At 41.5% G+C, this 72,089-nt stretch overlaps 2 protein-coding genes across 2 annotated transcripts in view; both read right to left on the reverse strand.

The window, feature by feature from the left end:
- Nucleotides 1-15,457: 15,457 nt before the first annotated feature.
- sphk1 (sphingosine kinase 1) lies at nucleotides 15,458-54,243 on the reverse strand. The gene is made up of 5 exons (XM_079564021.1): nucleotides 53,667-54,243; nucleotides 32,125-32,274; nucleotides 22,141-22,235; nucleotides 19,856-19,971; nucleotides 15,458-16,437 (listed from the first exon to the last, which is right to left on the reverse strand). The coding sequence occupies exons 1-5, from the start codon at nucleotides 54,097-54,099 to the stop codon at nucleotides 15,573-15,575; spliced, it is 1,659 nt and encodes a 552-aa protein (XP_079420147.1). The 5' UTR covers nucleotides 54,100-54,243; the 3' UTR covers nucleotides 15,458-15,572.
- Nucleotides 54,244-56,096: 1,853 nt separating this feature from the next.
- fbf1 (Fas binding factor 1) overlaps nucleotides 56,097-72,089 on the reverse strand; it is a 22,163-nt gene continuing 6,170 nt past the window's right edge. Inside the window, exons 13-31 of the mRNA XM_079565272.1 lie at nucleotides 71,707-71,873; nucleotides 71,111-71,381; nucleotides 70,028-70,093; nucleotides 69,871-69,941; nucleotides 69,587-69,639; nucleotides 69,471-69,515; nucleotides 68,540-68,647; nucleotides 68,365-68,465; nucleotides 66,438-66,644; nucleotides 65,511-65,618; nucleotides 65,266-65,405; nucleotides 63,661-63,779; nucleotides 63,399-63,521; nucleotides 59,534-59,710; nucleotides 57,664-57,840; nucleotides 57,436-57,573; nucleotides 56,608-56,692; nucleotides 56,401-56,528; nucleotides 56,097-56,214 (exon numbers count right to left, since the gene is read on the reverse strand). Coding sequence (XP_079421398.1) covers nucleotides 56,134-56,214; nucleotides 56,401-56,528; nucleotides 56,608-56,692; nucleotides 57,436-57,573; nucleotides 57,664-57,840; nucleotides 59,534-59,710; nucleotides 63,399-63,521; nucleotides 63,661-63,779; nucleotides 65,266-65,405; nucleotides 65,511-65,618; nucleotides 66,438-66,644; nucleotides 68,365-68,465; nucleotides 68,540-68,647; nucleotides 69,471-69,515; nucleotides 69,587-69,639; nucleotides 69,871-69,941; nucleotides 70,028-70,093; nucleotides 71,111-71,381; nucleotides 71,707-71,873 — 2,365 coding nt within the window. The 3' untranslated portion in view covers nucleotides 56,097-56,133. The remainder of the gene's footprint in view (nucleotides 56,215-56,400; nucleotides 56,529-56,607; nucleotides 56,693-57,435; nucleotides 57,574-57,663; nucleotides 57,841-59,533; nucleotides 59,711-63,398; nucleotides 63,522-63,660; nucleotides 63,780-65,265; nucleotides 65,406-65,510; nucleotides 65,619-66,437; nucleotides 66,645-68,364; nucleotides 68,466-68,539; nucleotides 68,648-69,470; nucleotides 69,516-69,586; nucleotides 69,640-69,870; nucleotides 69,942-70,027; nucleotides 70,094-71,110; nucleotides 71,382-71,706; nucleotides 71,874-72,089) is intronic.

Consider the following 72,089-nt stretch of genomic DNA (forward strand, 5'->3'; position numbering starts at 1 on the left):
GTTTGAAAAATACCTCCAGAAAACACTTATATTTATCACAAAAATGAGTGCTCCATAATGGTAGAGGTACAATATATCATATAAATGCCTATACTCAACTTTGGAATGGCTAAAATAGCATGATATAGCCCCTTTAAGAAAAAGAGAAAAATCTAAACTTTCTCTAATTATTCAAAACTACTTTAACAAATGCTGAATTATGAATATAGTTTTCTACTAAATAAAGATGCAAAGACAAAGAGGAGCAAAGTGGTTCAACAGCCCATAAATACATAAATAACAGAGCATGATGCTTCATATTAGCGTCCTGCTAATGCTAACGCTAGCTACGACTGCCGTTTTTTCACTTCTACTGAACAATCAACGGTGAATACACATCCACATGGACCAGATTTAGACTTGACTTTATTTGCATGTGATAAATAAGTTTATATTTCCCCAGAAAACGTCAAAAAAAGAGTGAAAAAAATGCCGTCTGTATCTGAGGTCATGCGTGTGATTTCATAACATTGGAAACAGCGGTTGGCAATCCGTCACGGCAACAGCAAGAAATGTGTTATTCATTGTTGTTCCACTCAATTTGCAATGTCTCTCTTTAAAATTCGCCCTCAATACTTCAACTCACTGCGACTCAGCAATGTACAGTACTTGCTTGTTTAACCAAAGGTCAACTTCAGAACCTTACACAAGCACAAGAACGATTTAACTTTTAAACTCCAGACACAAATTCTGCCTCTATTGTGTTTTGACGGATTAGCTGACAGCCAGACAACATATTTGAATGCGTCTGCTTTGTGAATGTCAAATCAGCCGAGAGCATTGAAGACGATCACCTCAGACCTCAATTTGCCACGTAGCTTCCTCTTGTACAAATATTATTCCATCAAAGCATTTTAAAAAACACATAGCTTCTGGGGTTGGTGCAATTAGCTCACCCTCGTCCAGACACAAAGAGGCCGACAGACAAAAGAACTGACTGGAGGAAGTAACACTGTAGGCAACTCCTGGATGTGTCTCGGCAAGAAAAAAACAACAACCATCCACTCCCTATTCTGGTATCAACTCAATATTGTATGAAAAATAGGAAATATGAATGTTTTCATACTGGGGGGGGGGTTTACGGTGTTAAACTGTACTGGTCACCGGTTAAAAGGTTACATTTTTTTGTCTAAGGTCGAGCCTCCACTCCCTCGTCTTATGTGGCATTATATTAATCCCGTCAGAAAAGGTCGGCGTGGGCGTGACCATGCCATCAGAGGTGTGGGACAAAGAGAAGAAGAGCGTGTTCGTCAAAGGGAAAACTATTAGCCCCGCTCTGAATCGATGTGCCTCTGAGCAAACAGCTGAATCCAGTCTCCCGCAGACTGTCAGAGCGAGTGTGATGGATGGGCTGAGTGCCTAAAAAGTGCACTCAGGAGTCAAACGGCGGCTTCACCTCGCGGAATGTTTTCTTTAAGTTCATGATCATTAAATGGAAATGTCATTTGCCTTTAGCGAAAGCTTGAAGTGAAGCAGGAGAGGACTTGCTATACAGGTGCGGATATATAGGGCACGATAAGGTGATGACTAGAGAATCTTTATGAAGATGTAGGCGACTATTTTGTTTGTGTTTTTGCTTATCAAATACAGAAATAATAGCTTCACATAAACAAGAAGTGTCAGGATTGTTTTGGCCATGAGTAGTCACATGACCGCTTCAGATAATACCAGTTCTGTATGACATATGTAGTAAAACAATAATAATAATACATCAAACTTGTATAGCGCTTTTTTGGACACTCAAAGACGCTTTACATATGGAATAAAACAACTTTTGCAACATCTTTTATACTGTACTCGGCCTAAACAAAGAACCTAAAGTTATTTAAGTTTATTAGTGTGATTATTACCAAGTCTGATCCAAGGCGAATGGTGGAAAGAACACGTTTTAGCTGCTTCTATTTCACTTAAAGGAACAGTGTGTAGCATATTGGAAAAAAGAAAACTTGCTCCCAATGACCTGCTAAACACAGACAATGTTGTTTTTGCAGTGGGCAATCGGAGAATGGATTTGGATGAGGACATAAACCGATTTAAATCTCATATTCGGCTGACTTTTGTTTACATCTCCATGGAGACGAGCCTGAGACGTCCCCGCTCCCAGTAAAGTAACAGTAAGGCCTTTTGTTAATTTTTTTTGAAGTTCTGTTCAATGATAATAAACATCTGTAATCAAATAAATGCTTGTATTTTATTCTATGTATTGAGTGAAATATTACGGGGTGTGGCTTTAAGTTACATCATGATTATTTCACTACGTCCCTGCCTGTATTCTTTACTCCACAACATTTCTTGAACTGGATTAAATAACATTGTCACATGATACTTTTACTTAAAGGGAATACCGGGTTTAAAAATGTTAAAATTATGCATTTTCCTCCCCCTACATGTTCCAGCCATGTCCTAATGTGTAGAATGAGCCCAGACCTGTTCACCACAACTGCCTCTAAAATCCTGCACTGTCACTCAGAAAGGTGTTTATTCGGGTCGAAGTGCCGTCATGCACGAGCTTAATATAGAAGCTGCAGTTACATGTATGACCTGAGGTGGCAGTAGCGAGTATAAAATGGCCAACTTGCTTGTAGCCCCTTTAAAGTGCTTTTCACCGGTTTTAATGCTTTTGAATAATATCCGTTGTAAGTAATAATTATAATTTGATTTCAGTGAAGCAGAAATTTTAATGAAGAAATGTTGGGAGGAAAAGTAATTTTTGTATTAGAATTTTTAAAGGGGGGCCACTATGTAAAAATCCCTTTTTAAAGCTTTTTATCATGTTAGTGTGTCATTCCCTCCTGAAAAACATGCCTCCAATGTTGCTCAGATTGATTCATGTGTTTTAGAGTAATCTTTGAATCTAGTGCCAGCAGCCATTTTCCTGTTGTTTTGCTGGAGGGAACAAGGCCCCTCCCATATTCTCTTCCTCAGTTCAACCCGCAGCAGATTTAGCTTTGAATTAATCAATTTTAAATACTTTTTAAAGACACCCCTGGCTTATGTTGCCCGCACTGAAGGGGGAGTGCTCATGGGTGTGCCAGACAGGAGTTTCTTAAAGAGACAGAGGTGAAATCTCAGCGTCAAGAACAGTGTTGCTATTGCTGGGTTGCAGGTGACATCACAACATTCTAAAGGCCTATACTATTATATAGAGGAAAAATGATTTTGTTTTTGAGGAAAATATTGATCTTGTACAGAGAGATCACTGGGTCCATGATCTCTCTGTACAAGACAAAAAAAAATTTTCCTCAAAAACAAAATAATTTTTCCTCCATACAATAGTATTGGTCTTTAGAATGTTGTGATGTCACCTGCAACCCAGCAATAGGGCAAGTTCTTTTAAGTTATTTTTTTATATTTGCAGGATTGTCCAAACAATTTTGGGTTCCATAGTTATCTGAGTATGCTATAGAATGATTCTATGTGCCTGCACCTTTAACTTAATGACAGGAAGTGATATTAATACAGACGGCATCTCGTCATAGAAGGGGGCGTGGCTTCGCCGAGGGGAAAATAGAATCTTTAGAGAAACACGATTTTTCTCTCTTTTTAACCATTTTCTGGTGGAATATGAACTTATTTATCACATACAAATAAAGTCAAGTGTAAATCGGGCCCATATGGATATTTTCTCACAGCAGATTGTTCAGTAGAAGTGAAAAAACGGCAGTTGTAGCAAGCGCTAGCTAAACGTTAGCATTAGCCCGATGCTAACATGTAGCATCATGTTAGCATTCTCCGTTATTCATGTATTTATGGGCCGTTGAACCACTTTGCTCCTCTCCATGTCTTTGCATCTTTATTTAGTAGAAACTATGTTCATAATTCAGCATTTGTTACAGTCGTTTTTGAATAATTAGAGAAAATTTAAATTTTTTCAAAATTGTTTTCCCCCTTAACTGTTTTCAAAAATGACCATATGTGGGCGATTCCAGAGATGCCGTCTGTATCTATAGATAGAGGTAAAGTTCCGTAGCAAATTCCCATTGACATGGTCGGCGCGGCAACAGTTTAAAATTGTTTGCCTCTATGTATGTCACTTCCTGTCAGGGTCCAATAAGGAAGTGAAACTATAAACACCTCGAAAATTTCCGTCAAAATCCTAAATATAATTGTGTTGACAATGTTTTAGCAAATAATATGTGTCATGTTCTTTGCTACTATGCACTTGAGTACTGCAAAATACAATGAGTCAATCTGATTACAATGAAAATAAAACATGTGAATTTTTACTTGTGTTGGAAGTTACTCCTCTGCCCGTTTCTTATCTAAAAGTAGGCTATCCTCTCCATCAAAGACATTTCTTCAGTTTAGTTTCAGGCTCAACACGCTCCAGCATCCGTCCATAGTTTAGCCTATAAAAGCACATTTTCAGCTCAGACCGATGAATGTGTGACCTTTTATTTGATGCATTTTGCCTGTTGCGGCTCTGACGGAGTTTGCACAGACAAAGCTGAACCGCAGAAACAAAGACAGGACATTATACTCACGAGTGTGGCTTCCTGTGGAACAATCTCACAGAGCCGTTTAAAAACAGTCAGCTCAGACCCTTGCACCTGCTCATGACACTGGTCTAAACTTTAAAGTCTGCACAAGGTTCCCAACCTCGGGTACGGGGCACAGCAAGGAGCACAAGGATTATTCCAGCATTTATAATATACACTCGTCAATATCAATTTATTAGGATTCATGATAACAGCAGGGCCAAGTGTCTTGCTAACCGCTAACTATGGGCTTATTTTTTTCCCCGTAGCGGAATAAAATGTTCACCATTGAGTATCTTCTAAAAACAGACATTTGTGTGTGCCGAGCATCTCAGTAAAAGACTTTATATCAATCATGAGTTAGCAGCTAGCTCTTGTTGATTACCTCACTGTGACAGCATTGATCACTGAGAGTAAAAAAGGGGGGGGTCAAAAACTCATCCCTGTGAAGAACTGGGATGTTAAAAATGTGTTCGGAAAGGTAGGAGCGACTTTGAACCATTGCTATTATTGCTAACTATTAAAAAATATATGCGCTTTTAGTGTGTGTAGACAACAAAACAAAACAGATTTATGATTTTGAACACAAAATGTAATATTAATTTAGTGAAATGATTATTTTCTAATCAGCGGGCTAAAAGACAGGAGTGTAGACTGATGCTCCATAAGGCAAACAGGACTGCTGTCGTAGCCCATAGACTCTGCTGCCCCCTGGAGGTCACACGCTGTGATGAACTGAAACAGGTCACATGAGGTGGATGCTGGATTTCACTGTTGAGAAGGCTGTTGGTGTCCCCAGATTCTGTATAAGGGAAATGTTCAAAACGAATATTGGTTTTACTGATAACATTAAAGTTCATTTTTTCAAGATTAGGCGATATAAAAGAGAAAAAAACATTAGATTTTTCATAACGATATTGCGTTGGCTGATATGATTTAAGGCAGAAAAGGACTTCAGTTGTTATGCTCAGATACTGATGAATGTAAAACTTTGTGTTACCGAGCCACACACTTTTGGTTTCCAGATTCCAGCTAAACTGGGTAAACCTAAACTGATAGTCCAAATTCCAGCACCTGCCCCCCTGAAGTAAAGCTGCCTTAGTAGAAACACTGCTGTGGGAAGTGCGGTACACTGAGCACTGTCCTCAAGTTCTTCTGACTGCAGAGTTTGTCTTATTTTGATATAATACTTCTTTAGTCTGTTCATTACTATTCACATGGTGTCTCCTGTCCCACTCCCCCTTGGGGGAGTGCCTGTTTCAGATCAAACAGAGGAACCCCGCCTACAGGAATTGGACAAGAACTGAAGCTCCAACAAGGCCTGGACGATCCTGGCCTGTCTGCTTAGGGACTTCCATCGGCCCTGGGTCTCTAAAGCCTGTCTGTCTGTCCATGGGAGTGGATCTCTCCCCAAAGTTTCTCTTTTCTCCCCCTGTGGGAGAGTCTAAGGACAGGGGACATCCACATGGCTCGTTGCACCTTCTGCTGACACTTTTTTGGACTTTATGTTTGCCTGGACACTTCATTTGCCTGATTGTTTATAATTATTATAACCTTATTTACTGTTGTGTTTTATTGCCTTAATGTTTGTACAGCCCTATGAGGCAACTCCTGTTGTGACATTGGGCTATACAAAGTGATTGACTGAAGTCCGAATTAGTGCACGTGCAGACTGAATTCAGGAGGGTATGAGCTTTTCTTTTTTTTTGAGGGTCTGTTAACAGTGGCGGAGCTAGAGGTGGCTTGGGTGGCACGGGCCCCCGCTGAAATTGGACTGGCTTCCCCAGGAGCTACCCCACCCTGAAGGGGTATAAAGGCAAAACAATCTGTACTGTGTATTTTATAGGTCTGGAAAGGTCTCATGTAACTGCAACATCCTGTGACACCGAGAGAACCACCAAGGAAACAGCCTCCAGTCTGCCTGTATTATTAGACTGACAGGAACAGTCCGTTCACTGACAGCAATTCTGCTTCAGTCCCAGTCCCTCACCTCCTCGTCTCTTCTGTAGTCCTTTTCTGGCTTATCTGCTAAAAAGCTATACATGAAGCAGTTTCATATTCACGACAGTATGTTATGGTTATAATTCCAAAAGGTTTACAGCACATAATGCGTTACTGACTGTCTTGTTGGAAGGCTTTCAGTGGGAGCGTCTTTCACATACGAGTGGACTCTTGTGGCAGACTGTAGCATAGCGAGGGAAAAAATGGGTCATGTTGTAAGTTTTAAGACACGTGAAGTTAAGAATCACTGGCCTTTGTTTTATAATGACTCAAAAGTGGCAAAAAGTTTAAATCGAAAGTCCTTCAGAGCAAGGACCTTCCAGATCCTGCCCCCATAGATACAGACGGCAACATGTCATACATGCAAGATAACCAAACTCAAAATTACAATTTTCACTCTTTTTAGCCGTTTTCTGGTGAACTATAAAAAATTATATCACACACCAACAAAGTCAAGCTGAAATCTGCATATGTACGTTTTTTTCACAGCAAATTGTTCATTAGAAACAAAAAACGGCACTAGTTGCTGATGTTAGCATATGTAGCATGAAGCTAACATAGTCTCCTGGTTCCATTTTTAGGCTATTTATGGGCTGTTGAACCACTTTGCTTCTCTGCAAGACTCTGCATCTTTATATAGTGGAAAAATATATTCATAATCCAGGGATAAACTTCAGTGCTTTGTTAATCTCTAATGTCTAGTGTGGATATAATCTAAGATTAGGCATCTAAAGGCAAACCAAGTGCAGTTGTGACTGAAATGCACAGCCATTCTTTCAATGTTTGCTAATGAGCGTCACATTGTTTTTACTCTGAAATCCCCAAAAAGCGAGTACCACCTTCTGCTGCCCTCTACAGGAGCAAACATTGAGGTGCAACACAATGATACACTTCACCAGCTTGAATCATTCATACAACACATTGATTTTCATTGTAAAACTTGTTTATTGGTTGTTCAAATAAACATATCAAGATTGTCTTAAACCTTACATTAATTTCTCAACCCAGTTCCCTCATTATACACATAACCTCATACAATACAGTAAACAAACATACAGTATTTCCATACTTTTGTGCACCTCTCTAGAATCCGCATTCTTGTTTTAAATCTAAGGCACTGTTTCTCCCTTTATAATATATATATATATATATTTTAAGAATCAAAAAAGAGTGCTATATTACTAATATGGACAGTAACAGCATAGCATCTCATGCTAAAGGTACTCCTGACTATCAAATGACTATCAAAAACATTTAAAGCCACTGATCCAAAACAGCATATTGTGGACGTACAGTACTGTGCAGAAGTCTAAACAGGTATGAAAATGCTAAAGTGGCGTCATATTCAATCTAGATTTAGGTCTGGGCACAATATTGCGAGCAGTGCCTATAGGTAGAGGTCCATGCAACAGAGGATGTGAAGAGTTCATTTGCAAAAACAGAAAAACCTCAATATCCAGTATCTTGTATTACATAGCAGTCTTTTTCAGGATCAGATCTGTTTCAGTGCCAGCAATTTCATTCACACGACTTCAGTTTCATAAGTGGCATCTGTCGAGTACAGGAACAATTACCCAAAACAATTTTGAAAACAATTCCAATCAGAGATATCTGCTTATGCAAATGAACTCTTATGTTCCCATCTATACAGAACCCTGAACGTTTCGGATTAAGTTGACGCTCAGTTGGCCTGTGTTGCTATGCGGTGACATCACCTGCATACCCTCTATATAATGATATATCTTTTTCAGCTTCATTGTAAGTTTACATTGATGTGCCATTGATCGAACACAACCTGTTTTGGGACTTTTGCACAGTGATGTACTTAATGAGAGACACTGCAGGCAAAACTACTTCATAAACTGAATCATATCACAAACACGGGGCCACTTTGTTTTCATCTACGCATTGACCTGAAAAAAATAAAGAAAACAAACCTACAGAAGGTGTTTTATTGTTTCGTTTTCTCAGGATGCATTTTTTTTCTCACACTGTAGCACATTTCCACTTAGAATAGCACCTACAGTCCTCACTTTTTTCAGTCATGTCCCTAACAGTATTCTTAAGTTTGTTTTTTGTTTGTTGATATTTAATTCCTAACCTGGTTGATTTGAAGATTCCCAAAATGTTGACACGTGATTTTTTACTTTTCTCCCTCAGTAATAACTATTCAAAGACAAAGAAAAACATCTAAGAAAAATGCCATATGTCAACAAAATAAGCCCCACAATAACATGCTTTAAAAAATATCTTTTTCCTGTCACTTTTACATACGCCAACCTCTTTACTGGCAGTGTCTCACTTTCAGAGAGAAAAAAAAAAAAAAATCCAGTAAAAAATACAAAATCTTCATCTATATTAATTTCATTCCATACAATATACAATTTAACAGTGCTGAACCATAAAACAAGTTAACAGTAGCATATAGTTAATCTGCAGCAGTTTACCAACAAAATGCAAGGATTGAGTTTTTGTCTCATGGTATATTACAATAAAATGGATGTAAGAAAAATCCCACTGTAACAAGAGATTTATCGGTACTGTCCAATAGGGGGCGCTTCCGCATCAGGTAACCACAGCCGTGACAGGGCTTTTGCATAGCTATTCCCTCCCGTTACTCCCATATGTACTTTATGCATTTAATAATGAACTACGCGCCTGTGGTAGAGAGAGAAAAAAAAAAAAAAAAAAAAAAAGCAGCCTGTCAAGTGTGGCCAGCAATGCATGGGAATGACTTCAAAGCACCAATACAGCTTCACCGAGGAGCAAGAAAGAAAAGTACAAAATGCGGTAGAATGCTATTAAAGGGTACATGATGACTGCATTAGAGTATGGTTGAAGGTGTTGAGGTTTTGGTGATTATATTCCCGAAAGTAAGCATAGATATCAACAACAGGCATGGCGGTGAACGTCTATGAAGATGATGAATAATGATGATTTAGTCCATAGCTACTGAAACAAATGCATTTTTCAAGGATTTCACCTTTAAGAACCAGCTATAGGGATTTACGGTGATGCAACCATATCACGTTCTCGCCGTATTATCAAGCGCTTATCGCTTATCCATCACGTACAATCAAGGTCTGTGTAGTTCCTAGGCCTGTCACAATAATGACTATATTTTAGCGTTTACATTTACACACATTTTTCCCCTTTTTTGTTTATCCTGTTTTTGGAATATTTCAACAATTTTACAGAAGTGCATTGTGTTTCATTGCGTTTCATATTTCTTGCAACTCATGCGTTATTAAAGATAATGTTAAAAATGACTTTCAGAACCAGAGAATACAGCGATTTCCCTTTTCTTAGTTTCAGTGGCATCGAGTGGTCATCAATAATATCGTTTATCGCGATATTTCCTTTTGCCTCAATATATCGAACTTAAAATTGTGTTTGTGACAGGCCTAGTTTCCTTTACTTTTAACTATTAAGGTTATGGGCGGGAACCACTGGGTCCCTCACGATTCGATACATGACTCACGATAATGAGAACCTTGCGATACGCCGATACTGCGATAATCGATATATTGCGCAAAAATAACCTTCAGCGATACATCATCATTTAAGAAGCATGAGATGTTTTTTTTAAACACACTGCACATTATTCCTGATTTACATTTGTTTTCATGTGGACTGAACCACTTTTCCATAAATAAATAAGTGAATAAATGATCCCTGACTCACTGGAAATGGGTCTGTGAGTGGCAACACTTACATTTTAATAAACAAGAAACCACAGTCCTGTTTTAAAAGTAATAAATCAACCCCACATTAATCTTATTCATAATAATAAAACCGTCAGATGGTTGTGTGCCAGTGTTTGATCCAGATGCTTGAAATTGTAGTGCTGCCCCCTGCTGTCCTGACTGAATACTTGACTATTAATAGCCTCTATTGACTGTAAACAGTGGAGCTCTGCTACCTCATTAATATGCATGATGTAGCTAATAAATATGCATAACACAATAAAAAGTATCGATATCACAATAAAAAGTATCGGTATGGTCCTGCAAAATATCGCGATATATCACTAAATCGATTTATTGTCACAGCCCAACTTAAGGTACAGAAAACAATGTATTTGAGCCTACAAAGTTCTACAAACTTTGTCATATCCCTAATGTTTCTTCTGGAATACTGGCTGAAATAGACAGTCATCCGCCACCCACCTTGCCCCATTGATAAACATGCCAAAACTGCAGGTAATCCCTTCAAAGATGCTTCAAGAATGTTTAGTTTCATGTCTGACCACCCAGCCTCTTATCTGACCTGAACGAAAACCATGATGGCACTTTTTCCGCATCGTGTTCTGATATATCTGTCCTGTTTACATATACAGAGGATGATTTATTATATATCGTACAGTCAGCAGTATCCTACTCCCTGTGGTACGCTGTCCAGTCACTCCCCACTCCCCGGCATACCTGAGTCAGTTTTTCGACGGAGCCCTCGAATAACCCTAGGTGTAGGCGTGCGAGGTCAGGTGCCCAGGAGCAAGGAGGCGAGGAAGGAAGGACGGAAGGAGATCCTGGAGAGACTGACTTTGCTCATCTTAAAAACAAGGAAAAGACCACAACTAAGGCTGCACGAGAACGTCACATCGCTAAGAATTATGGGATTAGCAGCAATAGTAAACTAATGGAGATTTTAAAAGTTAAAATACTGGAGTTATTGTTCACGTTAAAACACTTGGACACCACAGTGCGTTAGATGTACAGTATTTACCAGCAATAACTCCGCAGCTAACGGAGTTGTTCCACGGCTTTTTTCTCCACTTTTTATGCTGTTTTTAGCTAATGTTAGTCAATGGAAATGTATGCTAACAGCTGCAAAGATGGCGGATCTCTATGGCAACTGTGGAATTTCCCGAACTCTATTGGCCAATCTTGTTGACACAGCAAAATTATTTAATCATCCCAAGTAGCCTGGTCTCCGTTCATATAGCGGTGGTGCTAGTACAAGCAGCCGCACTAGCACTAGCCCTAGCACTAGCACTGCTAAGGCTAAACAGCAAACCATTTCCTCGCTACCATTACGCCGCATAGGAATAAGAATTCAACTCCAATTGGACGCTAGAAAGAATTGTTTTACAGTTCAGAATTGTTTGTAATGCAAATAATAAAAGTACTTCGTAACGCCAGCTAAACCTTGTGCTAGCGCGCTAACTCTTGGCGCCAGCTCGTGACATTCCACAAACATTTCCACTTATTTTGCGGATCCTTTAGAGACGTTAATTTACGTTTTGTGGGGACAGGTGAGGTGAGGGATCAATGTCGAGTACTGTGAGGCTCAGCGGAGTCGAGCTCGTCCAGCTCTAGGTAATCGTATCGTTTCATAAACCCATATCACGATTCTTGAACGACATCATGCATATTAATGAAGCTCCAGCCCTCCATCACTTTAAGAGTCCAACAGAGAGCCAAAAGTGTTCGGAAATTCTGCCAGGACAATTTTCAGATTAAAATAGTGCAAATTCTCAATCATCCAGGTGCTTAATTCTATCTTATTCCATCTTTCTTTTTCAATTCATTCCAGGTAAATTATCGCAACATCTAATATAAAATCACAGCTCCAATTTCATAGCAATATATTGGCATCACAATATGATCGTCCAATACGTATCGCGATATGCACTGAATTGTGACAGAGGAACATCGTCCGCACTCCTATCTCCAAGAGGTGTTATTATGTTTGTTTTATTTAAATGTTCCAAATTCTACAAACGTATTCTTGGTCAAACATTTCAAAAGCACTGAACCAAAACCGTGCATTCCTAAGTAAAAAAACACTTGACTCCAGCCAGGACCGATCACACGCTACTTATTACGTGACGTTCTCTGACCCAAACCTCGACTTCTTTTAGCTTAAATATAAATAGGACGCCATGAAGAGAGAGGAAGAACAATCTTGGGATGGCAGCGGGAGAAGGGATCATATGGCACAGTGGCAGAGCGCGCCCCTCCCCCCGTCATCACCGCTAAGTGCTGCAGAGATGCGAGGGAGAGCGCGGGTGTGTAGTATGTGAGGAAGAACTACTTGGGGGAGTTGGGGGGAAGAGAGAGAGAGGGGAGAGAGGTTTGTTGGTGTGTTCGTGGGGTCTACAGTTCGGATGCAGATGAGGAAAAAATAATGGGATGAGAAGGGAAGTGTGTAACCTCAGCTGGTCAATCAACTGCAGCAAGAAGAAGAAGAAAAAAAAAAAACAGCAACTCGCTTCTTAAATCTGGAGTGCAAATGGTCCGCCTCATAAATTTACACTGCCGTATGCAAAATTGATATTTCCTTCCCCCAAGACAAAAGCACTTTAGTCAAAAACGGATTTTAGGCCACATTTCTTCTACGATACTAGACTCTTGCAGGGTGTTCTTGGATCATCTTGTGGATGAGCTCAGCATTGCACACACTACTGCAATTATAAAAACTAAATGTATTGCAATAATGTTATATTCCTTCATTTGTCAACTTGCTTTGTAAAATTCCTCAGTAACATTAGATACGATGAGTAACAATTTGTCCCTTTTTAAAGTCAAGCAATAATTATAGTATTGCATGCTTATGGCAATATGCGTGGTGCTATATAGATTAAAAAACTGCAATAGAAACATTTAATAAACACATGAGGCCAATGTAAATGCACAGGCTGTATGGCCACACCATTTGATTACTAATCCATCTGTATTAAATCCCTGTAGGGATTTACATCTTATCTCTAAGAAAGCTATGTTTTTATCCCGAATCAGCAAAACAGCCATAGGCTGGCATTGGCCTATAGGGCAGAGGGGGTGTGGCTTGGGGAGTGAGGGTCAGGACTTTGTCAATAACATGTGCCAATGAGCACGGCGCATTGAAATCAATACACGACCATCATCTTGGATATTGAAGTGGCTATTGACAAGGGGCGTGGCTTGAGGGACTGGTGCATCATGGTCTGCGAAAGAGGGGCGTGGCTTTGGGGTAAATGTCATGATCCTAAACTTTGGTTGGAGTGGAATAAGCATAGTGACACAGCGAATTATTCCGCTCAATAATGATTAAAGTTTGACTGTTTTTGTCGACCAATGACATCGTCTGTGGCCATGATGCTATGGGCACACTTTCGGGGGTCTGAACTTGATTTTGAACCGGGGGGGCGTGGTCCGAGGATTTAGGGCGTGGTCTGAGGATTTGTGGACGTGGCTTATCCTTGTGTGCTCTAAAAACAGTAGCCTTCCAGAGCAGAGGTCGAAACAACTGTGCTTCTCTTCACATGTGCTCGGCTTATGAGGTCCGACAGCAGCGTGCCTGCTGCAGCTCCTGTGGGTCCCGCGCCACTACTCCCTCTTTCTCTCACACTCGAGTGCTCGCCGACATATTGCACGCGCGCCTCTCTGCTCTGTACTCTGGGACCAGCCCGCAGCAAGAGAAATCAGCCCCACTTGAACCCTGAATGAGAAGCTGAGAAAAGAGCGTTTAAAAAATAGCATGATTAAGTAGAAAAAATAGAAAATTTTCAAGAGGCTGCTAAAATGTCTTTGGCACTTTAGAAAACGTACAAACAGATGGATACGGAGGATGCCAGGCCAGATCGAGGGCTGACAATCTAAGTTGCATGAGTGACATTTTGGGCAAAATCATATATCAATTGAAAGCTGATGAGCTCTATACATCGACAAAAGTTTGACAAATTCTAAATTATGAAAGTGCAACTAAACACCAAACCAACCAACTCTATTCAGCCGCCTATTGTCTCCTATCCCCTGATAACCTGCTATCTGCAAATTTAGGGTTAGAGTTAGGATGAGCAATTATGCATATCCAAATCTCAAAGCGTATTAACAGGAGAGTTTACAGCCTAGTGTGATACCTCATTTGAAAGCCAAGACCTTCTAGTTTGTAAGACGATCTGAGTGAGTGAAACACTTAATTCCCATTTTCCGTTCCAAACCGTAATCATAACCCTAACCCCGATCAGGCCACAGGTTAATCTTTAGTATTTTGCACTAAACAGACAACAAAACCATCTAAATGCGTGCGTATTGTCCCCTTATGGCTAAACGGTGAACTGCACTTTGGACTTTTTGTTTTTTCTTGGTGGAAGTCTCTGTTAACATAGAGCTCCATCCGATAAGCGGATTGTTTCCCGATCATGCCCGGCAAAGGAGGAAGGTTTTTACATCCTCAAACCAACAGTCGTGCGTGTCATTGGCACTTTGTGTACCGTGGAGACCGTCAGCTACACATTGGCGTTGATTTTCAACCTGCAAATGTGGGCAGAGTTTGGTGTTTAGTGGCATTTTAACTAGTTCAAGAGAAACAGGACTTTTCAACGGGGTATAAGTAAAGTTGATAGGGTATATGTGACCAAATTTACCGATTTAACCTCTTAACTCCCGCCTGAACCGAGAGCATTTTCTCCAGTTCAGCTTTACCCAAATCCTGTAGGCCAATGTAACACCTAATTTGAAAGCGAAGACCTACAAAACTAAATTGATCTTTTCCCTCACATCATCAGACTTTTTTTGTTGGGCAGTCATCTCATTTATGTCAAATTTTCGTGACTTTTTTGTCACTTTTTTGTCAAATTATTCGCATTTTTTTAGTCAAATTCTTATCACTTTTTTGTCACTTTTTTGTCCATTTTTTTCCTCAATTTTTCGTCAAATTTTTCTCACTTTTTTGTCAAATTTTGTCATTTTTTTGTACATTTTTTGTCACTTTTTCGTCAAATTTTTCTAACTTTTTTGTCAAATTGTGTCATTTTTTTGTACATTTTTTGTCAATTTTTTGTCACTTTTTCGTCAAATTTTTTTCTCACTTTTTCACATTTCAGTTTTGTCGCTATTTTCACACCTTTTTTCCAGAAGCTTGTGCTCGGTTCAGGTGGGAGTTAAGGGGTTAACAGCTAGGAAAACAACTAACAATTTAAACTTTACTCGCTGTTTTGGGTTTGAAAATGGTAAGTTCTTTTAAAATCAGTGTAAGAAACAAACTCCTCCAATGCGTTTACTGGTATGTCACCTTCGTAGATTTGCAACCCTCGTGACAAGGGAGGTCTTTAAAGCTGTGAAAACGTCTTCATCCACATATGAGTCTTGCGATTCCCGGATGAACCTGCGCCTGCAGCGGTCCGTACTCCACCGTCTCCCCGTCCACCGTGATCACGCCCTGCGGGGAGAGCGGCTCCAGCCTGAACGCCTTCACCTTTTCGTACACCAAAAAGGGGCAGCCGCAATCCAGGTGCGCCCCTTTCTCCATCGCCAAGAACAGACGAAGAAGGGCGGGCCGCGAGATTCCCGCCGTCACGTAAAACAAGTGAATGGCCCCGTCGTCCGCCATCGCGCCAGGCACCGCCAGCAGGTCTTCGGCTAAATGCGACTGGTATATCGCCAAAACGAGCACGAAATCTTCATCTTTGACGACGGTCCAACTCTCCGGGACGGGTTGGTCCAAACTCGGGAGCAAGTCCGACAAAAGCACTTTGGTTTGGCCGTCGCTTTCCGTCTCCGTGGACGTCTTGCTAATCGTATTCTGATTGGAATTCCTGCTGCTACAACGCAACACGGAATTCTGGTTCGGGGAGCTTGGAATGTGACGGCAAGGCAGAGAGGAGCACATGGAAGGGGGCGGAGAAGTTGAATTCGATTTCCCTTTTGGAACTTTGGAGGTATCGTCGACCGGCAGGAACGATAGCCTGCCCTGGTAAACTCGTAGGGTGGCGAGGCGGACCAGGGTGCCCATTAAGAATCGGATGCCTCCGACGTGGCGGTACTTCTCGCTCTCGATGTCCACGTCGGCCACGAACCCCCAGGCGATGGAGAGGAAGGAGAAGAGACGCCTGGAGGGGAGGTGAACCGAGACCAGGTCCATAGCGCCCACCAGGCCTTTGCACAACATGAAGCCGCAGCTCAGAAGAAGCTCCTCGTTCCAGGCCGGAGGTGCCCTGGACAGAAATAGAAACAACAATGTAAAGTCAGAAAACTGTCACATTGGAATGAAATATCAGAAATTGAAGATGGATGCATAAACTAAATGTATTTCTGCCATAAAACAAAAAGGCCACTTAAGAAATCAAGTCAGTATCACACCTCTATCCTAAAGCGAGCTTGTGGAATGTCTCTCCTACCTCTTCACCCCCTTTGCTGTCTTGTCTGATTTAGTCTATGGGCCAAAGAACCTTGAAATAAAAACACTACAAACCGTTCCTTTGAGAACAGTGAAGTGCGACTTTCAGCCAAGGAGAAAAGCTGTTTTGAGAGAGGAGTTAAAGAGGCAACGCAGAAAGGTTTGCGATGTAACCTGTCTTTGAATCTTGACAGCCTCCTGAGGCGAAACCAATAAAGATAACAGAGTTGTCCATTGCCTTCAAGGGCGACGGGGTGACTGAGTGGTAAGCGCTATTGCTTCACAACAAGAAGGTCCTGGATTTGATCTTTCCAGTGTGGAGTTTTCGTTCTTCGGGAGTCAGCTTCAGTTTCCCGCACCTCCAAAGTCATGCTAGTCTGGGTCCCATCTCAACTATGCAAGTTTGTTGTACAATTGTAGCATCTGCACTTAACCCTACTTAATGGGCCCCAACTATGACACCAAACAGCTCTGGGACCACTTCCTTGCACACAGCGGCCAATGACGAGAAAGAAAGTCCCTTGGTGTAAACATCAGGCGACTTCGGTTTGAATCCCCTGAACAAAAGTAGTCACTTAGCCTTTTGAATGAGACGCCAAAGATCTTCAGCTAAAAAACCTACTCCAGACTACAAACTGTGATCAACTTGGGCTTCACAACTTGAAGGTTCAATTCCCAGACCACATAGGGAACTTAAAGAACTCCACGTTGCTCCATTTTCAACTCAAACTAAAATACAGCACAGGCTAATTCTCAGTCTTGACCATGAAGCGAGCTCGGGATCTGCAGACGACTCCCGAACAGCTGCGCTCGCTGTCCTTGTTATTTGCGTATTTTGGGAAATGCTACTTAGCATATTGTAACATAGGCTTAAATATGGCTCAATATTTGCAAGCATTTACATAATGTTAAATGAGGCAAAACAAGAATGAGGATCTAAGGGGTACTTTTTTGATGGTTGTTCAAAGTTAAGCAGAGATCTCATGGTGACAGAGAAGGTCACATCGTCTTTACACAGGCTTCCTAAAACACATTTGGACACATTGGGTTTTCAAGTTTTCTAGTTTGCAATAATCTGTGTGGGGAAGGCGACGTTGTTTCGAGAGCCTCTAACTCTCACTGCACAGAACTCTTGGATTAAACCTGTATATCTGCTGCTCGCTTTGGTGGGAAGTTGACAGTGCACAAAAAGGGTGTTGAGATTCACCATGTTAATATTAATGTGCGGATTTTTGTACATATTATAACATGGGTATTTATGTTGTTGATAAATATTTGACATAAATTGCTAGCCTCGTAGCATATTTTGCATGTTAAGTTCTAGTTGAGCATATTTAGCATATTAAAGCAGTACTAAGTAACTCTTCCCCCTAGTGGCCATAAGCGCAACTGCAGGTGTCGTTGCAAGTTACGATTTTTTAACTTATTAAATGTCTTGGAGAGTAAATACTACGCTGACAGGAAAGGCGAAGGGAGAGAGGGTTACTGTGCATCCAATTATACAATGGAAATATTTTTTTTCACTCAAACTTGGCTGTAAATACTGTTTAAAGTGACGCTAGCCCGCAGTTAGCTTTGCCCGTTAGCATGCTAGCTTCTTCTTCGTGATTCCATTAGTGTGTATTGCTTGCTCCGGTCCGGTGGCAGTCAAGTTGCAAACATGGTTTTCTGGCCAGAGACACCAGGGGGAGATGAAAGACCCTCCAATCATCCCATAAACACTTGTATTACCCCCACAGGGACAACGGAAAGGATTTATTAAGGTAAACACGTTACTTAGTACAGCTTTAAGTTCTAGTTTAGCATATTTAGCACATTAAGTTATAGTTTAGCATATTAAGTTATAGTTATAGTTTGGGTAAATGACATATATGACTCAGACACCACTTCTTTTTGGCTGAGGACATGAACAGCATTAAGAAAGTTGAACAAAAGAAAACAAATACACATTTGGCTAAAATTTGACTAAGACAATTATGCTAAAAGGTCAACGAAATGATGAATAAACATCTGTTGTTCTTGCTACACTAGAAAGTTAAACTTAAGTATTTCAAACGGATTTTCAGGGAAATAATTATGTTTTGCAGTGAGTATTTCAGCTTCATTTTGATATTAAGAAACTACAAAATACTAAGATATCGCTTCGTATTAAGGGGTGCTCATTAAGTATTAATAAGCATTAGTAATCTTTTTAGGATTACAGGTTCAGTTATGCATGAATAAGCATATTATTCAGAGCCTACTAACTTGGTAGTTTGATAGTAGTATAATAGGCATCTTATTAATATCTTTATAAGCATATTATTCATGTCTTAGTAATGAATAACGCTTATTAAAACCATATTAATATTTATCAAGCACCCCATAATAATATAAAGCGTTTCCAATACTTATAAATCTGACCTAAGTTGATCACTTTATAAATAACTGGCAGCACTCAGAGTATAAATGAAAGACAAAAACAGGGGAACCACTGCTCCGGACCCGCCAGCAGAGGGCCAGCACGTCAGTCCAACGATGTGCTGCACTATCTGTGGACCGTAATCACTTCTAATGTGCTGACTATCTCAAGTCATTACAAGATCCCTGAGAGAGTTAATAGCATCCTGAAACGACCCAGTCTGCTCCACAGTGCCTCCTCCCCAGCCTCCCGAGGACCGATGTGCCCCGTCAGCCTGTGGAATAATTACAGCCAACGAACAGGGATGATTTGTCTCCTTCAGGGTTTAAACTTAGCTCTGGGTCTGCGCCATCAGTCCCTTGCATTTAAATGGCTGATTATAGAGCAGTGTTAACCGCAGCCACTAATACGGGCTGTCATAGTTGTCACCTCGTTGTAATGTTTTGGTGACAAAACCGAAGCAAAAAGTACGAGTTGTTTTTTTGTCGACTGATAAAATCGGAACAGGAGGGGCTGCGAATACCAAAGATTATGCAAAAGGACTTTCTGCTTTAACTTAGCGCTGACCAATGGATCAGGCCGCCAAATCTCTTTCTGTGGCTCTGCTTTATTTGAAGGACTCCGATGAGATCATTATATTAAGCATTACACGCGCAATGTGATGAACAAATGACCGTTTTCCTGAAAATAGTACGACCTAGAGAACAGTCACGCCAAATTTAGCGCCCAAATCATACAGTGAGCAATGTTTGTCCTAATCTGAAGGAGGCCTAGACCAAACAGATAAACTATCCGTGGGCATTTCGTCGACTTTATCTACGATGGGGCGGCTCACTGTGAGTAGTGGTGGACGGAGGCGGCCAGGGCGTTGCCAGAGCCGCCTGGGAGGATGCCGATGGGGGTCTGGATGGCCCGTTCCCAGTCCTCGCGCTCCATCAGCCCATTTATCACCTGCAGGAAGAAGAAAAAAGAAAGGGGAAAATAGTTGGTGACGCTTCATAATAACTACACCTAATTTGGCCTTAATAAGCTGCAGCCCGAACTCTCATTTCTAGCTGTTGCAATAATGGCGTGTTCATAATTAGACACATCATAAAGAGCCGTGGCAAATAAACTCTGGTTGCTTCTCTTGGGTAGACGGTAACAACTGAGGAGAGGAAATAATTAAGAAGACGGATGGTGCATATAACAGAAGTTCTGGCTGCAGGAGAGGCTTATCCGTTTGATTTATAGATATGGGTTCACACCGCTACCACAAATTGGCCCAAGGTTGTGATATATTGCAGTCCATCAATGTCACACACACACAGTGAAGCATTACGCACTGCACAACGAATGTAAGAGCTCCAGTGTTTTTGAGGCACAAGATATGATGGTATGTTGTACACTTAAGGATGAAAAAACCTCCAACACAAGGTTAAATTGATGTCTTTATGCCTGACAAATGGAACACAAACTACAATCTGGCTTTGAAGTCGATGGAAATCAGATGATCACTTAGGAACTGCAAGTTGAATCATCTTCTTTTTTTTAATGTCCCCGGCATCTAAAACATCGCAGATATTCGCACATAACTTTGGATCGGGATGTGATACCGACTTGTGGTCTTTTGTGCCGGAAACTAGAGATTTCCAGCTTTCAAACGAGGCCCCCCTGATCCTACGCCTCTGGGGGACCGTGTAACATTCACGATGTAAATATTCACATATTTGGAATAGCTCCCCCTCTCATGTCCTTGGGCAAGACACTTCACCCACATTGCCCCCAGTGTCTGCGTACATTGTATGAATGGGAGTATGAATGGGTGAGTGGATCCTTGCTATAAAGCGCTTTGAGTGCCTAATGTAGGCGGAAAAGCGCTATATAAGTTGAGACCATTTATATAAAACCTTCATGTGTGTTTCGACTCCATCTCCAAAGTGTGTCCAAAAGGTGTCATAAAGAATGGTAGCCAAAAAAAAAGCACACAAAGGCCAAAGGATAAAAAATCTAGGGGGAAAAAATATATAATACCATATGGGTCAAAATCTTTCCGAAAAGTCTTAGTTAAGTTAAAAAAGCCGCAAAATATCGCAGCTAGCAACAGTATGCTAATGCTAAAGGCAACTAATCAAAGCTGGGACAGAAACAATGGGAATCACCTTAAGTAATATCATAAAATCGGCCATTGCTGGAGTGGCCAAGTGTTTATGTTTTTACAGGATTACAGACCATTTGGAAAAATCGGAAAAATATCGGTCAAAAATATCGGCCGAGCATATCGATATTGGCCAATAATAATCCAAAATAATTGCCATCGGCCTTAGAAAAAACATTATCTGTCGACCTCTAATTTAAAATCATAATGTGCAAAATATCAGTGCTCCGGACTTTATAAAGTCTGTCTTCTAAAGGCCTCTTCATATTACATAAGAAGTAAGAACTGAGATGCCATGGCTACAAGAGAAAATTACTCGTGAAGTATGAATGAGCCTTAACGCTTCATATGAATGCTGTGTCCACTTTCAAGCTGTACTGCATGACATTTTACCAAATAAATACACATTTGTAGGTTTTTTATTGGTGAAAAATACCTTGAAAATGCATTACAAGCTGCTAACTGGGTTGAAGAAAGTTATTTCTTCTGCTACATCTGACAAAAAAAATGAAAAACCCTCTACAATCATTTTATATATTATGTATTTATTAATTTATTGTTTATTATGTATTTATTTCTATCTGATTTTTGTGTGTGTGTGTGTGTGTGTGTGTGTGTGTGTGTGTGTGTGTGTGTGTGTTTGTGTGTGTGTGTGGGGGGGGGGGGGTACTGCACCGAACACTTGCCTAGGGCACCAAATAAGCTCGGACCGGCCCTGAAATGAACATGAATCTATCTTAAAGTCGAGCCACTAAACTTTTGCTGCCTTTCGTGTCTATGGTAACACATTTAAGAAGTTTGCTGCCCTCGCTGACCCCTGTGCGCTCAGTCCACGCTGCGTTTCCCTGCGCCCGGCGCCTGCAGCTGCACTTCACCGCTGTACAGTTCGGAATAACCTTCACACTGAGCTAACTGTGTCCAAATCAACCCAGAATTAAAAGCCTAAACAAGCGGCAAAAGAACTGAAAGCAAAGTGTCTCCACCTCAAACAAGAGCCCATCTCCAGACATGATGACCAGGGCGTCCCACTGCGTCAGGTCAGCCTTCTTCACCACGTCCCGCGCGTGGTTCTTCGCCTCTGGATGAAGAAAAAAACACAAAAACACAAACAATATGAAACAATATGAAAACTGAGAGGGAGGCGACGTGTTGACATCCAGTGCAGACGGCTGAAAACAAGGGCAGTGGAGGAGACTCGAGATCCAGTTCCTCCGGGGGGCAGGATAAGGCAGATTAGGCCGAAAAGGGATTCAATTTCCCCTTATCGGTTGGGACATATCACATTAGCCCATCCAGTGGCCACTCAACAGCTCCCAGGCAGCTTAGCCTCCATGCAAACATCTGTTACTCACAAATACTGGCGTGAGTGTGTGCGGTTTGTTTTGGGTTTTTTTTGGATCAAATGCTCGTGTGGCTGTTTGTTGTTGAATGTGTGTTGTGTTTATTCTTCTTTATTGGCAGCGCGTGACAGTGGGTTCCCCGCAGCAAGTCTCAGCGGACCCCCCTCCGTTTTTTTTTTTAAAAGCTCTGCTCTGTCCAGCTGTGACTCCGCAATACACATGGAGATACAGCAGCAATTTATAACTGCACTGACGCGGAGGGAAAGTATAGCCGCACACGATGGAGAAGGTTCAAGTTAAGGAAACGGGTTTCGAAATTTCAGATGGAGGACAGCGGGAGCGGGATTGTTTTAGAAAGAAACAGAATGAATCGGCACCTTCCTCTTCAACACATGCAGGGGAATATCAACCAAATAGCCTGGAGCAAAAAGGAAATGAAAAAAGGGCAAAAAAAATCATATATTTATGATGAAAAAAATGACTAATAGTGATGCAATTGACCTTCCGTAAAACCCCGCCCCAAAACGCTCATTGTCCAATCATACCTCATGGCAACCGTTGCTACTCGTCATTCTCCGGATTTCCCGCCATAGACACAGACAACATCTCTGGAATCGCATGTTTGAAAACAGGTAAGGGGGGAAACAATGTAAACTTTCTCTAATGATTCAAAAACGACTTTAACAAACGCTGAATTATGAATATAGTTTTCTACTAAATAAAGATACAAAGACATGAAGGAGCAAAGTGGTTCAACAGCCCATGAATACAGAAATAACGAAGAATGCTAACATGAAGCATCATGTTAGCATTCTTCGCTAGCGTGCTAAGGCTAACGCTAGCTGGTGCAAGCTACGACTGGCGTTTTTCGCTTCTACTGAACAATCTGCTGTGAATAAACATCCACGTGGACCCGATTAAGACTTGACTTTATTTGTGTGCAATAAATAAGTTGATATTTTGCCAGAAAATTGCTAAAAAGAGTGAACAATTGGGTTTCTCAAAAGATACTGCTTTCCCCCTTGCAAAGCCAAAAAAAAATAAAGCAGAAGCAACGCCTGCTAACTTATAAGCCAAGGTAATACTTCATCGTCTGTCTTGTCGTTTGCGAAGAGTTTCATGAGCTGTCGTTGCTGGACATAGTCACAAAGAAGCTGTTTCTGCCGCTGGAATGTCTGCCACGTTTACTTTTTAAGTGCTACAGAGCCTTGATATTTCAGCCGTGGGTGGATTTGTCTTGCCAGCGCTGATAGCACACGGGACTTTGCATCTGGAGAATCATTACGATGTTACTTCGCTGAATAAGAACCACAGCCGCAGGGGAAACATAGCCAGTACTGCAGCCTCGCTCTCCTCCACAGCCAGGGGCGACTGCATGAGCGGTAAGTACATGTGGCTCCTGTAGGTTTAGCGAGCTAGCTAGCTTAACAAGAACGCTCTTATTTGATCAATACTAGACTAACAAAAGTAGAGAACTCACCCGAGAGCAAGAGCATGACTAGTCTACAAAACTGTGCGGGTCGCTTGGTGCTTTAGCCTCGATGGTTATAGCGTCGCCTTCGTTGCATATTTTGAATATGTTCCTTGACTGTACATTGCAGCCCACTTTGCCTCGATCTGAGGGATATCGCGCTGGTATTTCACCAAAAAGAGTCACTAACATGCATGACATAAAGGTAAACTCCACTTCTTGACAGCGCTAGCTAAGCTAACAGTTGCTAAAAGGGCGGGGCTTTTGCGAAAGGTCAATTGGGAGCAGCTTCTACAAATAGATAACAGTAAAGTTACTTATACATTTTTGTGAAAGTATACACAAAGAGTCAGAATAGGTTTTGTCAGTGAAGATACATCCACATCTGTACAATTGAGCAACATGTAACACAACTCTTAAAGGGCATGCAAAAAAAAAGTCAATACTTAATTAGAAACACTCTGAATAAACAGACAAACACAATATACATGTCCGACAAACATTGGCGTATTTGCAAATGTACAAAAAGCAACAGATAAGAGGTGAATAATTATGTAGCGCAAATACAACAGTGCAAATACAGGGTGCAGGTTATTTACTGTTCCTGCGTCTGATGACAGGGTTATTTGCTCTTCTTAAGTCTCATGGCAGGGGTGGAAGAGCTGTTGATGTGCCAGCTTGAAAGCACCCACAGAGACACTGCGTAACCGTATTGACTCAGCAGAGACAGCTCGGTTTCCTTGCTTAAACTAAAGTATTGATTTTTGCGCGGCGGAATAATGACTAAACTTCCTGGTGCGTGTGTTCGCCCTCTGCCTGTCCCCTGCCGCCGCTCTTGTGGGGCCAGTTAGCGGGCCCAGTGCACTGAGGATGCTGGGAGGCAGAGCTGACAGAGCGGCAGAGGCTGACGCAGCACTAAAGGCGGCCCTGTCAAGGAGCTCTGGAGACGGGGAGGGAGAGGAGGCGCGATGCTTCAAGGCTACTTCCACATGCAAGGGGTCAGTGCCAAACGAAACCGCTGCCAGAAATTACTAGCGCAAGGCTTTTTTTTTTTTTTTTAAGTTCGTATTTGACCTTGATTATGGAGCAGATGGAATATAGAGGAAAAGTTTGGCTGCAATAAGTCATCCCAATATCTGATTTAAGGCAATATAAAAAGTACAAAAGTTTACATTAGAGGTCGACCGATATGGGGTTTTCTCAGGCCAATGACGATTTTTGGGGGGATTTTTATTGGCCGATCTCGATATGCCAATATGCCGATATGCTCGACCGATATTTTCGACTGATATTTTTGGCAGATTTTTCCAAATGTCAATCCTGTAAAAACATAAACACTTGGCCACTCCAGTGGCTGATTTTATTTTACCACTTTGGGCGATTCAATCATAGTTTCTGTCCCATTAGCATTAGCATGCTGCCGCTAGCATTAGCGCGCTGTTGCTTGTCGCTGCAAACTCCACACAGAAAGGTGGGAATTGAAACCTGGACCTTCTAGCGAGAGAGCTAACCGCTTCGCTATCGTGCTGCCCAATACATAGCAACATAGCAATTTCTCTCTGTTCCCCTGAGGCCTAGGAAGATGTGGGAGGAAAGTTTCTATCACTTACGGTCCCGGAGATATCGGTGCTAGGTCGGCCGATAGTCGATATTGTAAAATCCCCTCTAGAAGGGGAATATATACCTCTATTCTACATTTATATTTTTTCTTTAACTTTTGTTTACGTTAAAACTAGATGAAACACATCCAAAGACCTTTATTAGACCACTAGTATGTGTAACGATTCAATCACTCCAAAGTTTCCATCAAAAATAAGTTCAAGAAGCTTATGTAGCAGGCCATTAGTCAAGCTCAGAATCACTGTTTTATTCACAGATTGGGAAAAGGTGAGGGAGTCCTTTTAGGGTTTTGAAAACTGGTTTTATCAGTAAGATCGACCCAAAGTGTCGTCTCAAGAACCAAAACACAAAATATAAACATGTGTAAAATGTTTTTGTAAGTGTGAATAAATCAACATTACTCATTTTGTCAGGTTTACTTCATTTCGGGGCAAAATTGTCAAAATAATCAACAAAAAAACGTACATACCCTTTATTGACAGTAGTATTTCAAACATAATGGAATACGTTTAATTTCATAATTTCGTAATTTGATTGAGTTGGCTATACAGTATATGCGAGAAGATTACCATACTGTACCAAGAGCATTTGGCGAAACATTTGGGCGCTGCCTGTTATTTGCTTCTGCTTTCAAACAAAATAAACAAAACTGCCGTGCACTTCATACAACATAAAGTGACTGTATAAACTGTTCCAGTTTGAAGTTGCATCCAAGTGACTGCGGCGCTGTGCTGCTCCACTGCCTCCTCTCATGTTGTTTTACAAACACAATATTATTTGTAAGAGGATTTGGCCAAGGGGGATTAAGCTTTATTTTTGTTTGTTGGATGTTGGAGAATATTAAGCAAAAAGATTTTCTTCAGCAGAGCCACAATGAAAAAAAAAGCTTAAAAATAACTTATACGTTTATTTCCCTTTGATGTTTCGAGAGTCAGAAAACTGGGGACCAAACCGGGACTAAAACGTAGGTAGTTTTGCACTCATTGGACTTAAAGGGGCTAAATCAGTCAAAAATGCATGTGGACCAAAGTACTACATAAGAGTATTTCTCATGAAGGAGAATGGTAAACATGTCATTTCAGTATATGGACTAAAGAGACTGCGTTTGCCAAGTCTCGCAGATACCACATTAGCCATAACTTTGTGATGTACTGCGCCGCCCAATCATAAAACACGAGCCAACACACAGAGTAAACAGTTCTCCAAAGTGGCTGTCTCCTTGAGTTGTGCTCTGCTGCTTTCTAGTGAGGTTAATCAGGGTGAAGCCAACACGGGCTACACTGCATGCTTCATACAGTATGTAGAAGGTACACGGCGACGCAGGGGCACCTCCGCGGGCGCTCGTCCCTTCCCCCCCGGCAACCGCCCTGCGATACGTTTAATCACAAAGTCTCGGAATTAACATTTGACTTTTTAAGATAGGTTTAAAAGTTTAAAACTATGGCTGCACAATATATCGCGAAAAATATCGTATCGCAATATTAGCTGATTCAATATCCACAATATATCGCAACATCCCCATAGCCTTCATCTGACTGAGATCGACCCATTTTTTTTGCAAACTCAAACTCATGCATTGAAGTCATGTGTAAAAGTTCAGTCTTAGTTTAACATTTACTAGCTCTGTTAAATTCTACCCTTGTTTTGGTCCTGATAGGGTGCTTTTTAAGTCTTCTTTTGACACAATTTGCTGAAAAAAAATCGTGTTTAGTGAAATATCGCAATAATATCGTTATCGCAATATTGCACAGCAGTATCGCATATCGCAAGTCACTTCAATATCGTGCAGCCCTATTTAAAACCTTCCAAAATAATGTAAATGTAAAGAAGTGACAGTAGTAAAAGACTAGGCTGGTCAGGATTTCAACTTGGACTGGAGCGCCCTCTGCAGACAGCATCAGGAATTAAAATTTAGTTTAGTTTAGTTTCTAGTTTATTTGAGCAATTCCAAGTTCCAAGTTGTTGAAAAAGAAAAAGAAGAAAAAGAAAAGAAACACAATAATGCCCAAAAAGGGAGTAGGCTGAAGCAAACAATGCTTATTTATGCCTACCCCTTAAAACGTAGTTACAAACTTTACAACTGCCGTTCTTTTACATTCCGGTTTGTTCCCTGAGACCAGCTCATTATGGTACAATTAACCATAATCAACACCTGGTTTAGGATATAGATACATAACCATGATCAAACATAGGAAATAAGTTTACATAATTAACTTTTTTCCAACAGCATACTAACAAATCCATGTTGCTGTGATGAACACACTTTGAGCACGGGAACTGCTCAGAACGGATCCAGTGATGGCTTTAAGAATGTGGAGGACGGTTTCATGTTCCATTTGTGACTCAACAGAATCCAGGACATACTGATCTGAGTGTTTCTGCAAAGAGGACATGGTTTACGCAAGACTACGTGAATGAAACCAATATACTACATGTCTCTTTTGAGGCCTTTAAAAATGCTCAGGGCATTTCCGGGTTCCATTCAGGAAGTCCCAATCAGAGGCACTTTCTGCTGCCGAAGAAAAGTAAACAGAAACAGAAGTGAAATACTACTCCGGGTATGTTTATCACATTGTTAAAAACTCAACTCATTTTACATACGCCAGTTATATGAAAATATAGTATGAAAAAAGTGGGAAAAAGCATTCAGACCCATAAGACAGGGCTGTCCAAACAGTTTCCTTGGGGACCGTATATTGAAGTGTATATGGAGCCTCAGATGGTGGTCAGTGCAGTCAAGCATTCAGCTGTGTGCATTTTAAAATCCCCACTCTGTCATTTTAAGTTTCCCACACGTTTATTAGGCTTGGAACCTTCATGTCAGCCAGATTTTGAGATTTTTATCATGTTGAATTAACAAACTTGCAGTAAAAATGTCAGGGGATCTCTTGGGACGCAAGCCTAGTTAACAAGAAGCCTAAGGACCACCACAAATTGGTCTCAGGGCAGCATTTGGCCCCCGGGCCGCACTTTAGGCACTACTGCCATAAGACAACTGCAGGTCTGCTCTCAATCATAGACGCTGATTCTGAGCATTGATAAAAGTTTAAGTCGGTGTTAAATTCCGTTCCTTGTCCATGATTTTTGAAAAGATAAGTAAGAATAATTTGAACCTTTTACCAAAGTGTCCATGGAAATAGATAGAGGAGAGGAATAGTTCCAGTCTTTATGTGTGCGAGCAAATGTTCTTTCCGTTAATCCGGTGAGGCCATCTCTAGCCCCTGCACCATATCGTCCCACTAAGACCTTTGGTGACCTATATCCCGTTTTCAACCAGCGTGGAAGCGCGAGTAATTATTTTGCCTTTGTTCCTCCAGCGCCTGACCTTTTCGACAAAGCTCCCTCTGTAATAAACTCTGACTGTATACCTTTCCTTATTGCTGTTTGGCCGCATCCAGCTCGCAGCGGAGGGCGAACCACCGGCTGTGATGTTCCTCCTGTCACATAGTGTGTCTCTCACAGTGACAGCGAGAGCAGGGAGGCTACAAACCTTCTGATTTTGCATGTCAGAACTCTGGCAGTGAAGTGGAGCTCCTTACTCATGCTGACAGGGGTCATGGTGCTGCTCAGATGGCGATCACTGAGTCGCCTTGCTCTTTAGGGACACCGGACACAATGGGTCCCAAGGAAAGGGCAATGTTAGGGATGAATGATTTTGTACGAGAAAAAAAAAGAAAACTGCTTTGGCCAGAGGATGTCATGATGATGTGCTTCTCTGTTCTCCTCTTCTGTTTCGATCCAGCACACCAAAATAAAAGCAGCATCTTATTCATTAGTTCAGCAGTTAATTTGTTCAACTCTTTTTCTGCCTAGCTATTAACAGACAAAACACAAAAAATATGTGAATTTAATTATATTCTTGTACCTGCTGAACTAATCCATGAGACGAGCTGTGGGCTTTTATTTTGGCGTGCTGGATCGAAACAGGAAGTCACTTCTTGGGCGGCGTCGTTATGATTTGAAGTCAATCAATTGGCTTGTTGCACAATGTGGCTATGCTAGTTCCTCTGAGCTGAAGTTGTGGGCGCCAGTACTTCCTGTTCGTATTAATTTCCATGAAGATTAGCTTAGACCCGTTCGAATCATCGTATTTCCTAAAGATTCTGTGGTGGACAGTGAGTTCCTGGTAGATGATCACTTCCTGCAGGTGAACGAGTTGCTGTACAGTGTAAATATTTCAATGGAGGACACATCTATGTTTATAAAGATCAGTGAGTTTGTCTTGAAGCAAAAAAGCTAATATTTCATGCATTATACAATTTGAAATAATGCCTTTTATAGCATATTAGCTTTTAGCTTCAAGGCAAACCATCAATCCTTTATGATCACGGGTGTCTCCGATCTGAACAGTAAATAATCATCTACCGGGAACTCACTGCCCACCACGTGATCTTTAGAAAATATGATTATTACTCTAGGAAAGGAATACAGACAGGAAGTACTGGCGCTCACAACTTCAGGTCAGAGGAACTAGCATAGCCATACCGTGCAACAAGCCAATTGAAGTTCAAGGGCAATTGACCGAAATCAAAATACAAGCTATCATTTTTAGCCAGCAGCTTGCTAACAAATCAATGGTACCAGGATAAAGGCAGTTTTTTTTAGTTTTTTTAAATAAATGAATATAAAAACACAAGATACACTAACATCATAAAGGCAGCTTGAGCGCAGAAATGCTCAGAACTGATTCAGTGATGGTTTATGGGCTTTAAAATAAGGAGGACACTTCTGGATTCCATCTGTTGTGCCATAAAAACCAGGGAATACAGCTTGCAGTGTTTTTTGGAGAGAAAGAAATGACCAAAATGAACTAGGTGACTAAACTAGGTCATAATGTGGTTAAAAGCGTGGACATAATATGGCTCTTAAAAAACTAAAACGTACGGTTTAACACTTTTTTTTTTCTTTTATTACATTCATTATGTCTACTTGAGTAACAAATTATAGTTTTTTGGTTTCTTTTCGAAAGACACTATAGGTAAAAACAAACAAAGCTATTTGAACAGCTTTGTTTGTTTTTAGTGTCTTTCAAAAAGAAACCAAAAAACTATAATTTGTAAGGTTTAACAACTTTTACTCATGGAGGCCCAGCATTACAGTTACAAGTCGCATTTATATTGCATTTAAACCTCATATTTTGTTGGGACATGAATTGGTAATGTTTGGGAAGTTGGGAAGTTTTTCTCAAACAAGCACGGTTTAAAAGAGAATTTCTGAGAGGGGATCCGAGGCCGAAGCGAAAAGGCGCGCCCCGATGTGTGTCAGGGAACACGTGCTGCGGAGTTGCTGCAGCGCCGAGTGTCAATGTGCGGAACATGTGGCACGCTCATTTCAGATTACACAAATAATGCATAACAACCACAGACGGCTCCTCTTGGCTCTGCGGATGAGGGGAGCGGAGTCTGTGGCAGCGTGACCTATTTCTCATGCAGCCGTAATGCACTCGCTGGTTTAATCTTTCATTTGGCGGGGTCAAGGTTACTACAAAGCTAATGTGGGCTGGAGACGTCGCAATGTCAAATTTTACTATGACGGTGGGGAGAAGCGGTGCAGATGATTCAGAGAAACAGAAACAGTGATTTACTTTTTATGTGTGATGCAAAGAAGCAAAGTAATCATCCGGAAAAAGTCATATTTTAAAATTTCAGATGCTTCGCCGCTCAGTCAGGAAGCATTGTCTATTCTTTGTATTGTATCTTTGTGTCAGTTTTTGTGGGGTCGTTAATATTTGATAACCACAACCCAATTGTGTCCCCGTCAGATAATAAGTAAACATGCTCAAAACAAATATTGATTGAACAATAATAGCATGCGTTAATTCTTCTTGAAGTTGTTTATTCTTGCAATTTTCTTGTGCAGTTGTCATCAGAAATGGAGAGCAAATTTTGGAAGACGCTGTAGTGCCATTTTAAAACCAGCAGGGGAAATGCTGTGTACACTACAGTACTTTTTTTTTAACATACAGTAATTATTTCCGTATAAACTGCTTAACTACTACAAGAATGCATTTCAGAACATGTTTGGAGAAGTACAAGTACAAAAGTACAAGACTATTTAAAGCAGCACTAAGTAACTATTGCCCCTAGAGGCCATAAGCGCAACTGCAGAGGTCGTGGCAAGTTGCGATTTTTTTACTTATTAATTGTCTTGGAGAGTAAATACTACACTGACAGAGAAGGCGAAGGGAGAGAGGGATATTGTACATCCAGTTATACAATGGAAATATTTTTTTTCACTCAAACTTGGCTGTAAATACTGTTTAAAGTGACGCTAGCCCGCAGTTAGCTTTGGCCATTAGCCTGTTAGCTTCTTCTTCATGGTTCTAGTGTGTCTTGGTTGCTCCGGTCCGGTGGCAGTCAAGTTGCAAGCATGGTTTTCTGGCCAGAGACACCAGGGGGAGATGAAAGACCCTCCAATCATCCCATAAACACTTGTATCACCCCCACAGGGACTACGAAAAGGATTTATTAAAGTAAACACGTTACTTAGTACTGCTTGAATGTCAAAACAAAACAAACTCCTGTTTCATTACTGACCTGTGATGACCAGAGTGTATGGCACGGAGGCTTCGGTGAGCATGCCCTGCACATGCCCAGTGAAGAGCTGCATGGTCTGGCAACGCCCGCTGTTAGGGTTCACCAGGATCATGACTCGGCAGGGGCGCCGCACCTCTGCATACATCACACCTGCGCAACGACACAAAGAGAGGAGAATGACTTTGCATGATCCGTTATCTCGGTGAAAGATGGCCTTTATTCCTTTCACAAACCATCTCCTTTCTCTAGCTCAGATTTTGTCCTCGCTGTCAGCAGTAGGGAAGGAAGTGTAGATGGTGGCCTTAACATTGAGGCGTACAACTGACTGAGGCACTGCTTCTCTCTGCAGTGCTGATACATCCTTAAAAGCTGTTTTAGTTCCCATATGCACTGTTCACTGCACTCTTCCTTACACTGAACGGAATACACAACAGGGGGGTCTTCTACTTTGGACGCACTCATTTGCATCTAAAGGTATTAAAGCAGAACTAAGTAACTCATGCCCCTAGAGGCCATAAGCATCACTGCAAGTGCCGTAGCATGTTGTGTTTTTTTTTACTCATTAATTGTCCATGAGAGTAAATACTACGCTGACAGAAAAGGCAAAGGAAGAGAGGAAGATTGTACATTGTGCCACAAACCAATTACTCACTCAAACTTGGCTGTAAATACTGCTAAAGTGGTGCTAGCCCACATTTAGCTTTGCCCGTTAGCCTGTTAGCTTCTTCTTCGTGATTCTATTAGTGTGTATTGTGCCGCCGACCCGAGGGCGGGGCCTCAGAGGCACTACGCAGGCCACCCAAAAGCTTGTCTACAAAACAAGTGTGTTGGCAAAAATTGATTTAAAAGAAAAAATACATCTATTTGCTAAAATGTACCACTTTGCACCAGTATTTAGCCTACAGACATCGCTAGATTCTGTTTTTTTATGTCATTTTAGCTCTAAAATAATAACTAATTCCTTTGAATGGAGTCAATTATTATTATTGGGGGGCCCTCGGCTAAGATGTCCCGGAATTTGGGAATGGCTGATGTACAGTATATGTTAATATGAATGTGTGTTGAAATATTGTAAAAACTGCATATGATATTGCGATAACGGTCATAAGTGTATGTAATGTACATTGAACTGGAATAAACAATCAAGCAAATCAACCAATCAAAGACGTCTATTCTCTCCAATGATCACATAACAGCCTAAAGCCAAATTCACACATGCGCCCTACTCAATGTCAGGATAAATTACCAGGGGAATGGCGGCTAAAAAATCTTCTGATTATTGTCACTGATATAAAACAAAAACAACTGAGAGCCTCATTTTTGTCAACATCACCCAGGTGAAGCGGCTTTGCATGCATGATCAAATATCTCCAACAATAATTGAGGACTTCTGCTCCCACGGGGTCTCCATGGCACAAAGAAAATGACAAAGGTACATTTATAGCCAGTGACAGCATTCACAAAGTTAATACGACATCAAAGGAGTCAGGAGTCAACTTTTTTAACATCAGAAGTGATCTGACATCGTCCCCATGAGGAGGCCAGCCTGTTGCGCCCGTCTCAGGAGAGAACAGTAATTCAATGACTAAGCCTTGTTATTACTGTGGAGGGATGGCAGCTTATTGCTGAGGGGCACTGTGCGGGAGAAATTCAAGCAGCGCTTTCACACATGGTGATTTTAGAACAGCGGAGACATTTTTCGATAACTAACAAGGCGAGACACAGAGGGAGACAGTGTGCGGAGAGCTTGGCAAAGAAAATACCACCACATTTACTCAGAGGTAGAATCGGTTCATTAGTGCAAGCGAAGCCTCCAGTAGTTAACGGGTGGATATTGTGTTTTATCATTATATTTTTATTCCAAGTGTTCTTATTCAGTATAGATATAGACGGCATGTTTGGAATTGCCGCATTTATGGTCATGTTCAAAGCAGCCAGAGGGGGAAAACAAAGAGGGGAAAACTTTCTCACACTTCTCCATTTTTCTGCTAAATAAAGATACAGAGACAAAGTGATACAACAACGGACAATGCTAAACAGGAAGTTAACGTTAGCTTAATGCTACATATGCTAATGTGAGCTGCGAGCCTGCGACTGCCGTTTTTTCGCTTCGACTGAACAATTTGCTGTGAAAAAAACATCCGTATGGGGTTGACTTTGTTTGTGTGTGATAAAGATGATCATAGTCCGACAGAGAATGAGAAATTGTAATTCTAATGAGAGGTTTTGTTCCCCCTCGGCTAGGCCACGCCCCCTTACATTTCTTTGTTTAAAAATGTTTTTTATAATAATAATTATCCCATTTCTGTCCTCGTAAAATTCTTCTGCTTTTGCTCATTCTTTTGCTGCTGTAATGAGGAGAGGGGAGCCATGTTAAAGGTCCTATGCATGCAAAATCGACTTTTTGGAGCTTTTAGCCATGTTGTCATGCTTTCCTTATCAAAAACACCCCATGGTGGTTTTTGGCTTCATTCACACAGTTCTAAGCAGTCCTCCTGAATCCTGCTCTCTGAGCGCCCTCTCCTGGAAAACAATTTTTCACTATGACGTTTTTTACGTCAGAAGAGCCCGACGTCTGTAATGTAATGCCTTATGGCCTGATTTTAATTTGTAAAACAGTTTTTTCATTATTTCTGTTGTAAGAAAGAAATAAAAAGAGAGAGAGAAATAAAAAGGAACTGCCCGAGGTGTCTGCGCTGCACCTGCGGAGAAAACATACACACCCCCTGAGCGTTTGAACAGATGTCATGTTTGCACTGAAAGTTGGAGCTCTTTCTAACCTACTCTGGACACCTGTTCTTTTTTCTTACCTAACGATAATGTCACGGAGAAAAGCGCGTTTACGAGGACAGGACTTTATTGCATGGGCGGATTAGCCCGGAGAGAGGTGGTGGAATTAACTGCGTCGAAGCGTTGTGTCTTCCGGGTTTGCAATATACCCCCAGAAAATAGTTACATTTCTCACAAAAATGAGTGCTCCATAGTGGTAGAGGTACAATATATCAAATAAATGCCTATATTTTACTTTACTCGGCACGGCAACAGTTTAAAAATGTTTATGTGTTTATCTATGTCACTTCCTGTCCGTGTCCAATAAGGAAGTGAAACTATAAACATCACAAAAATTGTCAAATTAAAGAAAGATGGGTAACATTTTTAGCAAAAATCTTAAATATAATTGTGTTTACTATGTTTCAGCAAAAAATGTGTTGAGTGTTTCATGTACACTTTAAGGGTAGTTTAAGTTTCATTTGTAGTTGTAGTCCTTTTTTTATACATTAAGAACGCATCCTACAAACATACCCTTTAAGAGGAGCATTCAGAAAATCATACTCAATAACAGTCAACAACTTCTACGCTTCAAAATGAGAAAACATAATCCTCACTGCTTTCTATTAAACATCAACTCAACGACTTAAGGGCAAGGCTCATCTTTCGTCGTACAATTGAAATTGGGTTAGTCGCCTCTGAACCTCGTGATGTAATTCCTAATAAATAAAGCCCCTAACATCATGTAATTCTGTCCATAATCCCAGCGCAGTAATGGCCCTATGTCACAGTATCTCCTCCCCCGCTTTGGGTTTCATGTGCACCTTTTTAAATCCTCATTTCTACAGGATCAGGTTCAGTCCCCTAATTGTGATATGGCCTGTTACTAAAAAAAGCCACTGGAATTGCTCCCCCTCCTGTGGCTTTTGGTGCTTTGAGACCAGATACCCTTGACTTTACGCAGCGGACACACAAGACATTATCAAACGAATCGGAACGGTGAAAAAAAAAAAAAAAAAAAGAAGTGATATGACTATGGGGGCTTTTTGAGGACAGTTTTCAGTACCTATTTCCATCACAATTATTTGGCCGCAGGTGATGCTGACGGGAGCAGACAAATTCAGACAGCGCCCGGAATGAGCTCTAAAAATGAACTCTAACAATGTCCTGATTTGTTGTGTTTCTTGATAGCATCTGTTCGAGTGGAATTTTCTCTGTTACTTGTAATGCGTTGTCGTGCTGTGGGTGTCCTGGTTTCTGGTTCGGGCTATGACATTAATTGTAAAAACAAATCCAAGTCACAATTCGAAAGGTCCACAAGGGACCGTTTTTTCATTCACTCTCCACACTCGGTGGTGACAAGCGACATATCATTAGCAAAAAAGCACAGACCACAGACATAAGGACAGTTTTCCCACAATTAAAAATCTCTCACAGACTAAACAATTCTGATAATAAAATAAAGACATGATGGGACATACGAGTTATACTGTAGGGCTGACTCCATGAGTCACAGTAACATGACACTAAATAATGAGCTTTTTATTTTCTGTAAAAAGGCTGAGGCCTCATTGCTCTTCAGTCACAGACTGAGAAGTGAAGAAGGAAGTCATGGAGGTTCTTCTTTAGAACATTACACTTCTGCTGGATGTAACAATAAAAGATTTAAATATTCCTTCATAATAAGTGTGAAAAATCCTGTATATAATTAAAATATTAGTTATGACTATTATGACTCATTCTACAAAAACAAACCCTTGTCATTTGCATCTGCTGTAGAGTCATGTTTGTCCCAGTTCCTCTGAGTCGTGGTGCAGCAGGACTGATGTGGACAGATGTTACAGAAGAAGCTCATGAGGTTCATTTTTTCAACAGTTACTATAGCAACTATTTTCTCCAAAGTAAAAGTAGATCTACCACAGTCCTGTCCACATCTGTCATGGTCCACCATGACCCACCACGAGGAACTGGGACAATACATAGATATTTCTTTAAGCTTTAAGCTTCTTTAAGCTACTGGAAACAAAGAGCTCACTGAATTTAGTGTTATGTCACTGTCAGTCATGGTGTCCTAAAGTCTAACTCTGAAGAAAGTCAATCACATTTACACGAGAAGGTTGGAAGGGCGCCCCCTTGTGTCACCTTGCATCCAAATGCCTGGACCAATACAGCAGGTCTTATACGGGCTCAGGTATTCTAAGGGTTTTTCAAGTATTAGAAAAAAGGTTTCGGTAATGTCGGTATATAATAAAGTATCGAAAGCAAGTACCAAAAAAATACATCTTTAGAGACCAAGTTTTGGCGCCTTTTGGGTCCAGAGTCAGCACTAAAGAAAGCTACCAGGTTATTTCAGCTCAAATGATACAACCTTAATAGAAATAGTCTTTTATGGAATAGATTAACAGTATTGTTCTGTTTCATGGTTCTAGGTGACAGATATTTCAGTATGGTATAGAAAAAAAGGATTGTTGAGGTATCGTAAACCAAGTATCGTTAAAGCAGTGGTATTGAAAATGTAACAGCACCCAGCCCTATATATGATCAAAGCCAATGCTTTCATGCCTCATACCTCCAGCAAGAGGTGCAAACATGTGCGAGCTGGGTGTGAGCGGAGGGGACTGGAGGTGGGATGCTGAGTTTCCTGATTGGCTGTTGCAAAAGTAGCATCAGTTAAACTGCAAACAAGAGTTAAAATTATCAAACATGTTTGTTACTTACGATTTGAGGTTTCAATCTGACGAATGGCCTTAACACAATCGCACTGACACCACACATGTCAGGAGCGGGATCTCAAGTGATTGCTAGTGAGAAACTATTATTGTTTGACTGGGTGCTTTTATGCATCTTTACAGTGTTTTTGTAGAGTTTCAGTGGATTTTTTACTGCAGAAAGTCCATAGCCATGAAAGACACAGGTTTTTAAGAACTAAACAAACACGACATTTGGGACGTACAAATGTGTCTCGTCATCTGAAACACTGAAGAGGAACCAAGAGCCCTTCACACCTGCAGCACAGAGAGGCGCGATAGGAAACAAGGAAGGGTCAAACGAGGAGGTATCCGGGCAAGAGTCGCAGCAAAGCCAAACAAATCTTCTACCCCTAATATTGTTGTGACTAATGTTTGTTCACTGGAGAATATGACGGCTTAGATTAGTCTTCCCAGAAGATGGTGAAAGTCTGTTGTGGAGCGGAGGGAGCTGTGCAGGTGGAAGAGGTCGATGAGCTGACCAGTGCCGGACAATGCGCTCTGAAACAGGGACCAACCCAGGAGGCGGTGCTCCGTTTGAGAGAAGCACTGAAGGCAGCCAGCCAGGTTTCTTCCAGGTGTTCCGGTTTCCCTTACCTCCAAAATCAGGCTAGTCAGGTTGGCCCACAATAGACCGCAGTGGCTCAGGACTAAACCAACACCTGAACCCAATTTTGTTGTACAATTGTACAATGACAAATAAAGCACTTATCGACCCTTCCATAACAAGAGGAGACAAAGACGGCTCAAACTCAGCCAATGTGTCTTCAGCTTAGGTCATATTTAGGGATAATCCAAATCCTCACAGATTTCGTGGTCGAGAACATACAGCCAGTGATACATAAATATATTGAGTGCTTGGAAAGAAGAATGAAACCAAAAATATCAACTTGGCCAAAGTTCTTTGTGCTATGAGACTGACAAAATGTAACTTATATTATATATTATATATATATATTCAGATCAAATCAGAATGCTCGACAGAAACATTGCAATTAGATATGTTTCAAGAATAGTTCAGCTCCGGCCTGTCAGGGGCACTACAAAGTTGACATGAAGACAGAAGAGCGAGCGCACACGTCAACCTCTGCTGCCATTCACCCACACATAACCGGCTTTTTGTGTGATGCGTGTACCGCCGCACAAAAGAGCTGCTACTCTTCCACGATACTGTCAGCAAAAGTGACAAAGTGACACTGAGTTATTACACGCATATGGCGCCAACCTGCATGCTCCGAATCCCAGAGACATCGCACTGCCATCTTCTAGCAGGAATCTGAAAAGTCAAGACTGATATGATCAAGTGCACAATGTACTAAGAAAGTTCTATAGACAGTGAGCCATACATGTTGAAGTGCATGTGCACAATATGTAACTAAACAGCATAGATTTCCAGAATTTGTCAGTTAAATCAAATTTGCACATAAGGAGTACCCCAGCCATTTTCAAAGTCCAAAGTAGAGTTGCACTGATCCAGATTTTTTACATTGATACCGATAGTTCAGGTTTGAGAATCGATCAATATCCGATGAATGGTCCTCTTTGCAAACGATATGTTACGTATCAAGGGGTCTCTATTAATAAACTGTAATGTAACTGTAACATTAAATAAGGATGACTAGACTTTCCTACTAAATTACCTTGGCTACATAACACAAGCTACATTAACATAAACAACTCACAACATAAAGGGATTATGAAGCAACTTGTACATTACAAATATGATATCAGTTATTCTTCAACAGCATGGACCAACAATAACTCAAATTATTTTCAGTGAGGTACCACATGCCAATATTCACTGAGATTGAGTTGAAAAGTTTTAAGTTTTAAAAATGGTAAGGGCCCAAACAGGTATGAGCTTCATTTTATTTAATTTATCCAACTCAATGTCGCATTTGCAAGAGGGATCTGTTTCAAACGCATCAATTATAAACAGAACAGTTCAGGTTCAAGATATTTTGAATCAATACCCGATCCTGTATTTTGTTGCCAGATCAGCTCCGATATCCGGTTACATCCCGCCATCGACACCCCCCACTCCGATATTGAGGTCTAATTGTCGGAGTGGGGGCATTTCCATTTTTTATCAACAACAGCGCATCCACTACAAAGTTCTGCTCATCACCTACAAAGCCCTCAACAACCCGGCCCCTCCATAACTCACAGACCTCCTACAACGCCACCGCCCATCCTGTCGCCTCCGCTCTGCTGACCTTCTCAAACCCATCACCAAATCAACGCACCGAACCTTGGGTGACCGAGCCTTCGCCATCGCCGCCATCATACTAGTGTAAATGATAACTCACGTGCAGGAAGTAAACAAACGGTAACCCAGGCCGATGGAGAACCCTGCGGAGGAGCTGATCCAAGCGTGACACAGATTTAACCACTTTTCAAACCTCCTGTGATGATATTTGGAACGCTAATAATGTTCCGCTAACAGCAACGAAACCCTTCCTGTTGTCCCGACAAAATAAAAGGCGTCAATGTTCCAGCCGCTGGGAGAGTGTTTGCAAAGTTAATTAATAAATGAACCTGATATTTTAGGTTCAAATGGACACAAATCTCGTTTTTCTTCATTTTCCTGGTCGTCCGTTTTGCTCAAACAGAAATAAAGACCTGTCTCTAATTATGGCCTGGTTCCAATAGAGGCCTGGTCCTAGATGCCCTTGAGTAAATAAAGGCCCCGGCCTATATTAGAGCATTTACGGCATTATTATTTAAAAATACATACACATACTAGCCCTACGGTTAGGGCTAAGGTAAGGTTAGGGTTAGTTCTAGTAGGGTTAGCCCTATTAGAACTAACCCTTACCTTACCTTAGCGGCTAATCCAACTATCCTTAAGGTTAGGGATAAGGCTTAGCCCGAACCTTAAGGACAGTGGAGTTTACAAACTAACCCTAACCTTACCTTAGCCCGAACCTTAAGGACAGTGGAGTTTACAAACTAACCCTAACCTTACCTTAGCCCGAACCTTAAGGACAGTGGAGTTTACAAACTAACCATAACCTTACCTTAGCCCGAACCTTAAGGACAGTGGAGTTTACAAACTAACCCTAACCTTACCTTTACAAGCTGAACAGGCTACCTTCAAAACTGTATCAAAAAGTGTTGGATTATAGGGATGTTGCAATGGAGGATTGTTGGAATGAGTGGGTTGCTGCTGTGCCCCCCTTAAAGAGTCAAATGTCTGTAAAATTTGGTTCAATAGCCATTTCTTTTGATACGCTGGATGGGTTGACAACCCCAGGGAGCACCGGACCCCACCTTGGGACCCACTGGAGTATCCTAGCTGGTTCCATTAAGAACCATATAGAAAACCACTGCTTGTCGGTAAGCCAACGGCAGACAACGAGAGCCCCAGCACACCGCTAATTCCGCACAATGCTCCTTTCAGCTCCAATTTAAATTTGGTCACAACCCACAAGACATTTTAACAAGTCAATAGCACTGCATCGATTACATCCTGCCTGTGAAAAAACGTCTTGTTCCCGGACCTTTCTCTCTCTCTCTCTTTCTCTCCCTTGCTTCTGTGTGTCAGGACTGAGATGACAGAAATAGGCTATATTCGAGAAGTGCCTATGATGTGGTGTGAAATACCTATGGGTAGCACCGTCTGTGTAGTTTCCAAGTCGGTAAACAAAAGGGGGGAGCCACGGTGGATGCGACAATTGTTTACCGCCAACCAGACCAGAACTGACAGTGGAAGAAAAATCGCTCTCATCTCTTGTAAAGCAAAGTCATTTACTCTCGGGTATCCTCACAGGTGGGATCTGTTAGCAGACCGATGGAGGTAGGGATGGGGTAGAGGGGGGGGGGGGGGGGGGGGGGGCTGGGGGATTTGGAGCAGAAAACAAATATGCGGGCTATTTGGTGAAAGCTGACTTGTTAGAAATCGCACTATATTCGGAGTGCAAACATTGGCGAGATTGCGAGAGAGAGAAAGAGAGAGTCCATTGAGGCGTCTCGGGAGTTGACAGGCCATCACAGCTTCGTGCCAAGGCTGACAGAGGGGAGTAGAAGGGTGGGCATGGCGGGTAAGGGGGGTGAGGGGTCGTCTCTTCATGCATTCAGCTCTTGCTGCTTTTTCCAAACTGCCATGTATTCTGCAAAAACACTGGCAGATGCGCACTTGACCCGATGGCCTTAAATATGTGAGTTAGAAATGGTAAATAGTTGTGTATTTTCCCCTTAAGATTTGTCATATGTTGTTGCATATCATTGAACTGATGAATTCATGTGAGTGCTTCCTACAAAAGGCTGCCATCACGTCTCAAGTGGTAGGACTGTAATCTTAACAAAAATGGCAACGGCAGCTATGAGTGTGCTACGGTGCAGAGAAAAAGTAAGTAGACCGTCTGGAATTTCTCCCATTTCTGCCTAAATTGGTCACTAAATGTGGTCTGAGCTTCATCAAAATCAAAGGAATGATTAAACAGTGTCTGCCTGAACTAATGCCACCCAAATATTTACGTCATATTTTTATTGGCCACAACATGGAAACATTCACAGGACAGCGTGGAATAAGTAAGTACACCGCCTGAATCTCACTGAACTGCAGCAGTTTTGTAAAAGAGGAATGGTCCAAGATTCATCCTGATCGTTGTTTAAAAACAATAATAATACATGTAATACCAATACAAGCAACTGTTCAAAAAGGAGTGGGTTAAAGTGTGACCTTATTTAGTCCCACCCCCTTTCTACTACTTTCTACTTTTTGCAGAAAAGCCTGAGACATGCATGGAATAAGTGAGTGATCCCTTGTATTAAATAGCTGGCTGACGTTCACAATGATCAGGATGAATCTTGGAACATTCCTCTTTTACAAAACGGCTTCAGTTCAGTGAGATGTAGGCGGGTGTACTTACTTATTCCACGCTCTCCTGTGAATGTTGACACGTTGTGGCCAATAAAAATATGATCAAATGTAAATGTATGGGTGGTATTAGTTCAGGCAGACGCTGTTTAATCATTCCTAGGATTTTGATGAAGATTTAGTGACCAATTTAGGCAGAAATGTGAGAGGTTCCTGACGGTGTACTTGCTTTTTCTCTGCACTGCACGTACTTCAAAATAGGGTTGTATTATTATTGGCAAAACAACGATGCTCACAGTCGTCAGTGTAGCTTTTTTCACCCATGATCTACTTTCCCAACTAACTATAGCAATGAATGCACACAACATATCTATGACTGCTCTCGATGACACTTTACATTGTTACATATGGAAAAATGAAACGAAATGACCAAAGTCTTGATATAAATGCTTGTGTTTTCATCATGTGATATAGTGTGCGCCTCAACCACGGAGAGAGAAGTGGTGCGCGAACACACGGTGGAACGCACAGGGTTTTACGAGGGGCGCACTCTTCTTAACTGACCATTAGTCCGGCTCATTCTGGAGATGGGTCCCCCGGGCGCTGCACTGCGGTCCCCCACTGCTCTTTGCGGGTTGCCTCAGCGACATCAAAGCGACAGCGGAGACAAATGCAGCGGGCAAATTTCCCTACGGTACAAAATAAAGTATGCGCCTTAACACCTAAACAACAGAGATGCATTATGTACGTGCGTCACCAGCAGGTCATGGATGGACCCTCGATTTCGCTGGGCCAACAGCCCGTTGAGTCGCATTCAGCATTAGGGGCCTGGTACATATAAGTAGGCCCGGATCTACAGGGGTGCAAAAGATGATAATTCAAAACAAAGAAAGAAATTTGATTTAGTTTCTCCCAATACTTTCTTATATTTACAGTTAAGTTTAAGTTTAAGTTTAATGGTTTTGTATAGCCCAATATCACAACAGAAGTCGCCTCACAGGGCTGCACCAAACATTAAGGCAATAAAACAGAGCAATAAATATGACAATTTAAAGTTCAGGTGAATCCAGGCAAATATAATGTCCAATAAGCGTCGGCAGCAGGTAGCGACGAGCGGCGTGGGCGTCCCCCGTCCTTAGACTCTCCAGCACAGCAAGGAAAAACTCAAAAACCCGGCAGGAGAAAAGAGAAACCCTGGGGAGAACCACAGAAGGAGAGATCCATTCCCATGGACGGACAGGCTATAGAGACCCAGGGCCAAAAGATCCCTCAGCAGACGGGCCAAGATCACAGACCGTCCAGTCCTCAGATTCCAGAATGTCTTATCTTTACACTTTAATTCCAGTTAAAGTGTAAAGATAAAGCATAATGTGAATGGTTTGACTCCTCGAATAGAATATAGAAATATAGAAAGCATTTTGGCAGCTACTTGGAAAGGGCACGAGAGATGCTGGTTGGAATTTGCTGGTGTGGACCAATGTCCAGTGCATTTGATCAAAAACACTGTATCACAAAGTGTTAAAATATGATGGAACATTATCCCCCAAAGAACAGAAACATACCCTTTCAATTATGCACAATAAAGCACTGAAGCAACAAATGCATAAAGACGCCATCTGTAACCGACTTCACACCAACTGTTCCCTCAGCTACAAATAATACAATTGGAAGCAGTGAAGGAGATATCCGCTAGATGGGGACTTCAAATCAAGTAATCATCATCGTTTTATTCCTTCTATTCTTATCTCCCTGTGGTTCTTGCGACATGAGAGCACGAATCCACACGTGCGCTGCTGTATCATGGATTGCACCTCATTATTTACGCCTCTTTCGATCCGATACAGCCAACGTGAGAACGCAAAGCCATTGAAAACTACTGATGCGATGGAGTCCCAGTCGATTCGAGTTAGATGTTGAACCCTGTATAAGCTGCAGTAGGGTAAGCGGTGGTCAGCAGTGTTTACAAATGTACAATGCCTGCTTCTGCAAAACTGTCTGGGAATGGGATCATTTTGTTTTTTATAATAGTTTGATTATAGAATGACAATGTTATTTGTAGGGGTGCAACAATCTGATGACATGCACCGTGCGAAATGACGGTGAATGAATGGGGGCATTTAATTGACCTTTATTTCGAATTGGGTTTAAAATACAAAGAATTAAGATTAGTGCTGGCCAACAGACACGGTATTAATCAATGTAAGTGAAAAACATATTACGTAGAAGCTGTACGAGATCTTGGAGGATGTCCCAGAGTCATGAGAGGTGATCTTGGGACAGACAATTGTTCTGTTAGAGGATTTCAGATGAGAGATCAGGAAAGAGCTGCCGCTGTCTCGCTGAATGTGGAGGTGTCAGCCCCAGATTCCTACGTTCTGCACCTGCAACTTTCAGTCAGTCTCTGCACATTACTGGCCTGAATTCACGATCAACTATCAACACCAACCCCAGGGTGAATTTTGTCGCTTGTCCCCAAATAAGACGCGGCCATGAGTACGAAAACGGCCATGTCCCAGTGCGCACCACCTTTGCCTCTGGATCATTGTCCTTTGTATTACCAGTACTGAAGTGCATACTAAACCCTGAACTTATGAATTCTTCAACTTGTCAATTTGCCAGATAAAGCTAGGTCCTCTGAAAAAGTAGTTTCTTCTTTAAAGACTCCTGGCTTGCCTTCTGGACACACCGTTTGGATCCAATTCCCTGAGGATAACGTGCACGTCATCCTTTCTCACGCGTAGACCATTTTCTCTGCACTTGGCGTACATCCACCGGTATCCCTTCTGTTCACAAAACTATATAGTTCTGGTTATGAATTCAACCAGAACTACCAGGTCGGAGTATTAGTGCCCCCTTTGCCATTTAGCCCAGAACACCAAGTCTGTTAGCCAGCACTATCTTAATTCTCTGTATTTTAAACCCAGTTTGAAATGAAGGTCAGGTAAATTCCCCCATTCATGCTCCATTGTGTGTGGAGGATGATAGCGTAGTTATTTGTGGTTTGGTGGTCGGAACTTTGACTCAAAGGAAACTTCAACATACACTATATCCGTACCCGGAAGCAATAATATCTTGGAACAGAAAATTTGAACAAAAAGATACATTATACTCAGATATTTTTCATGTTTGATTCTTTCGTTAATTGCAGAAGACAAGTTAATTTTAGAAGAGCGTCTTGTTGCACGTCCCATTTGTCTCCGATCTCAATATGTTCCATTTCAGTCGTTCCGAAAGGCTTTGCAAACTATTCGTTTTTGCAATGTCTGGAAATCAAAACCAATGCACCTACCACAAGTCAGAAAAGTTAAACTGGCAAAACAGAAGTCATCAAACAGCCATCGGTTTGTATATTTCTGACATGTTTCACGATTAGACTGACAGGCAGATTAACTAGTCCTTTGTTTTGGCCTGGCCCAACCAAAACAAACAGGCTCATGTTAGCAAGGAGGAAGATGTGAACAAGAACAGGATTTGGGATTGGCATTTGAGTCACTTCCATTTACAAAGAAGACCATAATACAAATGACTAAACTAATGCAATAATCCGATGCACTTCAGAAAATGTAGAGATGTAAACTGGTTAGCAGGTTTAGCAGACACATGCTGATAGAGACCATCCAATTTTCCAAGGCTGCAGCCCATGTTTCAGACCAGGTCATTAAGAGTCCGGTCAGAAAGTTGTTTGATTTTTGCATGTATCCACTCAAACCAAATGAAATTCAGCAATACCCCCCGGTGTTTCTTTCACTTCAGTAAGTCCCTCATTAAGATGTCTCACAAATCTTTGCACTTTTAATCCAACCTTTTCCATCTGCGTATCCCGATGACAAGACATGCAATTAACTTTGGGAAACCACACAGGGAGATTAGCAAACTGCAACTGCCTTTCACACAGCCTCTTTGATGAGCTTCTTTTGGAATTATTAGCACGACTTTACTCCCTAACTACCGTGTGATTGGGGCACCTCGGACACCAGACCCATTTCCCTTGTCATCCAATGCATACTTGTGTATGTAATGTATCAAATTCAACAGCGTCACGGTCCGGCCGACAGGGCGAAGCCGCGCTGGTGGCACCGTGAAAATCACATAAATTCCCGTTAGCTATCTGAACCTGTTCCTTCAAATGCATACTTCTGTTAGGCAACGATTTCCCAGACCTGTTTGAATTGAGTGTTTCATCCTCATACAAATGAATGTGGAAGCCAGTCCATATACTAAAGTATAGGTATGTATGGCATTTATGTCATTTCTGTGGTTTCTCTATCATTAACATATTATAAGATGATGTTTAGTGGCCATTGGATGTGTACTGAACTCAAGAAAAAGCAGACACTTAACTGAATATGTTTTAGCATTTAGCTCAAAAGCCACTTTCATGCGCTAACTCTTATCTAAAGTTAAATCTCAAAAGAACTGTGTTATTCATTAATGATTTCTAACTAAGCTTTGACCTCACCTAAATGTGGTCGATGAGTAACAGCTGAAAACATCTGAATCTTCTAAGAGCTGCCTTACTAACTGCCCACATTAGGGCTGAAAGAGAACATCCAAATATCAATATCGCAAAAGAAAAATATATCAAGATATAAATGATTGATATATATATATATATATTTTCATCAATATAACTGCACTCTTTTGTATTATGATTTTAATTTTCTGAAAAATGCTGAGTTTTCACCTAACCCATAGTTATATCGTATCGTATCGAGATTTCTGGCATGAATATCGAGATATGAAATTGTGTCCATATCGTTCAGCCCTAGTCCACATACGTAAGGATCAAAGGCCAGTTCTGCTTTCTATGTTTTATGGGTGGCACTGTATCGACAACCAATCACTGTGCAATTGATCGGTGTCACATGACTTGCAATCAATATGACAACCTCCATCAGCGGCACACGCCTGCAAAAGACTGATTGTAACATTCTCCTAAACCTTCCTTTTCCCATCGCTTGTTTTGAGTCACGTCACCTGACACATAAGTAAAGTGCATTAAGCAAAATCTGCCATTTTTGATTAACATGCGAGCCTGGCCAGCCATACTTCTGTGAAAGAAACTGTCCAGTTTACAATAAACACATTATAGAATAAACATAGTGTGGTTTGCCGGGCTACTAATTTGCATCACAATCCATGGAGTTACATGAGACATAACAATACTTTACTTAACTTTAATTTTATTTCATTTAGGGGACAGTGTGCAGACATGAAACTCACTGAGACAAAGATGAACTGCCCCAGATTACACAGCACCAGTGAAATAGCTCATTTCCATCTGTTGTCCCTGAAAGTAAATTAGAAGAGCACATTCAAAACTACCATCCCTTTAAACTCCCCTGTACATTCAATACTATTTACAGTCAAAGCGTCAGTATTGAATATCTTAAAATCGTCATTGGTTTAGCATTACACAATCTGAAGACTCAGAGCCGCATTTGTCTCATTAAAATGTGTAAATTAACACCTCAACGCCTTCCAAACTGCAAGCGTTGATGCGATATGACAGAGCTAGCCAGGTTACCATCTGCTAGCCTAATGGAAAAAAAAGCTCCCTGTGAATACTGACTACTGAGGTTTGGCTGCAGTCTAGAGCGAAGGGAAGCTAGATGTTCCTTCCTCACACATCGGCCAGTCTTTATTTACCGCGGCGTGTTTGCTGTGTACACCTGGAGGCAGCTAACGGGAGGGCAACCTCATTCCTCATCCCAGCGACTAACACTCCCCTCTGTCCCCGGCAACCGGCGTTCCAAATTAGTCACCGCTCAAACGGCCCGACTCCAGAGACTCCTTTGATCTGTGCGACCAAGCAACCAGTTAGATACCAAAACTGAATCTGAATCCACTTTGAATCAACCATGGCATGTTTGCACTAAACAAAATTACATCAAATTAGATTACTTAACATATTAATAACACATAAATGCCCCAAAATGATACATGAGGATACATTTTTGGCTAAAACATAAATATACTGAAGAATTTGCTGCAGATTTTGCCTTGTGTTCTTTACTGTCACATCTATTGCCGCGTCTCGGGCTGCACAATATGTCGCAATATATATCGTATCGCAATATTGGGTGATACAATGTCAGTATCGCAAGTAGCCACAATGTGACATGACTAAACTCTTCATCTGACTGAGATCGACACATTTCTTTTTTTTTTGCAAACTCAGCCAAAAACAAGTAGTGCATTGAACTTATTAATGTGCAAGAGTTCAGTTTTAGTTCAACATTTTTCTTTTGACACAGTTTGCTGAAAAACTAGTGATCTAGTGAGTTACAATTTGTGTTTAATTAGAATAATTGGAACATATCGTGTTGAAATGGTTTCGTATCACTATTCACCTTATTCCGGAGGCCCGCGTGTGCGCCGCCATGAATTGTGCCCGCCCCTTTTCTCCTATGTGTTAACATGGGACTGGAGAAGTCCACATTAAATCAGTCACTACACGAAAACAAAGCCGTTTATTTCCGCCGCACTGAAAAATAGTGCAGTGTTGACTTATTGGTGCAAATGAACATTGGCAATTTTACACAAATCAATCTACTAAACATCAGATTTGAGCGGAGAATATTCCCCTTGTTCTCCCGTTTAAATGAACGGGCTTCGCGCTCGACCGGAAGTGTCTGTACAACGGAAGTGCCTGGACAAAGCAAAAAGTGGCAAAAGTGAGCGGGTCAGAATAAGGTGAATAGGGCTGAACGATATGGACAAAATTTCATATCTCGATATTCATGCCAGACATCTTGATATCAATAAGACATTACTACGGATTAGGTGAAAACGAAGCATTTTTCAGAAAAATTAAATCATAATACAAAAGATTTCAGTTTTATTGATGAAATCTGTATCGTTTATATCTTGCTTTTTCGATTTAAATATTTTGAATGTTCATATCTCGATATTGATACGATAACGATACAGTATATCTTTCAGCCCTAGATATCACAATAATATAGTTATTGCAATATTGCACAGCCGTATCGCATATCGCAAGTTACTTCAATATCGTTCAGCCCGAGCTGCGTTCATGTGGGCCTCGGGAACTTGAGATGCACATGAACGCTTGCTCTACTGGGGAAAACAACCGGGGAACTCGGTTAAAAGAAGATTCCCGACTTCCGCACCTGACTATAGAAATGTGTTTATTTGCCGTTTAATGTGAGCTTGTAGGGTAAAACACTGCTTCTTTCTTGAGTTTACTGTAAGCTGCTGTTGTTCTGCTAACACCAATTTTAAATGGTTAGTTAATTTGGTTAAATCAAAATCCCCACTTTCCAACATGAACACAAACTTACTGGGAATGATGTTTCATCCCCAGTTCACATGAATGAAGCGTATATTTACCACAGATATCCATCATAATTACACATTTAAACTGGTCATACTTTTATAAAGGAATAACATTGATCAACAACAGGTTGAGCAGATTCTACACATAACATGACTCCATGGGGACAGGACATTATTTACAAAGGATATTTGACCTAGTAAATAACTGCAGTTTTGCTGTTTGCACCTATTTAATTTGTGATTTGCTTATTAATAAATTGTGCAGCCCTTTTGTCTTCCTCTTTAGACCCAAAAACTGGTTTGTTTACTTGAATCATTAGATCCAGCAGCTTGCAGTTACTGTCCTGTTGAAAATAGTAAAGCTGCTAATTTTTCAAGTCAGTATGTGTCAATCCTCACAGTTGCCAGCAGAGGGCATTAACCTCTTAAACCCCACCTGAACCGAGCACATATTCTCCAGTTCTGCTTTACCCAAATCTCAAAGCTGCTCGACTGGAGCTTACAGCCTATAGGCCAGTTTTTTTGTCGCCTGTTCTGCTGCCGTTTTGCAGCTCTTTTGATGCTGTTTTTGGCTGCGTTTTCATCCTCATTTACGTCTCGTTTTTCCCCCGCTATTTTTCAAGAAGCTTTTGGATTTGGTTAAAGTCGAACTGGAGAAAATGTGCTCGGTTCAGGTGGGGGATAAGAGGTTAAACACCTAAGACAAACTGAAAAGTTGAAGGAGCAGGTGCAGTACACAGGCACACTATAAAGCTACTATAAAAATGACCACAAATGCAAGCTATGTTTGAATCATTAAAGCAGTACTAAGTAACTCTTGCCCCTAGAGGCCATAAGCGCAACTGCAGGTGTCGTAGCAAGTTAAGATTTTTTAACTTATTAATTGTCTTGGAGAGTAAATACTACGCTGACAGAAAAGGCGAAGGGAGAGAGGGATATTGTTCATCCAATTACACAATGGAAATATTTTTTTTCACCCAAACTTGGCTGTAAATACTGTTTAAAGTGATGTTAGCCCGCAGTTAGCTTTGCCCGTTAGCATGTTAGCTTCTTCTCCGTGATTCCATTAGTGTGTATTGGTGGCTCCGGTCCGGGGGCAGTCAAGTTGCAAACATGGTTTTCTGGCCAGAGACACCAGGGGGAGATGAAAGACCCTCCAATCATCCCATAAACACTTGTATTACCCCCACAGGGACTACGGAAAGGATTTATTAAGGTAAACACATTACTTAATACTGCTTTAAAAAGAGGTCCTGTGTGAATTATCTTAAAGGAGCCATCCTTGATTTTTTTATTTTCTGTTATTGGAATAAAATTTGTTTTGTCCTTTAGTACATGGTAAAAGCAAAATACTGGTTTTAAAGCCTTTTAAGTAGAAAAGTAGATAAAATGTCAGGCTAGTAGGCATATTTTACAGTGAAGTGACAGTTTATCTCCCTGGAAGTTGTGAAAACCTGGTTTAAACTCAAGGCATTAGGAAAGTTTGAGATGAGCTTGGACCAGAAAATAGCAATTTGAATTTTGAGTGACCGTGTTTCTTGGTATAATCAGGTATAGCTCCTTTAACGTAAGCCTGTAGCAAGTGCCAACAGTGTTTCTATTCTAACAATGGTGATTCATCTAACAGCTAGCGTTGCACAATCCGTCACAGTCGAATGAACCAAAAGCGCAATTCCGAATGGCTGACAGCATATCCCGATCGTGAATGTATGAGCGAAACGTTCAATCCTGACCTTCTCTTGACCCACCTCCAACATCAGCCCATAAAGATGCGCACTGTTTACATCCTACGCCAACTATTTCTGTTTACTTGTCCCTCTGAGTCAAGAGATCAACCCCATCACACGGCTACACGAGCCCCTGATCCGCCGGGACGCAGATGCTTCACCCCCAGTCTTTACTTGTCATCATTTTGCGGCCCACATGACTTCTTCCCATCATTAGCGGGGCCTCCCAGATGAATGATAACGCTAATTACATGCGCATACACTTCTCACGCTGCGCTTATGCTAAACACGCCAAAATTACCATCTTGTTACGCGGCAGAACAGAGACGGCCGTCCACGTTTTCCGACAAAGGAGGGGGGCGAGGCTTGACAAGGGCCTAATTGGGTTGAAAACAGCCTTTGTTTTGATGCGATCTCTCTCCGCACGTCAACATGAAATTCTCGCGGGTAATTTGCCGGTACCGGGACGCGCGCGAATAATGAAGCAGCCAGGACCGACTGTAACTGCCTAAGTGGTTGGTTGTGAAAGAAAAAAAAAAAACATAAGGGAGAAGGAGACAGGATACGGTGTGGTGTCTGCGCCGGGCTGAGAGGGTTTCACTTCTCGCATGCGCTAAGTGAATGAACGAGGAAGGAGCCGTCTAATTACTACGGGGCAGGCAGGCAGGCAGGCAGGCAGGCAGGCAGGCGGGGGCGGCCGGGTCTTCTTTTGGAAAGCAGGTGGAGCAGGTTAGCAGAGAGCAGTTGGGAGGGCGTATATAGTCCTTCACAGAACCCCCCCCCCCCCCCCCCCCCCCTCCACAAACCTGACTGTCACGGAGAGTTCACTGAGAGCAGAGTTCAACTGTGAGACACGCTCGGTTTGGCACAAGATTGAAACAATGATAATGTCGCCGTAGGAATTTAAAGTTCGGGTCAAAAGGGCGGCTCCCCCCCCCCTTTACCTGTCACTGGCTGAGTGATAGATTTTTGCAGAGCGCTGTCATAGTAAAGGGAAGAGGGCTTAATGTGTTTAAAGGAACAGGCCACCGTCTTTCCAAACTGAGATATGTTCTTACCTGAGCTTAGACGAGTTGATGCGCACCTGTCTGGGCTTTGTGCGCGCCCTCAGTCACGCAAAACGACCAAAGATGTTGCTAGCATTTGTCGTCTCCCAGTATATTCCTATGGCTCCAAACGGGTTGAAGTTCGAAGCAGCCAAGCGCTTCCACGGGCACGCACAAAGACCAGACAGGTACGCATCAACTCGTCTAAGCTCAGGTAAGAACATATCTCAGTATGGAAAAACGGTGGCCTGTTCCTTTAAACATAACGTCCACTTTGGAGATGAGCTGGTGATGTCCCACTCGAGTCGGGCTGAGGAGAGGAGACTTTTTATTGGGACGCAATATAGGTGTAACTGGGTCTATAAACTGTGCAATAATAGCAGGTATCAAGTATTACCATTTTGATTAGATTTGCAATGTACGCTTTAAAATCAAGATTCAGTTTAACATGCACATTTTAAACTATATACTAACTATTTTCTACTACTTTATCGATTTCGATTTGAGAAGACAGTAATAGCAACTAAACTAATGCAAGAATCAGATGCTTTTCAAAACATAGAGATCTAAACAGCGGGTTTAGGAATATTAAGACCACATAAAGACATTCTGTCATTTCCAAACATATTCCTCTGCCGTCCTTGTGATTTCTCAATTGCAATTCCGATTTTGACTCGATTTGAAGCTGGGCTGTCGCTGCACGGTATAGGATTAATGCGAAAGTTCAGTCATGATTTTCCTAATTTGTCTCCATTTCAGCCTTGTTTTGGTCCTGAAAGTGTATTTTCAACACTTGCCTGATACAATATGATGAAAAAAATAATAATTGCTCACACTTTTTGTAGAGCGTGCTGTGTTGAAATGGTTTAGTTATTATTGCAATCATATTGTTATCGCAATTTTCAAGACAATTTATAATCATTCGTCATGAATCAACATTTTTTTCTCATAGTGTGCAGTCCTAAGCAAAAACTACAATATCAACAAGAGATTTATAGACTATGCGACGTGAAAAGGCGCTTAAAACATGAAATTGAGATTCAGTGACTTCTCCCCCTGTGTGATAAAGTTGCATCCACACTTGTGCTCGACTTGGACCCGTCTATAAAAGGCTGGATGTACGGCTTACCCACTCTCCTCGGAGCCTGCAGCGCCGAGGCGTCTCTGATGGCCCGAGCCCACCTCTCAGCCTCCTGGAGGTTAGCGATGGGGTCCTGGACCAGAGCGACCCGAAAACACTGCTCCACTCTCTGGCGTGCCACCCCGGCGCTCATCCAGCGCCTCTTGAACGGGTAGAAATAGGCGGTAAAGTAGGCGCCAACATCGCCCCTGTCCGGTCCGCGGTACGCCCGGCAGCCCAGGCAGTCGGTCAAGTTAAACACCACCCTGGTCCGGTCGGGTGAGGAGGAGATGGTCTGGATGGTCAGCGCGCTCTCGGACAGGCTCACCGAGAAGCGGACGCTGTCGTTCTGGGAGTCGGTGAACTCCCCGTACAGGACGCTCGCCAGCCCGTTCCGCAGGCAGCTGGACGAGTCCGGCTCGGAGACGTCCTCCTTCTCCATCCCGTCCTGCGGAGGGAGGGAGGGGGTGCGACGGTCCCTGCAGAGGCGCGCAGGCCGGGGGAGCGGATCGGCGGTGCACACAAGAAGCTCGACTCTGGAACTGGGAGCCTGCTGTGGGACGCTTTGACAGGCGGGGGGAGAGGAGTAGAGGCTGCATCCAGTCCACTGTCTCTCCCTAGTGACTGAAAGAGGAATGGCAGCGACGGCGAGGAGCTGGAGGAGCGCGAGCGAAGTCCACTCAGTAGCATACGCACTGTGACCGGACAATTAGTGATGCCGGAGAGAGTAACTTTTGGCAGATATTAATCGTCATTTTAAACTTTTTATTTTTTATTTTTTTTAAACCATTAAGACAATTGTTTTCCCCTTAAAAATCGGCTATTTGAGCTCCGTTTGCATCAGAATAAACGGGTTATATTGCCATTGAAGTCAGTGAAGGTACATGCACAAACTAGGATTTACATTTTTTTTCGGTAGTATTAACATAAATGAGACATAGAGTTACAGTGCCTAAATTAATATTGTGAAAATCATGTATATAAATTAATAATAATAATAACAAATACAAATATATAATAATAATAATAATAATAATAATAATAATAATAATAATAATAAATATATAATAATAATAATAATAATAATAATAATAATAATAATAATAATAATAATAATAATAGTAGTAAAAGTAATAATACAAATAAAATTTAAAAATAATAAAATCAACGTTACAACTCACCATGGACAACCATCGCTTCCTTCTTGATTAGTACGTTACAATAAAAAAGATTAATCTGATAAAATCTAAAAAAGCTAATGGAAATGTCGAAAAAGATGCAAAGTTAAAGTTAGCATTACAGCGGGTCACGTGTCATGTGACGTCACAGCCCACTGTATAAAGTCCTCGCGCCACACTTTTCTGTCCCTCACTCTCCTCTTCTTAGCTTTAGCGTGAGACATGGGCTGGCGCAACTCCCGGTCGTTTTGTACTTGCTTTCCCAAACATATTGGTCTCATCATGGACCTGTTTAGACCACCGTGACCCGTTAATATGGGGGGTCATGAGACGTGATAGATGTTAGCTTACTCCATGGATTTTGCCTGAAAAGAGTGTTTTAGCTCGGTGTTAGCATAGCCGCCTGCTAAAGGTAACACGTGCTGCTGTGTAACCGACTGCAATGCTGCCCTCAAAACGGTTTTTAACACCTTTCTTTTCCATTTGCAGATACTTGGTGCTTGGAGATGCACCCAAACAGACATGTCCGACTTAAAAGCATCAGGTACATTCTTATTTTAAGCTTGGGAGCACTTCTCTATCTTTGCTAGCATGATGAGTTTTGTTATCCCTGTCTGAAACCCACAGTGTTGACATTTGTGACTACTGATTTGCTAAACAATAGTTAATAGATCTGTAGGCTTTGTGAATACATTTTAACCAACATATCCTTGTTTTTTAGCTCTAGAGATGGTTGATGATGCCACACTTTCACACCGGCATTGACCCAGATCATGGAAAAGGTTTGTATTTTGTAGAAAACACTTTGAAAATGACTAGAAACAGTGATGAAAACAGCTATAGGAAGTGCCGTCTGATGCGATAACTGACGATGGGATAAAAAGCGTATCTGAGATATGAATTAAGTTATTGTGTACAGGACCAAACACTTACACAGAAGGTAGTAATCACTGCTTTTCTTCAATCCAGGTGATGGGAGAATTATGCGGAGAAACAGCCCAGCAGGTAATTTTCCCTTTGGAATGTTGATCAAGTTGGCCAGTGATGATAAAAGTTATCCCTGTCTTAACATAAATGTGTGGACATATGGTAACCTGAGGCATACGTCTTGCATGATTACAGACTCCATATTTGTGCAGTATTTTGAAGGTTACTAATGTGTTTTTGTATTTTTATTTTTAGATTTATGCTGAGACTGCGGACGGAGATGGAACCAGAACAGTGAAGACTCAATACGACTTAAAATTTGTGCTTTTATTTGTTCAAAAGTTGAAGTATGTAATAAAATAAAAAGGCTATCAGTCTATGAAGTTTGAGTTGTAAGATTTCTTCTTTAGATTCTCTAAAAATATTTTTTCATCCTCGAGGTATTCACGGTCCTGTAAATGACACAGAAATGTCGTTCATAAAATGGGTTAACGTCGCTCTTTGCCCTTGATTAAAAGTTATTGCTACAAATTTCAGGATCCACAAAAATATGCAATTTATATTCAAGGATACAATAAAGAAAGACATGCTTTCTGAACTCAATATACAGCTCGTTGGGTGAATGAGTAGCTTCATACCCTTTCAGCAGTGTACTTCCACAGAGCCAAACTTGCGTGTAAAGCCATCGACTCCGGGTTGGCACTTGGATTTGGCACAGTACTCCTCGTTGTTGCCAGCTTTGGGCTTGGCACTAGTCGTGTCAAATCTACAATTAAAATCAATGGCACAAAAACAGACATTTATAAAGCGCACTGCAGTAAAACGAAGGAATGCACAATAAGCACCTGGTGGCACTGGTGTCAAGACTTCAGGAAAGGTGAAAACGCTCCTCGGCTGCTCTCTTTGCAAATTATTGACCTGCATTCTTTCCTGTGAAAAAGTGATTAACAATCGTTCATAAGTTACTTGCATGAAGTTTTAGTACATTTTTAACGAATGATTCAGTGTCATGTATTAGTTAAATGCATTCGTTCTGCGTTCCAGTTTCATGCACTAAATCAATCATTCACTCCCCCACCGTGGCTGGTATTTTACCCATCTTTCCTCCCATATTAGAATGATCCCATAATCTGAATCTCCCGTATTATAACAGCATAACAAAAGATTCCTCTGTCTCTCCAAACTGAATTTTGCCACTCTGCTCGTGAGAAATGCCGCCTGCAGTGGCCTGGGTGGCAGTTGTCGCGAGGTTGCATAGCTGTCAAGTGTCCTGCTTTGGTGCATCGAATTTTACCCCTTGGAGCTTGGTTGTGGTGATGAAACGGCTCGCAGCGAAAATTTCCCTTGTTTTCAAATCCAAAACTTGACAGTGTGATCCCCACATGCCATGCTCCTACAGCTGTGGGGTAGATAGACTGATGAAGAAAGTGTGGCCCCTCTGACCAACACCAAACACTCACCATTTTCCCACATTGGCAAGGATCCATAGACAAATGTATCACTGAGCCACAGTCAGTTTGGGAATACTCCATTACAATTGATTATTAATAGAAGTAGGAAATGTACAAAAGACTTTGTTTTTATTATTAAATCAATGTCTTCTAACACAGATTTACAGTGATTGTATCGAAGAGTAATTAAAGACATTTAATTCTACAGCGGCCGGCACACACCTGGAGGATTCGCTGTTCCTGTTGTCTCAGTTTCTCCGTCTGAGAGTGGATCTGTCGGAGTCTCGCCTCGTGCTCGGCCTCCACCAGTTTGGCCTGGTGTATTGTCCGCTCCCCTTCTTCTAGTTTGTCAGCAGCAAGCTTCACAGAAACCCAACCAGATACTTTCATTATTATTATAGCCTTCAATTAAAATGTACGCAACATTACACGGTTAATAAACGTCTGTACCTTACTAAACGCTTCCACCTCCTGAGCCCTGGTTTTCAGTCTCAAAGCTGTGGCGCTGATTCTCTCCTTTTCCCTGTCCAGTTCTTCCCGAAGTCGGTCCAGATTCTCCCTCTCTTGAGCCGTAGCGATCTCCTTTTGTTTCAGCTCTGCAGTGCGAAGTTTCAGGTCAGCCTGCTCCTACAAATGTGTGGAGAACATTTTGAGAAAAGTGTGTTACATTAGTACAGCTCTTACATCGAGTCCTGATATAGCAAGTCCATTTGTTCTGTACATCCTGCACTCATGAGTCAGTATGTAACCTTGCTGATGATGGTCTGCAGTTCATTACAGCATAGACTTGACTCTAATTACTCATTGTAAAGGAGGTCATATAAACGGAAAAAAATAAAAATATAAATGCAACCCTTGACTTGAATTGAACTCAAAGACATGAAACATTTTCTACATACACAAAAAACACATTAATATCTAAATCTCTTAGTGAGCACTTCCCACTTCACAGGTGTGGCATAATACACAGCGTGATCATAGAGCTCAACAGTCCCACCCACTTCCAGTCATCTGTCTGAGTCAGGACGTAAAAAGTCCCATTAATTTTTAGCAATGACCGAAAAATTTAAATATTACAAGTTTAAAAGCACATCGTCAGCTACCTCATGGACATAAAACACACACGGTTAAATTTAAGACTTAATATGTATATAAACTGAAAAGTGATCCAATAATTTTGCCGTATTTTCAAGTATTAAGTGTTGTCTTTCTAGTAATATATCAGTCGGTACTAGTTAGCACATAATTAGCCCGATTAGCTCCTGTTATTTGCATTTTTGGAAAAACAGGAAGTTGGTGGGACATTGCACATACCACTCGAAGTGGTAATTACAACACGGAGATGACCACAGAGCTCCGAGTTCAGATATGAGATGAAGTCAGCAATGGCGGCCCCCAGTGGAGAAGTGCAGCTAATGATAAAACTTTAACAAAACCACCGCTTCAGTCAAGTGAACGCAACTTTTGATCAAAGCCTTCAATATAACGTTATTTAGCATGTTTTGAATTATATCTAGCGTGAAGAAGTGTTCATATAACATTAGCATCTTATTAGCTAACTGTTGTAGCATTAGCTGTTTTGTTTACATACGAGTTTATTCAGCTTGAAACGCTGTGGGAAAACTACTAGTTACCAGGTGCCTGGAACGCACCATTAGCAAGGGGGGGCTCTGGATTGTTTATTTTTTTATTTCTCTCTTTCTCGCTCCTCATTTTGCAATATTACAGACTAGCACTTTAAAGCAGTACTAAGTAACTTATTTACCTTAATAAATCCTTTCCGTAGTCCCTGTGGGGGTAATACAAGTGTTTATGGGATGATTGGAGGGTCTTTCACCTCCCCCTGGTGTCTCTAGCCAGAAAACCATGTTTGCAACTTGACTGCCCCCGGTCCGGAGAAAGCAATACACACTAATGGAATCACGAAGAAGAAGCTAACAGGCTAACGGGCAAAGCTAACTGCGGGCTAACGTCACTTTAAACAGTATTTACAGCCAAGTTTGAGTGAAATAAAATATTTACATTGTATAATTGGATGTACAATATCCCTCTCTCCCTTCGCCTTTCCTGTCAGCGTCGTATTTACTCTCCAAGACAATTAATAAGTTAAAAAATCGTAACTTGCTACGACACCTGCAGTTGCGCTTATGGCCTCTAGGGGGAGGAGTTACTTAGTACTGCTTTAAATTACCAATTAAAAAAAAGAAAAAGAAAAATGTGGTGGTATTCAGAAGTCAGCTCAGCATTGTTGTTTTTTTCTTCTTTAGGTTGATCTTTGCTGTGAAAAGTTTTGCGAGCCTCATTTCCATGCGGATCCTACCTGTGCCATACTGATGATGGAGCCCTCCCTCCTCTCCAGCAGGCTGCTCACTTCTCTCTCAGCCCTGTCATGTCTCTGCCTCTCCTGCGCGTGGAAGCCGGCCCACTCCGCTGCCAGTTTCCTCCGCTCCTCGGCGCAGTGCTGCATCACCGACTTCTGCTCCTCCAGCAGCGCACTCTGAGACACAAAGGTGATGCACATCAAAGGGACGGGAGGGAGCTGGATCTCAATGTTTTTCCTGGATTCACCTTCAGGGTTGCTGGATTGCACGAGGGAAACTATAAAAAGACGCCCATAATAAGAGAAGAATTAAGCCCGTGCCAGAATTAAGTTGTGTGCCAGAATTTGTCCTTTTTTGTATGTCAACAGCTATTTCGTTTTTTAGACTTTCTCAATCATATGTTTTCATAAGTCTTTCAGTGGTCTTTTAGTGGGCAATATTAATACATTTTTAAGGCCAAAGCGTTCACTTCTTTGTGCTAAAATTAGTTCAAATTTTGGACGTGACCTTGTGTTTCAGAAAAGCCCATTAGCTCGTTTGATAATTATTCTTTTTTGAGATTAGCTCAAAACTAGATCACAATCTTTTGTTCCAACTTGGTCTGTTTGATTCTAGGAAGTGTTTTTTGACCTTAGAAAGACTATGACACGGGCATACTTTGTGCCAGGGTTATCAAATTTGGCACAAAATCTTCTCCCGAGATGAGAGGGATGACATTTAAATGGCATTATCGGGTATTTTCAAACACTATTCAATTTGTAGGCAAAAAAGTTAAAGGAACAGGCCGCCGTTTTTTCCATTCTGAGATATGGTCTTACCTGAGCTTAGACGAGTTGATGCGTAACTGTCTGGTCTTTACGGGTGCGCTCAGTCACGTAAAAAGACCAAAGATGTTGTTAGCATTTAGCCTGTCCTCCTCTCCTCTATGGCAGTGTTTCCCAACCAGGGGTACGGGGACCCCTGGGGGTACTCGAGGACCTAGCAGGGGGTACTTGAAACTATTTCCGATTGAAAAAAGGGGGAAATTGAACATCATTTTTGATAGGAAAAGCTATATTTTTCAGTAAAATGTGTTGCCTTGGGAGAATTTTAGGTTTATTCTGAATGCAACATTGTCCTTTTTCTTACAAATACCATTTTTAAGTTTCTAAATAAACTGCAACACCCCTGAGGTAGGGGGTACACGGACGACCATTGAAAGGCCCAAGGGGTACACAAGGCAATAAAAGTTGGGAACCACTGCTCTATGGGGCCAAACAGGGGGTGAAGTTAGAAGCGACCAAGCTCTTGCACACGATCCAAGTATAGCAACACAACATTAAACATGTCAATTTTCTAAGCAGATAAACGGGGGACAATATTGTAAGGCGCAATAACACCTTCGAGCAGTAATATCTTCACTCCTATAGAATTCTCTGCTCCTTGTGTTATTACGCCTCACAATATAGTTCCCCTTTTTATCCACTTAGAAAATCGACACGTTTAATTTTGTGTAACTAGACTTGGATTGTGGAAGCTACTGACGTAACCGTATTTAAATAGGGAAAACGTGGAAGAGTTTGGTGGAGGAGAGGCTAAATGCTAACGTCTAAGCTCAGGTAAGAACATATCTCACCATGGGAAAACGGTGGCCTATTCCTTTAAGACAAAAGGACAATCGAATGGTCTTTTTTCTTTTTTTGGCGACCAACAGGCTTTTCTCAAAGAACAGAACACAGAGAGCCTTCCAGCCACACGTGTGCAAAGTGAACACATCTTTTACTTAATCGTTTCCACTGTTTCCACTGCAGTGCATGGTAAAATCTGATGTGAGTCTGCTCTACCGCCTCAGCATCCTTCCCTTAACCGCCAAAACTATGGAGACAGAATATTTATTTGCGATTGCAGAACATTGTGTGCTTCCGCTGGTTGAGAGGTTACTGGAAGCCAGATAAATTACAATGAGGTCAAAAGCACGATGGCTGCAACTATTTAGGTCTCATAAAATGTTACGGTAGGTTTACACATAACCACGACAAGTCACGAATGCCATGAATCCACATTCAACGGAGGATCATGAATGAGTCAGTGCAGAAGCTTCATGCGCCATCTCAAACTGTTACTGCCTCGAACTGTTACCACATGTTACGATTAATGCCATGAATTAGCAAACATGGCCACGAATATTGTCCCGCACTGCTGCACACCATTGGGAATAGTCGCGACTATTCTTGTTTTGCAGTATGTTGTCGAAGTTCATACAAATTAGCCATGTGCAGTTTTGTTTATAAGCAAAAAGCTGCTTTCATTTAGGCCATAATGTTACTATAATATGTAAACATTGAGAAACTCTGCTCTTACATGCCTCTGCTTCTGATTTGTCCTGTTTAACCTGTGTCTCTGTTACACGCTGTGCCCCGTATCAGTTTTGAGTGCAAACGTGATAGAAAACTGTGATTTCTATACGAATGCTGTAACAATGGTAACACGCCAAATTACGAATTACCACTAATTATCACATAACGACACACTTTGTTGCGACCTCCACGAATTGAGGTTGAATAGTCACATTCGTGGAAGAAGGAAACGGTTCCGGTGATGGGCTTTAATAATGCTTCAGCAGCAGAAGAAAAAACTGCTAGTGAATAAAACTACACAAATGAAGAAAATATGTCATTGCAGGAAAGGAACAACTTAGTAGCATGGTTAAAAGCTCAAGAAAGTCGATTTTGCAGGATATGTCTCCTTTAAAGTGCATGTGACAGGATTTAATACTTTTGTTTAGATGGATGACATCTTTTGTATTTAATCATTATTATTTTATTTCAGTGAGGCAGCAATGTTAATGAAGAAATGTTGGGCAGAAAAGTTATTTTTATTTCAATTTAGAACATAGAGAGAGGTAAAGTTCCATAACAGTTTGACTCACTCCCAGTGAAAGATACAGACGGCATCGCGACATAGAAGGGGGCGTGGCCTCGCCAAGGGGGAAAACAGAATCTTTTAGGAAACACAATATTTCACTCTTTTTAGCCATTTTATGGTGAAATATAAACTTATTTATCACATACAAATAAAGAGAAATCTAAATCAGGTCCATATGGATGTTCAGCAGATTGTTCAGTAGAAGCGCAAACACGCCCAGCTAGCGTTAGCATTTGCGCGATGCTAACATGAAGCATCAAGTTGAAGCAGTTGAGGGTGAAAACAAAGAAGAGAAAAATCTAAACCTTCTCTAAATACTCCAAAACTACTTTAACAATGTTGAATTATGATTATAATTTTCTACACAATAAAGATACAAAGACATGGATAGTTTAACAGCCCATAAATACATAATTAACGGAGAATGCAAACATGATGCATTATGTTAGCATCATGCTACATGCTAACGCTAGCTATTACTGCCGTTTTTTCGCTTCTACTGAAAAATCTGCTGTGAAAAAACATTCATATGGACCTGATTTAGACTTGACTTTATTTGTATGTTATATTACGCAAGAAAAGGACTAAAAACAGTGAAAATATATTTCCTTCCCCCCTTTGAATGACATAACATTGTTATGCAACAGTTTAAAATTGTTTGCCTATCTTGTCTATCTATGTCACTTCCTGTCAGTGTTCAACAAGGAGCTGAAACTATCAAAATCACAACAATGGTCAAACTAAAGAAAGTATTTTTTTTCTTTTTTTTTTAGAAAAAATCTTAAATACAAATTGTGTTAACTATGTTTTAGCAAAACCTGTGTCTGATGTGTCATACGCACTTTAAGACTTGTATTGAAGTCTCCTCCCTCTAAACAAAACGCAACCGACAGCTTCCAACCAACTTTTCACATCCAGAACAACTTTCCACAAAAAGACTTGGGACCTACGTATGCTCACCTTTGCTCTTTCAAGCTCCTCTCGCTCCATATTCATCTGCATGCTCAGGGAACGCCGCTCTTCTTCAAGGGTTCTTTGTGTTGACTCGGCTTTTGCCTGCTCTGATGTCGTTTTCCAGCGCTCCTGACAAGTGAAGCGGGGAGAAAAAAAGGCGTTACACGAGGATCCTGTTATAGCTATGCAGGGTGTTATTCCGGTGCAGAAGAGCGGCTTCTGAAAATGAGTTTTTCTTGAGTTTATATATTTTTTTCAAACCACTGACCTTTTCAAGCGCTCTCTGCTGTTCACCGATCTGCGTGTCCATCCTGGAAATGATTTCTTTGAGGTAAGCCTTCTCCTCAGCCATGGCTTTCTGCTGCTGCGCCAGGCGGTCCTGCATAACTGGAGGTAAAGCCGGGTTTGAAACATGATTATAATGCGCTTGCTTTCTATTGCCGGGTTTCTATATATGGGCCCGAGATGATGGGGAAGAAAAAATGTAATTACGGCGAGACACTGCAGGTGAACAGGGAAAATAAACAAATTCAGAGACATCAATTTGAAACCTTTGCAAAAGTGTATTTTCGGGGAAGGTTTAAATGTATGGGTTTGTTTTGGTGACATAATTAAACTTTTACAGAATGGATTTTGGATATTATTTCTTAGTTATTGTGGACCAAAAAAAGCCCTCAATTTCTTGGCATTCCTGACCTCATATTCATTTTTTAGCTTTTTAAATGAAGGTTTTAAAGCAAATCATTTTCGTAGTCCCTGCGGGGGTAATACAAGTGTTAATGGGATGATAAATAATAATAATAATGCATTGGTTTTATATAGCGCTTTTCTGGTCACTCAAAGACGCTTTACATTGCACTATTCGTTCACTCCATACTCGGTGGTGGTAAGCTACTGTTGTAGCCACAGCTGCCCTGGGGTAGACTGACGGAAGCGAGGCAACCAGTTTGCGCCATCGGCCCCTCCGACCACCACCATTCATTCACTCACTCGCGCACTACATTTGCCAGGCTTCCTGGTGCTCTCAAACCAGGCCCTTCCCTGCTTAGCTTCCAAGGTCTGACGGGATTGGGCATAGCGAAGGCGATATGGCCCACTGAGGGTCTTTCATCTCCCCCTGGTGTCTCTGGCCAGAAAACCACAATTGGAACTTTCCCTGCTCCGACCCGGAGGCCCCAATACAAACTAATTGAATCATGAAGACAAAAAAGGCTAACTAATCCATTGTGTCATTGGATGTACAATATCCCTCTCTCCCTTTCTCTTTTCTGTCAGCGTAACCGTAACATGCTACGACACCTGCAGTGGCGCTTATGGCCTCCAGGGGCATCAGTAAGTACTGCTTTAAGTTCAGAGGTAAAGAAGTTAATGAGAAAACGCTTCTCAAATGGGCTGGACTTGTGACTTGGACTCTTTTTTTTAAGTGACAGTGACTCGACTTGGACTCAGACTTTACTTTAATGATTCTAACTTGTCTTTCACATTCACAATTCAGACTTCACTTATCTTTTTTCTTCAATTAAGTGCAGATCTCTAGTGGCAGCTTTACTTATTTCAACAAGATTTTACTGATCTCTAGATTTCTTTTTTTGGCAGTGTATGCACTTTAGAACATGGAGAGGCTTTATGGATGACACAGTTCTGACGCGTACATGAGTGTGGGCATGCGTTTTGAGAGTGGAAGAGGGCGAAGGACTCTCAAACGCGCAAATGAGCACTTGAGCAATGTCGGAGGTGAAGCATCTTGCCCAGCGACAACAACTGCAGCTAGAGAGGAGCCAACTGGCAACCTTTCGCTTTAGTAGGTGATTGTTGACCTATTTAAAGCCCCGTCGCACCAGTATGATAATGTGTGTGTGGTGAAGAGCCATACTCCGGAGCTGCTCGTCCCTGTGCCGTGCCCCCTGCTCCAGGCCGTGGGCTGCGCTCTCGTGTGTGCTCTCCACTCGGGATGAAAGCTCCCCCAGACGAGAGGAGAACTGCTCCATCTGCTCGATCACCCCGCTCAGAGACCTGGCCGCACCGCGCAAAAAAGGCCGATTACTTCAATGAGCGTGGACAGGGTTAGAACGGAGCATTATTGTGCTCATGTCGCAACGTTTTCCCATCCTTTCCCACCTGGTCTGGGACGTGGCACTCGTCACCGCATCGATCTCTTCCTCCTTTAACTGTTTCAGTCGGCGAGTCTGTTCCTCGTGATCCTTTTTCATTTCCGAGATCGATTTCCTTGGAGCAAAATTATGAACGCTGTTAGACGCTTTTATTCCCCAAGTCTCTGTACGCAACTTCTATCCAATATCTATCTCTGTAATTAACCCCTTAACTCCCACCTGAACACACATTTTCTCCAGTTTGGCTTTACCCCAATCCAAAAGCTTCTGTAAAAAAGGTGTGAAAATAGCGACAGAACTGAGATGAAAACAATGATGAAGATATGACAAAAAAGTGAGAAAACTTTGACAAAACAGAGGCGAAAAAAACGACAAAAATGTGACAATAAAATGACAAAAAATGTGACAAAAAATGGATTTAAAAAAAAGACAAAAAATGTGACAAAAAATGATTAAAAAATGGCAAAAAATTTGACAAAAAAAGACAAAAAAATGATTAAAAAAAGACAAAAAATTTGACAAAAATGTGACAAAAAATGACCAAAAAATGACAAAAAATGTGACTAAAATGTGACAAAAAATGATTAAAAAATGGCAAAAAAAATGTGACAAAAAATGACAAAAAATCGATTAAAAAAAAGACCAAAAAAATGACAAAAAAATGACAAAAGAAATGACAAAAAATTTGACCAAAAAATGACAAAAAATCGATTAAAAAAAATGACAAAAAAGTTGTCAATGAGTTGAATACCCCCCCAAAAAATGAGGTGTTACACTGGCCTACAGGATTTGGGTAAAGCTAAACTGGAGAAAATGCTCTCGGTTCAGGCGGGAGTTAAGAGGTTAATAATACTCTCCGCATAAAGAAAATGGCTCAATGTCTTCTGTCAGTTGAAAGGATGTTATATTAAGTCACAAGATTATTCGAACCGACCTCTGGAGATCGCGGAGCCTCTCCACCTCGCGGTCCCGCTCTTGCTGGGCCTGAGCCAGTTTGCGCTGGTACTGCGCCTGCAGCTCGGAGCGCTCTTGCTGCGTGGAGCGTGTGAGCGCGTCCAGCCTCTCCATCAAGTCCTCACACTCCTGTCGAAGCCGAGTCTCCCTCTGGGCTGCGGATTCCTCCAGCAGCTTCACGCGGGCCCTGCACAGGCAACGGAGCAGACGTGAGAGGCATATGGTGCGGGCTGGATTTTAAAGGAAGTCGTTTGGAAGTTTTGATTGTGAAAACGTGCATAGAAATAGGAATAACTCAGCAAATCTTTTCTTCACTTTCATTAAGATCGGCAGTGGGTCTCAAATAGTTAAATTATTAGAGCACATGTTCACAACAAATTTGATTTATTTTTTTTAATTAAATACTTGGCATTATTTTCATGTTTTGCATTTGGGAAGCTGCAATTTTGGACCTGGGGGGGCCCAGCCTGACTCAAGCACGAGCAGGTTGGGCTTCTGGGGGAAAAATGTTGGAAACCACTGTCCTACAGGATGCGGCCAGCTTTATTACATTTTGAAAAACTTTCAAATTAATTGACTATTTTTTGGGATTGGCCTAAAAAGTCCTGGCACATCCAAATTGGGAAGAGCTGGATGAGGTGAGAATAGGGTGGATAGGGAAGTCTGGCTATCTGTCCTCAGATTGCTGCGTCCACAACCTCTGGGACACTCCAGGACCATTTTTGTTTCAGGTTGTGAGCCCCGAAAAAAAACGATTGGTCCCTAGAGAGAACCGGGATGGAAAGTAAAGGCGCCACGTTGACCACCCACACAGTGACCACACACTAAGTCACTGAAAGGTCAAACAAAAACTTTTTTTTCCCAAGAAAAGTTGCATAATGCACCTTTAAAAATGGACATGAAAATAACCCTTATGTTTCCACAGCACACAATTATTTTATTTATTTTTTTGCAATAAGGGTAAGTTAACTAAACAAAACAAAACATGTCAAACCGGGGGAAAACTAGGTAAAAGCTTGAGAACAATCTTAAGTCATAGGGCCAGATCTTGTGGCGGCGCACGGGGCGGCGCAGGCTCTTGGCGAATTATTTTCCGAGTGGCGGCGCTATATGTGCCATTCGCCTCCGCCACCTGTGAGGGGGCGTCACAAGAGGAGGTGACTGCACTGATGGAAACACGGCTGACATTCACTTCCTCGTTTACATGGCGCTGTCTTGCGTTCTTTTTTAATCCTTAGGCTCTCACCGGTCAAACTAAAAACTTTATTTACCCCATCGTGAGCTAAACGATGTTCACGTCTCGAGAGAAACAGAGCTACAGCGTCCGCTGTGGCGCGGATCGGCCGCGCTCGGCGTGAACGCGAAGCAAAACAAAAGCACATGTTCACTCCCCACACAACCACTCTCCTGGACGGGGAGTCGATCTGGTTGGAGGAAAATGTGTGCGTCTCCACCCACGTAAATGCACTAAGTCCGGAGTGGCAAGATCACAAAGTGCTCCTACAGAGCGCAAAATGTCACGCTATCGTCTCCGTTTTGATGCACAAGATCGGGCCCTAAATGTGTTAACTATGTTCAGGTGAAATGGACAGTATCTGTCAATTAATTACAGATAATGTTTTAAAACAAAGCTTAAAGTGACAGTCTTAAGCTTAAATGTTTTACAAATTTAAAGGTGCATTACGCAACTTTTTATGTAAAAAAAAAAGTTCTCTCTCTCGCTCCTCACTCAAATACTTAATGTTCGTAGTGTCGAGGAAATGATTATAATCATGATCTAATAATGTAGCTCTGAGCCTTTTTACAATGCGACACAATAATTCAGTTTATGCATATTTTTGATGCTGTGTAAAGCCCACAGTCATGTGACACTTCTGATATTGGACATAATGTTTTGCACGCCTTACTTGTGCGCGTTTTCCATTAGATCCACATCCTGTTTATGTCTCAGCTGAATATTCTCCAGGAGCAGCTGGCTCTGGTCTCGCTCCAGCTGTAGAGTCTTCATCTGTGCAGAAAAGCAATAAGTGCATCAAACTGTGAGCAATAGCGTGCACCTCGGAGGAGGGGGCCTGACCTTACCTGTCCCTCCAGTTGAACGATGCGGGCCTGCAAAGACTGATGATCCACAAGTTGCTGTGGTCCTGCGGGCACATGTCCACTCAGGCCCAGCAATGGAGGCTGTGTCACCTGCACAAAGGAAGAAGACACAAACAAGCATGAGCATCAAGATGTAATTCCAATCATTGTCAAGACAATATTCATGTGAAGTCAAGGTCAGCGTCGTCTTTACAGCACATTTCAACAACCATTATTTTCTGCTTTAAATTACAAAAGTTTGTCAGGTTGGAGAAGGATGCTTTGGTAAAGTAGGAGTCTACTGCCTGGAAGAAGCGGGGGTATTATGCAAAATCACCATGTGGTTCTCTCATCAAAAACATACCTGGAGTTCTGTTTCAACCCACTCGCGCATCTTTGAGTAATCTTTGAATCTTCCCTTGCAGCTATTCTTAGCGCTTCCAAAACGCTCATCCTGAGGTCCTACGTTTCCAAGAAATGCTTTCCTCACCTCTCGTTCCTTTGCAAAGCTTAATCCTTTCATCGCAGAGTAAAAAACACTTGCCATAGCATCACTACACCACTTCTTTTCCTCTCTCTCTTCATTGGAACAGCTGCACAGCGAAGGGGAGCAAAAGGGGCAGGGGGGAGGAGCTTATAGGGAGATCCCTTAAAAATCAGCATGTGAAACCACTGGATATTTGCTTTGGCTGTTTTAGGTCAATATTGCATTTTCAAACTAACAAAGTGTAAGATAGAGATAACGGTGAGTTTGAGATTGTTACAAAATACCTGCAAAAAGCATGATACCCCTTCTTTAAAATGGTAAAAGTAACAAACATAAAATTGTTGGTAGACCAAAATAGGCCTGTTAATTGTTAAATACCTACTCCTGTGGCGTTCCTTCTGACATTTGCTTTGTGTTTGTGAGAGACTTCATGAAAAGGATTCTAACCTGTTGTTGCAGTAACATCTGCAGACTGTCGGCCAAGAGTGTGATCTGTGACAAAACACACAACATGTTAAAATCCAAATGTAAATGAATCACTGACAAGTCATGAGTATAAATACCTGAGGTTGCTGAAGAGGCTTTGGTGTGCTTTGTAAATCTGTCGTCGTTTTGTCTTGACGTCAAAAAAGAAGGTCATGTTACAATCTCTGAACAGGTTTGTCCAGGTCTAAACTACTGCTTTTTTTGTTGTTGTATTTTTTTAAACATATTAAGTCCCATGGAGGCTCGATTTTTCATTGTTTGTAAAAGGCACCGTACAGTGTTGCAAAAAATGGATGAGACTTAATACGAATAAAGAGAGATGTAACCAGATCTTGTAATAACACAGGCTTTCCAGACGTACCGCGTTTCATTGTCGGTTCTCTAATTGGCGTGGAGTGAGCTGCCGGGCCTGACTCGCTTCGAGAAGTTCCACTGGATGACATGAAAGGATACGGAAATAATAGGGCCAACATCAAACCAGCATTTTGTCGCTTTCAGTTTTCTAATTGCTACGTCACCTTATTTGCCTGACAGCTGGAACAGCGTCTTCTCTGATCCCCGGAGCTTGAGACGAAACTGGCTTACTGCGAAACGAAACAAAGCCATTAACATTAACATTAGTATCACTAGTAGGATTTTTAGTCGTATTAGCAGTAGTAGTAGTAAGGTGAACATTTGGACTGGCTCAGGGAACCCATCTCCAGACCTTAAGCTAGCCTTGGTTAGCCTAACATGAAGCTTTAGCTTTTGTCCATGTTTTGGGCTGATAGTGGTAGTATAAGTAATATCAGCTGTAGCATAACTAGTACTCAAAGTAGTAGTTATAAGTTGTACCGGTAGTACTGTAGTAGGAGTTTCAGTATCATAGGCTCTGTGCACAAATGTTTTTGGCTAACTTCCTGTTGGCCAGTTTAAAGACATTTTAACATAAATGAAAAATAACATAACATTTCAAAAGCAGAAATAAACTTGAATAAACGTCAAACCGAAGTTAGTTCAGATGGTGATGCTATTTTGACTTGTGTGAGCGTTAAATTAATGTTAGCCTTTAGCTTCAATGCTAAAAAAGCTACAGTTGTAAACACATAAAACTCCTCCAATTAAGTATTTACGTCCTGTGTTAAGTTTTAAATTTGTTGTGATTGTCCAACAGTAGCATGTTTTCTGCCACTAACTGTTTAAATGTTTATTTGTTTTAACTGTAACTAGGAACAGGAATAAAACTGATAGAGAAAAAAAAAAGCTGTTACCCTAGAAGTTAGCATGATGTTGCTAATGCTACATTACATGCGTAATATCAGTCGTAGCAAAACTAGTACTAGTGGTTATTTGTAGGATCAGTAAAAATATTATCAGTATTATAAGCAGTAGTAGTTCCAGAAGTAGAACATTATTATATTACTATTATTAGTACAATTGTTGAGATTATGTCATGGATAGTAACAGCGTGGTAACAGAAGCCAAATGAGTGTCAACGATGATGAAAGTTGTTATTACACGTTGTGGAGGCTTCTGTCTAGAATGAATGTGGTGGAAGTGCAAACCCTCCACTAGTAGTAACACGAGTGTATTTTATCAGCAGGTGCTTGTGGTTACATTACTTTATGTTTAGGTCCAGATCCGCCCTCTCCGTTGGTCCTAAGGTCTCCTCCCGCGTTGACATTTGTGTTGCTGCCTCTGGCCTGGATGCGGACAGCGCTCTCTTCCTGCTCAGTGCCCCAGATAGCCAGTCATCCTCTTCATTCTGCTTCTGGCTCACGGACACTTCTGCGGCGGCCGCTTTGACAAGGTCATTATCAGCTGGTGATGGAGGATCCGCAGCAGGAGCTGAAGTGTGGACGCTAACCGATGCTCTTCTTTCCAAAGGAGGGGCTGCAGGACAGTCGAATTTGACAACATATTTTTATTTTGTTTTTCAAAGTGTTTGTATGTTATTTGATTTAGGAGAGTTTGACTGTTTTATTTGTCTCATTGTGTTCCCCCGTTTGTTCGTTGTGAAGCCCCATGAAGCAGCTGCTGGTGTAAAATTGGGCTCTACAAAAATATCTTAACATTTTAAAAGACCAAAATATGTTCCTAGATTGAAGAATTTGTAAAGTTTGACTTTGATTGAAAAGGAAAACAAAATCTTTTGTTCTTTGTTTGTTTCAATATTCCGTTGACAAAAACTAAACCACGTGATGAAGCTGACACTAGCCTTCTGGTGGATTTGAAGACTCCATCTCTGTCTTGCTCTCTGCGGCATCATGTAACAGCTCGTCGTCATTTGTTTTAAGGCCCAGCCAGTCTGCGGAGCCTCGCTGGCGGGTCGGGGTGCTGGGCTTTGCCTTCTTCTCCAACGCACTCACGTCCTCAGTGGAAAACCTGTTCAAAAACAGCATGAAATCTGGTTATATCAAAACTGCTGTGTTTAAAATGGGGGATGTTTCACGGAATCAGCCAAGCGTGCGGTAGCCCTAACCACTAGACCATCTGCTTGAAAACAGAGGTTTGTTTTGATGGGGAGCGAGGGGCGGGGCTTAGGGACAGAACCAGGAAGATGTTGAACCAGGAAGATGGGCCGAGGGAAACTTTGAATGT

Source organism: Gobius niger (assembly GCF_951799975.1).
Source record: "Gobius niger genome assembly, chromosome: 10".
NCBI classification, from domain to species: domain Eukaryota; kingdom Metazoa; phylum Chordata; class Actinopteri; order Gobiiformes; family Gobiidae; genus Gobius; species Gobius niger.

Excerpts from the sequence above, each read along its gene's own strand:
- sphk1 (XM_079564021.1), bottom strand. The coding sequence starts at position 54,099 with ATGGAGAAGGAGGACGTCTCCGAGCCGGACTCGTCCAGCTGCCTGCGG. Across the intron at positions 19,972-22,140 it reads GAGATGGGCTCTTGTTTGAG|GTGATAAATGGGCTGATGGA; the intron begins GTGGAGACACTT and ends TTCTTCCTGCAG. Across the intron at positions 16,438-19,855 it reads TCCGTCCACCACTACTCACA|GGCACCTCCGGCCTGGAACG; the intron begins GTGAGCCGCCCC and ends ATTTCTGTCCAG.